General features: G+C 36.8%; 1 long non-coding RNA gene across 1 annotated transcript; it reads left to right on the top strand.

Moving 5' to 3' along the window:
- Positions 1-39778: 39778 nt before the first annotated feature.
- LOC141489623 (uncharacterized) lies at positions 39779-69504 on the top strand. The gene is made up of 3 exons (XR_012468951.1): positions 39779-40030; positions 67142-67252; positions 67978-69504. It is a non-coding gene; the product is annotated as an uncharacterized LOC141489623 (long non-coding RNA).
- The last annotated feature ends 2585 nt before the right edge of the window (positions 69505-72089 follow it).

The following is a 72089-nucleotide window of genomic DNA, read 5'->3' as shown; positions in this document are numbered from 1 at the left end:
GTTCTCCATCACATAGACCCTGGGATTGTGCCTGATTGTTGCACTGATGGAATGAGCAGGTCCATTAGGGTTAATCATTGTCAGCATGTTGCTATTGGGGTGTGCATTGTTCTTCTGTTTCTGCTCATCTCCCTCAGCAGCATTGGTTCATGCAGATCCTTCTGGGCTTCCCTGGGTTCCCATCCCTTCTGGTTTCTAGTGGAATGGTGGTGTCCCATCACATGCATGAACCACAGTTTGTTGGTCCATTCCCCAATTGAGGTACATTCACTTAATTTCCAGTTCTTTGCCACCATGGACAGGGCTGCTGTTGGTATTCTTGTGCAGGTGATGTTTTTTGCCCTTTTTCATGATCTCTTGGGGTGTGGGCCCAGTGGTGGTGTTGCTGGATCAGGGGTATGCGCATTTTGGTGCCCTTTGGGAGTGGTTCCACGTTGCTTTCCAGGGGGTCTAGATGAGTTCACAGCTCCAGCAGCAATGCATTGGTGTCCTGAATTTCACACATCCCTTCCAACACTGATCATTGTCCTTTCTGGTCATGTTGGCTAGTCTGCGAGGTGTGAGGTGGTACCTAAGAGATGCTTTAATTTGCATTTCTCTAATAAGTAGTGATTTAGAGCAATTTTTCATATAACTAAGGATCACTTTGATTTCCTCATCTGTAAATTGCTTTTGCATGTCCTTTGACCATTTGTCAATTGGGAAATGACTTGTTTTTTTTGAAAATTTGATGGGACGGCTAGGTTGCGTAGTGGATAAAACACTAGCCTTGGATTCAGGAGTACCTGGGTTCAAATCCGGTCTCAGACACTTAATAATTACCTAGCTGTGCGGCCTTGGGCAAGCCACTTAACACCATTGCCTTGCAAAAACCTAAAAATAAATTTGACTCAGTTCTCTGTATGTTTTGGAAATGAGTTCTTTGTCAGAAATACTAGTTATGGGGATTGTTTCCAAGTTTGCTAAATTTCTTTTGACCTTGGTTGCAGTGGTTTTGTCTTTGTAGGGGCTTTTTGATTTGATGTAATCTGGATTGTCTGGTTTGTTTTTGATGATGTTCTCCATCTCTTCTTTGGTCGTGGACTGCTTCCCTTTCCCTGAATTTGGCGGGTGAACTATTCCTCGATCACCAGTTTGCTTATAGTTTTGTTTTTTATGTCTGGGTCCTGTACCCATTTTGATCTTGTGGGGTGTTGGTCTGGTCCGGGTTTCTTCTGTGCTGGCTGCCAGTTTTCCTGGCAGTTTTATTCTAGGAGAGAAGAGGGACAGAGTGAAAGGAGAGAGGAGAGATATTAAATAGTAGTGGGGAGAAATGGATGGAGGGAATTACAATCAGCAACAGCAAAAATATGTGGAAAGATATGGAAGTAACTTCTCTGATGGAATTATGATAAAGAATGTGATCCATCCCAGAGACAAAGTGGATGGTGTAAAAACACAGACTGAAGCCCATTTCTTTTCCTCTTTCTTTCACTTTATTTCTCATGAGGTTGTTTTATTTTTGTGGGGGGAGGGGGGATTATGTTTATTCCTACATCAATACTATTTTAGTAATGTGTACATAAATAAATAAAAATAAGTGGGGGAAAAAGATTACTTAGATCTTCTCTGTTTCATTAAAGATCATTTTTTCACCCGCAAGATTATTTTCAGCTTTTCTGAATAAATTGTTCTTGGTTTCAAATCTATATCCTTTGTCTTCTGTAATATTTTCCAACCTCTCTCCTCCTTTATAGTAGTGACTAATGAATTGTGTGTGATCCTGACCGGGGTTTCTCAGTATTTATATTATTTCTTTCTGGGGGCTTGCAATAATTTTTCATTGGCCTAAAAGCTCAGGATTTTGGCTACAATTCTCCTGAGAATCTTCATTTTAGTGCTTCTTTGAAGAAATGATTGGTGGATTCTTTCTTTTTCTACTTTGCTCTGTCATTATAAGAGATCTGGGCAGTTTTCTTTTTTGAATATTTGAAATATGCTATCTAGGCTTTTTTTTTGTTCATATGGTTTCAGGTAGTCCCATCATTCTTAAATTAACTCTATTTGATATGTTTCCCAGGTCAATTGTTGCTTCCTATGATAGCTTTCATTTTATTTTTTTCCCATTATTTTGACTTTGTTTTAAGATTTCTTGTTGTTTATGAAATTATCATATTTTATTAACCTATTCTAATTTTTGAAGAAATTGTTTTGTACCTTTTATACCAAGTTAATTTCATTTCTAGATATTTTTCCATGATTTTCATTTCTTTTGAAACAAAAATTTCATTAATAACATTTAAAAATTTTAAATAAAAACACTTCATTTCTAGAAGGAATTCTAGATAATCTTATGTCTAATCAGTGTTTTTCTTTGAGGTTTGCTCATAGATATTTAGGAGTCATTCACACGGTCTTGGTTTGTGTCTTGAGTATCATCAACACTATAATAGTTTTTTAGGGAGTAATTATTTTTGCTTACTCATATTCCAGCCTATTTCCTGACTTCAGACTTTGTGTTAAAGTTAAACTCTGAGCACTTGTGGAGAGAATGTCTTAGCTGAATTTATGTCCTTTAGGATCCTTCTGTTGCTTTCTTGGTGGTGGTGTGCTATTCCAGGTTCTTGGGCTTGGCTCACACTGCAGACCTACATTAGTGCTCTCAAATAGGTCGTTGGCAAAATCTGATTTTTGCCCTTTTAGTCTGAGCTTTGAAAGTTCTTGATCTGATTTTGAGTCTTAGCAACACAGCCCTGGGTTTGTTCTTAGCTGAAGTTTTAGGAGACTGCTGCTTAGGACTATCAGCCAGCTGAAAAGCTCTGCTGTTTCAGAATGATATAAATTAAATAGCCCTGTGGACTGTATTGTGCCCTTTTTTTCAGCTAAAGGTTTCAAACTGGGTTAGAAGGAGACACTGAAATCCATTTATTTTGGGGTCAGAGTCACACAATTACTGTTTCCTTTTGAACTTGCTCCTTCAGAACACATTCCAGGACTTTGAACCACTCCTCTCTTGATTCTGTCACCTCTAAGCACAGGACTCCTCTTTAATCGACCCCAGATCTGTGACCCAGAACAAGGTGGGGGTGTAATAAGCAACAGAAATGTCAGTTGATATCTATTCCACACTCTGTACAAGATCAAGACAATTTTTGGTTTTTTGTAAGGCAATGGAGTTAAGTGACTTGCCCAAGGTCACAGCTAGGTAATTATTAAGTGTCTGAGGCCATAATTTGAAATCAGGTCCTCTTGACTTCAGGGCCAGTGCTCTATCCACTGCACCACCTAGTTGCCCCAATCAAGAGTCTTCTATGCTCACTATGGGACCTCTTCTTGTCTTTGTGAAAATGTATGGAATACTCTACATAGCCATTTCTGACTAAACTGTCTCCCCAGTATCTGTACACCTCTCTGTCTGTCTCCTCAAACCAATCTGGGCTGGAAAAATGACTTGTTATGATTTTTTCTTGGATTTCCAGTCAGTGCCCTGATTTTCCAGTTTGGCATACTTTCTAGATCTATATAGAGGAGTTATAAGGTAGTGCTTGTCTGTTCATTTTGCTTTTCTACCCACCATGTCTACTATTCCCCACCAAGTTACTTTTCTTTAAAGAAAAAGTAACACAAGGGCAGAAAATCTATGAATAGAATAAAAGGAATGCCCTGCTAAGACAGACCAAACCCCCATGCGTTAATCAGTGTTTATTTTCATTGCAAAGTCAAAAGGTTTCATGACTTAAAAGCATAAAGAATTCAAATGCCAAGAAAGGTATGGTCTGTATATAGGAGTTCACTCCAGAGAGAACATACTGGAGTCAACAGCATGGTTTCCAGAGCCCTCTCTCAGAGTGATAAAGATTTATGCTCAGACTTAGAGGAAGAAAGAATATTAAGTAACTTTTAATTTAGAAGACAGAATCCTAGAAAATATGTCACCAGATACACCTTCCTGCACATGAGACACTAGGAGATGATACAAAGAGTTCAGAAGTTCTCTTTTATTTGCTATGACTCTGGACAAATTATTTTGCATCCTTGAGTCTCAGTTTCTTCATGTGTAACTAATGCTTTCACTTCCAAACTCATAATTTTGTTGTAAAAAGGGTTATTTGCAAACTCTAAAGGGATAAAGGGAGGTGACTGTGGTATGCTTAGTGGAAAGAACATTATTTCTGACATTAAAGGTATGGAATTACCTCCTGGACCTTCTCCCTTCCTAGCCATTATACTATAGCCCTTCTAACTTTAGTCACATTGAATTTCAATTTCTTCACCTGTAAAGGGGGAGTTGATATTTGCATACCCTAACTCATAGGATTGTGATAAATATTAAAAGAGATAACTCATATAAAGTGCTTCATCAATCATAAAGTACTATATTTTGTTGTTCAGTTGTTTTTTCAGATATATCTGACTCTTTATGACCCTTTTTGGGGTTTTCTTAGTAAAGATTCTAGCATTGTTTGTCATTTCCTTCTCCAGCTTATTTTACAGATGAAGAAACTGAGGCAAATGGAATTAAGGGACTTACCCTGGGTAACACAGCTAGTAAGAGTCTGATACCAAATTAAAAATCAGGAACACTCATCTTCCTGACTCTAGGTCCACATTATATTCACTGTACCACCTAGCTGCCCTCAAATCAGCATATAAGTTTGGAAAAGTATTTTTATATGAATGGCCAATCATATTGTAAGATATATTATTTATATATATAAAATGTATAATTATATATAATATTATATATTATTATTTATATTATATATTATGTTATGGCTAAATCCTAGCATGGGGAAAAAGAGGCTCATAACTTTTGAGAATTGTAACTCTAACAGAGAGAATATAACTAGTCAGAAGTGATGGATATTCATGACCTATCCATGAGACTGCTATCCAATGAGATGAAACTGGCTATAACCTCAATTGGGCGAAAGACTCTAATAACTCTCAAGAATTTTAACTCTATTAGATAGAATGTACTTAGCTAGAAGTGACAGATACTCAGAATTTTCTATGACTCAGATAGAATGATTTTAAAAACACTGCCTCCTTAAAAAGGGAGACAGGAAGGAGACTGGAGGACGGAGGGGATTGAATGGGGTAAATCTCATTACACTAAGAGGTACAAAATACCTATGGAAATAAAGGGGAAGAAAGGAGGAGATAAGAAACACCTGAATCTTCTTCTCATCAGACTTAGCTTAAAGTCAACTTACACACCTACTCAGTTTACTTAAAAAACATCTAACCTTTCAAGTACTAAAAGGGGGGAAAGGGAAGGGGGGGTGGATAAAGGGAGGGGAAGGGGGGAAAGGAGGAACTAGCAAAAGGAGGGGAAGGAAAAAGGGGAAGGGGAAAGAAATGGGAGGGGTAGATATAGAAGGGCAAACACACTGAAGGGGTGGTATTCAGAAACAAAATACTGTGGAATACAGATGGGGGGAAGGGGGGAAATATAAACAGAGGGAAGATAGCATGGAGGGCAACAAAGAATTTGTAATCATAACTCTGAATGTGAATGGGATGAATTCTCCCTTAAAATGTAACCAAATAGCAAAGTGGAATAAAAAACAGAATCCTACAATATGCTGCTTACAAGAAACTCATTTGCAGCAGGTAAATACATATAGAATAAAGGTAAAAGGTTGGAGTAAAATATATTATGCTTCAGCTGAAGTGAAAAAAGTAAGGGTAGCAATCCTTATCTCAGATGGGGCAGCTGCAAAAATAGATAGCATTAAAAGAAATAAGGAAGGAAACATTATCCTCCTAAAAGGTACCATAGACAATAAAGTGATTTCAATACTGAATAGGTATATGCACCCAATTTGATAACATCCAAATTCTTAGAGGAGAAGCTGAAAGAAATACAGGAAGACATAGACAGCAAAACTCTACTAGCTGGAGACCTCAACCTCCTGCTCTCAGATCTAGATAAATCAATTATAAAAAAAGAAAGAAGTTAAGGAGGTAAATAGATTTTTAGAAAAATTAAATATGGTAGACTTATGGAGGAAATTGAAAGGGGATAGAAAGGAATATATCTTTTTCTCTGCAGTACATGGCACTTATACAAAAATTGACCATGTACTAGGACATAAAAACCTAATGATCAACTGCAGAAAGGCAGAAAAAGTGACTACATCTTTCTCAGATCACAATGCAATAAAAGTCATATGCAATATTGGGCCAAGGAAGACATAGACCCAGAAACAATTAGAAACTGAATAACATTTTAAAAAATGAGTGCACCAAAAAACAAATTATAGAAAGAATTAATAATTTTATCCTAGATAATGACAATAATGAAACAACATACTAAAACATATGGGATTTACTCAAAGTGGCTGTCAGGGGATATATTATATCTTTAAATGCCTACATGAATAAATTAGAGAAAGAGGAAATCAATGAACTAAATTTGCAACTAAAAAAATTGGAGAAAGAACAAATTAAAAATTCCCAATTAAATACCAAATTAGAAATTCTAAAAATTAAAGGAGAAATTAATAAAAGCAAAAGCAAAAAAAACTATTGAATTAATAAAAAAAACCCAAAAGTTGATTTTATGAAAAAAGCAATAAAATTGATAAACCTCTGGTCAATTTGGTTAAAAAAAAAAGAAGAAAATGAAATTGCTAGCATCATAAATGAAAAAAGGTGGACTTAACCACCAATGAGGAGGAAATTAAAGTAATAATTTGAAATTATTTTGCCCAACTCTATGCCAATAAATTTGATAATCTAAGTGAAATGGATGAATATTTACAAAAATATAAGTTGCCCAGGTTAAATGAAGAGGAGATTAAATACCTAAACAACCCTATCTAAGAAAAAGAAATTCAACAAACCATCATTGAATTCCGTAAGAAAAAATCTCCAGGGCCAATAGATTCACAAGTGAATTCTACCAAACATTTAAGGAACAATTGTTTCCAATTCTATATAAACTCTTTAGAAAAACAGGGAAAGATGGAACTCTCCCTAATTGTTTCTATGAAACCAGTATGGTGCTGATACCTAAACCAGGAAGAGTTAAAGCAGAGAAAGAAAATTACAGACCTATCTCCCTGATGAATATAGATGAAAAAATCTTAAATAGAATCTTAACAAAACGATTACATACAACAAGTTATCACTGGGATAATACATTATGATCAAGTAGGATTTATCCCAGGAATGCAGGGTTGGTTCAATATAGGAAAACTTAGTATACTCAATTATATCAACAACAAACCTATCAGAAATTATGTGATCACATTAATAGATGCTAAAAAAAGGTTTTGACAAAATACAACATCCATTCCTACTAAAAATACTAGAGACTGTAGGATTAAAAGGACTGTTCCTTAGAATAATTAGCAGTATCTATCAACAAGCATTATATTCAATGGGGAGAGGCTAGAGACATTCTAAATAAGATCAGGAGTGAAACAAGGGTGCCCAGTATCACCACTACTATTCAATACCGTATTAGAAATGTTAGCTTCAGCAATTAGAGAAGAAAAAGATATTGAAGGAATTAGAATTGGGACGGAAGAGACAACACTCTCACTCTTTGTAGATGACATGATGTTCTACCTAGAGAATCCCAAGAAATCATCCAAAAAAACTACTGGAAACAATTATCAATTTTAGCAAACTTGCAGGATATAAAACAAACCCTCATAAATCCCCAACTTTTCTAGCAAGATACAGCAGGCAAGATACAGCAGGAAGAGCTAGAAAGAGAAATCCCATTCAAAGTAACCTCAGACAATATAAAATACTTGGGAGTCTATTTGCCAAGGCAGACTCAGAAACTTTTTGAAAACAATTATAAAACACTTCTCACACAAATTAAATCATATTTAAATAACTAGACAAACATCAACTGCTCATGGATAGATAGAGATAATGTAATAAAAATGATAATTCTACCAAAACTAAACTATTTAGTGCCCTACCAATCAAAATTCCAAAAAATTACTTTAATGAGTTAGAAAAAGTTGTAACTAAATTCATATGGAGAAATAAAAAGTCAATAATTTCCATGAATTTAATGAAAAAAGTGCAAAAGAAGGGAGAATTAGCCCTACCTGTTCTCAGTGGTGGACCAGTGGAATAGACTAGGTGCATTAGCAGGAAATGATTATAGTAATCTGCTGCTTGATAAACCCAAAGAGGCCAGCTATAGGGATAAAAATTCTCTCATTGATAAAAAACTGCTGGGAATATTGGAAGTTAGTATGGAAGAAACTTAGATTAGACCAACACCTCACACACTTTACCAAGATAAGATCCAAATGAATATAGGATTTAGATATAAAAAGCAATACTATAAGCAAATTAGAAGATCAAGGACTAGTTTACCTGTCAAATCTATGGAAAGGGGAGTAGTTAATGACTAAGGAAGAGATGGAAAACATCACCAAAAACAAACTAGATGATTTTGATTACATTAAAAAGCTTTTGCACAGATAAAACCATTGTAACCAAGATCAAAAGAAATGTAGTAAATTGGGAAACAATCTTTACAACTAATGATTCTGACAAAGGACTCATTTGAGTCATATTTTTTTTTAAAAAAAAGCCATTCCCCAATTGACAAATGGTCAAAGGATATGCAAAGGCAATTTATAGGTGAGGAAATCAAAGCAATCCATAGCCATATGAAAAATTGCTCTAAATCATTAATTATTAGAAAAATGTAAACGAAAGCTTCTCTGAGGTACCACCTCACACATCTCAGACTGGCCAATATGACCAGAAAGGTTAATGATAATTGTTGGAAGGGCTGTGGAAAATCTGGGACAATACTGCACTGTTGGTGGAGCTGTGAACTCATCCAACCTTCCTGGAGAGAAATTTGGAACTATGGTCAAAGGGCAACAAAAATGAACATACCCTTTGATCCAGCAATACCATTACTGGGTCTATACCCTGAAGAAATGATGAAAAAGGGTAAAAACATCATCTGTACAAAAATATTCATAGCAGCCCTGTTTGTAGTGGCAAAGAATTGGAAATCAATAAATGTCCTTCAATTGGGGAAATGGCTTAGCAAACTGTGGTATATGTATGTCATGGAACACTACTGTTCTATTAGAAACCAGGAGGGACAGGAATTCAGGGAAGCCTGGAGGGATTCGCATGAACTGATGCTGAGTGAGATGAGCATTACAAGAAAAACACTAACAGCAACATGGGGGTGATGATCAACCTTGATGGACTTGCTCATTCCATCAGTGCAACAATCAGGGACAATTTTGGGCTGTCTGCAATGGAAAATACTATCTGTATCCAGATAAAGAGCCATGGAGTTTGAACAAAGTTCAGGGACTATTCCCTTTAATTTAGAAAAGAAAAACAGATATCTTATTGTCTGCTTTTGTTATCTTTTATACTTTTTGTTTCTTCCTTAAGGATATGATTTCTCTCTTCATCACACTCGATTTGGATCAATGTACAGCATGGAAACAAAGTAAAGACTGACGGATTGCTTTCCATGGGTGGGTGGGGGAAGTAAGATTGGAGGAAAATTGTAAAACTCAAATAAAATCTTTAATAGAAGAAAAAATGCTTATCAGCATTGACACCTCACTGGGAAATTCCCTATAGCAATGAAATCATAAATTGGATTTCAAAAATTAAAAACAAATGAAGAGATGAGGCAGTATAGGATTGAAGATGGGGTAAATGATGGAAATTGTGCTGAATTTGAAATCAGAGGATCTAAGTATGAATCTGAGCTCTGATACTACCTTTGTGACTTGGGACAAGTTACTCAGCATCTCTGGGTTCCAGCTCCTCTTCTGCAAACTGAAAGAATTGAACCAGAGTGTCTCTAAGGAACCTTCCAGTTCTTTTTTTTTTAAAAAAGGTCTAAGACATCCAGCTCCTGTCAAGAACACAAAGACATCAATCAATGGAAGGCCAGAAAAGAGGAATTCTGGGAGCCTTAGAAAGTAGATTATATATTCAGTTTTCTAATCCCCTGACAATCTAGGAATATCTTCTTTGTTAGACTAAGCTCTGATTTATGATTCTGGACTTTCCCTCATTTGTCTTGCCCTTATGCATTCCTAATAATAACCTGGTCATGCAAATCCTTAGAAAACTCAAAAATCTTTTGACAGAGTGGAAAGTTCCCTGCTCGGGGAACCAAGAGGTTCCATCAATCCTGCCACAGATGAGCATGTGTGGCATGGCACTGGATCAATTCATTCCAACCTTACCCATATGAGGCAAGTTCAATCTTCTCTTTTTTCCTCTAAATAAGTAGTGTCTTGAAGAGGTAGTGTTATAAGAGGTAGTTATATGTCTTCTGTCTCAGATGCATGGTTGGAAATAAATTGGAAATCTAGATCTAGAAAGGATCTCTAACCTAATACAAGCCTCTCATTCAATAGCCGTGGAACAGATCAAGACAAGATAGGTGATTTGACCAAAGGTACACAGATAGTAAGCATCTGAGGTAGGATGTGAACCCATATTATTCTGATTCTTTCTACAGTAAAATGCTGCCATCTAGCCAAAAGCCAAAGAGAGAGAGAAGGAAAGATATGGAGACCAAAATAGAGGAAGTCATAGAGAAACAGAACTTCCCCTAGATTAAAATGATTCTCATGCTCTCCCCCATTAATTAAATCAAGTCTGGGATCTGCAGTCTGATAGAATGTCATTGGCATGAGGTCTGATAATCTGGGAAAATAGTGACAAGATCATTTTTTTTTAATTCCAACACCAAGTAAAATTTTTAAAAAAGATTATCACACATGAAACTGCAACTGGCTATTTCTTTTAAATATATAATAAAGTTATCACATAACTTTCTTCTTTATCCTTTTGTTCCTTTCTTCCTCTCCCCCACTCTAGAGATGACTGGCATTGGACACAAATATGTATGGATATATATATGTAAATATATATGCAGATATATGTATATATATTACACGCATATACACACACTCAAACACATAAATATGTAAAATCATTCTATATATACTTCTATTTATCAGTTCTTTCTCTGGATGCAGATAGTGTCTTCCTTCATAGGTCCTTTACAATTAATTTGAATATTTCTTGAGATGTATCAGATGGTCCTGAGTGGTTGCCTTGATGCTTATATCTCAGATATAGTGAAGGACTGAGTATAAATTTCTTCAGCATGGTAACTAATCACTACATACAACTGAATGCATGATATATAATGGAAAGAGGAGTGAATTTACAATCTTAAAAACTAAACCTTCCTCTTTCATTTAATTAGCTTGATCTGAGGAAAGTTGTTTAAACTCTAGGAGCTTCTTTGTCTGCAGAAAAAGGGAGCTGAATCAGAAAGTCTCAGGCATTCTATATCCTAACAACAAATATTGTAAATTTACCCAGGAAATTGTAAAACTGGGTCTCTTTTAACCGGTCATTCCTGAGATAAGTTTTTTCTATAAAAAGTCTGAGTTTACAAAAAAAAGTTGGTAGATTTTCACTTCCCAACCTTTTGTGTTTGGAAATGTTTGTCTACATGACCTGACTCTCGGAAATTCATGTCCAGACCCACACCAGAGTTATTGTGGGTGATACTCAGTTGTTTTTTTCAGTCTTGTCCACTTCTTTATGAGTGCATTTGGGATTTTCTTAGCAAAGACATTGATGTGATTTGCCATCCCTCTTCAACTCATTTTATAGATGAAAAAATTGAGGCAAACAGAATTAAGTGACTTGCTCAGAGTCACACAGCTAGGAAGTGTCTGAGGCTGAATTTGAAATCAGGAAAGTGAATCTTCCTGACTTCAGACATAGCACTTTATCCACTCCACCTAGAGGTGGAGTGTTCATCCTGTGAAATGATGCAGAGTACAGAGTGTCCTAAAGTAAGAAGAGAGAAGTTAGATTCCTGACTTTAGTCCTTCAAAAGAACAAGTCCTCTTTTTAAAATTTTTTTTCCTTCTCTGTAAAATTGGAGTGGGGGATAATAATAACCCTTGTAATAAGACTCCTAAGGGAGGAGAATGAAAAAATCTTATGAATTCAAGAGGGGCATGGATGCAGTGTCAGGAATATAGAACAAAAGCTATCAGGTCTGCCCCTACCTCTGTAAGGGTGCTAAATACCTCCTTGAGACTTATTAAAGCTTTCAAATAATCTACATATCTCTGGTACTTGGTGCTAGATGGTGGAAGATGACAGGAAGTTGCTGGTACTGAGTTAAATATTACAATTTGTATTGAAGGGGACACATGGTGTTTAAGAGACAAAACTTTAACCTAAGGGAACCCTTTGGGGTTTTTTTGTTTGTTTGTTTTGATTTGTTTTGTTTTTTGAGAGTGTGAGACCAAAAATAGAAAAATATGTATTGATTAGTACCTAGACATGTTGTCCAGGTAGTGTCATAAAAAAAATCTAGCATTTTTTTTTAAAGAAAGAAGCCCCAGGAACAGGAGGCACCTGTAGCAGGTGGCGATATCAGCCCAGCAATAGGAGAAATCAAGGAGAAAAGTGTTCCAACTTTGAGAAGGATTCATGAGTTGATTGGGAAGTCTACTTTTTTCCCCCACTCGAATTATGGGAATCTGTAGAAATTATACCCCTTTCCATATGTGTAAATCCTAAATTCTTAATTTGCTTTCCCTCCTTATTTCTGCCTCCCAGCAAAGTTCAAGCTAAAATCTGACTTGCTGTAGAAAGCCTTATCCAACTCCCCTTCCTCTTCCTCCTCACCTTAATTCTAATGTCTTGCCTCTATTGATCATTTCCAATCTATTATATACATATCTTGTTCTTTGCCTATTGCCTACTCCATTAGATTCTGAGCTCTTTGTGAGTAGGGGCTCTCTGTTATCTTTTCTTTCTATTTTTAGTGATCAGCAGTGCCTGGGACATCAAAGGTACTTTGTTGATACTACATTTAGTCATATCAATCATATGCAACTCTTCACGACCCCATTTGGGGATTTTCTTGGCAAAGATACTGGATTGGTTTGCCATTTTCATTTGCTCTCTTCAGTAACAATCTGAACCACACACAATGATTTTTCTTCAAACTTCTTTTTATGGTCCTCACTGCTATCCTGCTACATAAATCTATTCTTCCTCTACTCTTAAACTAATAGTGGGGTACTCTTTAGAACTCAGAATCTTCCGTAGTAGGGTTCTAGAAATGTAAGATGTTATTGTTGTGTGTTATTGATGAGGAAACTGAGACAAAGATAGTTAAGTGATTTTCCCAGGGTCACATAGATAGTATATATCTGAAGTTGGATTTGAACTCAGGTCAGGTCCAGCACTCTATCCCCCCCTTTTGCATCTAAGCTTTTTATCTTTTATTTTTCTTTTTATGAAAATTTAGCAATATTTAAATTGAGCAAACAAAATCTTTCCTAAAATAATTTTAAATGTATTTTTAAAATCTTGAAATGTTGACTTGTATTTAAAACTGATTTTTTTTTGTTTTTCCACATGTTTATTGAAAGCTTGGATTTCTTCTTTTGAAAATAATTGTTCATGCATTGTATGACAATCAACTATGATAGACTTAGCTCTTCTCAGCAGTGCAGTGATCAAACACAATTTCAAAAGACCTACGATGAAAAATCCACATCCAGAGAAAGAAGAATGAGTCTGAATGCAAACCAAAGAATACTATTTTCACTTTTGTAAAATTTGTTTTTTGGTATTTTCTTCCTCATGATTTTTCCCTTTTATTCTGATTCTTTTTCTTTTTTATATTTTTTCATTTTTTCATTTTAGAAAGGTTTTATTTATTTTGAGTTTTACAGTTTTCCCCCAATCTCGTTTCCCTTCCCCCATCCCCAAAAGAAGGCAGTTTATTAGTCTTTACACCATTCCCATAATATACATTGATCTAAATTGAATGTGTTGAGGAAGAAATCCTATCCTTAAGGAAGAAATATATAGTATGAGATATAGCAGAATTACATAATAAGACAATTTTTATTTTAAATTAAAGGAAGTAGTCCTTGGTTTTTGTTCAAACTCCACAATTCTTTCTCAGGATACAGATGGCATTCTCCATCACAGATACCCCAAAATTGTGCCTGATTGTTGACCTGTTTGTATAAATAAGTCCATCAAGGTTGATCATCACTCCCATGTTGCTGTTAAGGTGTACAGTGCTCTTCTGGTTCTGCTCATCTTGCTCAGCATCAAGCAAACCATTCCAGGCTTCCCTGAATTCCCATCCCTCCTGGTTTCTAATAGAACAGTGTTTACATTTACACAGTTTGTTAAGCCATTCCCCAATTGATGGACATTCACTCAGTTTCCATTTCTTTGCCATCACAAACAGAGTAAAACTGAATTTTTAAAATTCTTTCTATATTTATTAATTTTAAAACTGGGTTATTATTTCAACCAATTTCAATGAAGCAAATCATACTCTTAGGAGGTAGATGCTAAATAGGTAATCATATAGGATTGATAATTCTTATATTAAGGAGAATAAGAAATATTTTAATGCTCAAAATAAATTATAATCAACTAGACTTGGCATGGTTAAAGTTCAGATTTTGTAATAATTCCCCCCAAATAATTAGAAGTCATTTCAATTCTATTCAAAGCAATAGTTATTTCTCATATTTGTGTGCATCTATACATACTCGCACATATACAGTTTTGTATATAAACATATATACAGACACAGAAACACACACACCTACTGTGAAAGACTCAGACAACAACCCTCTATCTAGTGTCACCTGCTAGCCCTAAGAAGTTATCTATTGATTGCTATTTCAAACAATCAATCATCCAGCATGTACTGAGAACCTACAATATATTTCTGGAATTGTTCTAGATAGTAGGTATATAAGTACATAAAAACAGAACAATTACTGTGATCAAAGAGCTTCTATTCTATATTCACAGGAAGGTTTTGGCTGCCAACTTAGAAGCCTTCTAACAAGAAGAGATGCAGTGACTTTCAGATTAGGTAAAGAAAAGCCTGGAGCACCATCAGTCTGTCTAAAGAAGGGCAAACTGTCCCAGGTCAAAGTTCATGTGTTGCTACTGTACTGAATTTGTGACCATCGAAGGGCAGGGCAGGGCAGGGCAGGGCAGGGGAGGGCAGGGAAGGGCAGGGCAGGGAAGGGCAGGGAAGGGCAGGGCAGGGAAGGGAAGGGAAGGGCAGGGAAGGGCAGGGCAGGGAAGGGCAGGGAAGGGAAGGGCAGGGAAGGGCAGGGCAGGGAAGGGAAGGGAAGGGAAGGGAAGGGAAGGGAAGGGAAGGGAAGGGAAGGGAAGGGAAGGGAAGGGAAGGGAAGGAAGAAAGGAAACATTCTGAGAAGCTTATTCCAGGAAACTTATTGGAAGTGAGCTAAACTCTGCAGTGGTTTGAGCCATTGTTCTCTAGCATCATCTCTAACATTATTTTAGTTTAGCATTCATCTAAGAGAGAGATGACACCCCTCTGAGATGTGTGATTGCTCTCTGCTGCCCTCTTTGGTGTGTGAAAGAGAAAATAAGGAAGAAAGACAAGTTTTTCATTTGTTTAGCTATAAAAGATGCTTGTAGATTATCGGACAATGCAAAATCCTTTTGTATGATGTGCTAGTTAAACTGGTCTGCATTGTAAAGAGTCCAACCTGAGGTGCTTTGCAGTTCTCTGACTTAAGACATTTGCTTTCCACTAAAATAACATACTAAATTTCCAGAGCCCTGGCTAGGGACAATTTTGAGTTCTAAAGAGCTTCCCAGTGGGTGATCAGTTTGAGAGTAGAGAAAGAAGAGATTTATGTAGTAAGATAGCAGTGATGACCATAAAAAGAACAGGTTGAAGAAAAATCATTTTGTGTTGTTCAGACTGTACCCGAAGAGACCAAAGACATCAAGAACTATAACATAATTTTTAGGTTGTCTTGAGTATATGATTCTCCTTACTCAAGGGCTTCCCTGCTAGACCTTCCTCTCTTCTTCATGGACATTGGTAATAAAATATGATCCTGGTTTTGGGTGGATTGTAACACTTTGAATATTTCTGCATTTCTCTACATTGAGTAACTATGATATTATTATTCTTGCTTTTGCCCTATCCTTAGAAAATGTTCCACTATTAAGTATCACGATGACTGCTTTTATATAAATGGGAAGCATATCATTAGGGACTCAAAAGCTAAAGTGTCCAGAACTAGTTATGTATCCCTACTCCCATCCCAGGTGTTTATTTCCTTAAAATTGCATACATTCTGATGTGAAAGCAGGGTGATTAAGCCAGTCCAGTAAACAAGAATTAGGGCTGTGCCTTACCCAGGTTCAGAATACATGCAAAATAGTTAAATACACCTTTGTTGTTCATCCTTTATTTTTGAAGAGGACCAATGACTTCAAGAGGCTAACGTGTTGATTTGCAAGGAAATTGGATTTAAGTGAAGCAGAACTATGGAAGTCATCAGTCCCCTTTCTCCTCCAGAGTGATCAGTCCTAGGTAGTTAGGGAAGGAAGGAGGGAAGTAGAATTTAGTAGGAATTAGAATTTACTGTTCTTAATTTATTGGAAGAGAAAACTCTTATTGTAGACTCAAGGGAATAACCATGATTGCCTCAAATACTCCAAACTGAACCTGGAGTACTTTTCATTTCTTGCCTCCCCTTCTGCCAGTTTATAAATCTGTATAAGTTCCCACCTACACCATACCCTACTAAAGGAGAAACTAGAATTATGAATTGTCAGAGCTAGAAAGAAACATAATGATTGCTTAGTGAAACCTCTTCATTTTGCCATGGGATTAAGGAAGTAATTTGCCCCAGGTAACATAGCAAATGAAGGGGAACAACCAGAACAAAGCGTATCTCTTGGCATCCAATGCAATGCTTTTTCCATTGTGGCATCTACAGTCTCTCTGGCTAGAGAGTAATGTTTTCATATGTCCTGCAGATGGAGAAGCCAAGCAAGCAGCTTGCTAAGTATATCCAGGACCTAGGAACTCTGGCAGTTCCTCCTCACAGGGCTGATAACAGCAAGATGTCCAGGGACTAATATTTATTCTGTGATGGAAGCTGGCAAATCATTTTCATCTGATCTTCCTGGCTGCCTCTTGTTGGAAATCAATAGCAAATTGGAGATATTTCATATCATCTATTAGCTAGCATGAACAAAAATGCCAAAGATGGTACAAAGAGCTGAAGAAAGACAAAGTAAATAAGTGTGGATGGGAAGTGGGGGGGAGACATATAAAGGAGTGGTGGCTTTAACTTAAATAGCCAATGAGCATCTACTGAGCACCTACTCCATGCCAGTACTTTGGAGGGCACTTTAGAGAATGAAATGAAGACCCAGTGCCAACTCTCTAGAACTCAGTCCAAATACAACCTGCTGAACTGCAGAATTGATTTCCTATGATCCAATTCAAAATGTATTTAAGTGCCTACTATTTGCAAGGCACTAGGATGCTAGGGACTGGAGATACAAAGGCAAATGCAAAAAAAAAATCCTGTCTTACAGGAATTTAAAGTTCTACTAGAACAGATACAACATGTAAACAGATTTTTAAAAAAAAATTTAATCAAACTTGTAATTTCATTGGTGTAAAGAGTTTCCAGTGAAGAAACTATTAGTTGTAAAAGAACAACTGTTGTGCATGGTATTGTCACTGACATTTGCCTGAGGTTCAGATTTCATAAGGTCATAGTTTTAGAGCAAAAAGATAACCTAGAGATCAACTAATACAACTCTTTCATTTTACAGATGAGGAAACTGTGGTCCAGAAAGATTAAATATCTCATCCAAGGACATACCAGAAGGAGCAGAGCCAAGATTTTAACATAGTCCTGTGAACCCCAAGTTCAGTGACCTCTATACTGTGCCAAACTGCCTGGGCAGGTTTCCTGGTTCTAAGGGCTGTTTACTATTCATCATATAAGTCTGCCTCTCAAAATAGGAACAGATTTGAGGAGGAAGGAAAAAGCACCAACCTCTAGGGAGGTGGGAAGAAGGTCTTCAAAGGCTTTTTTTTATTCCAAGTGGTAAATGAACTGAAGAAAAGGAAGAGCTCTAAAAGAAAGAAATGAGAAACAACTGTATTTCAGATGTTGTTAAGTCCCCTTTATCTGACAAATGAAGAAACTGAAGCCTAGAAAGTTGAGTGACTTGCTCAAAGTCATCGTTCTTTAAGTTCTAAAACTAGGACTTGAACCCACATCTTCAAACTCTAAATCCAGCCCTTTTCTCATTAAATCAAGTAATAAGAGTGAGGTCTGTTATCTAGAATCTACCTCTACTCCCCTTCAGTCCCAGAGGTTGTTCCAATTCCAAAGAAGAATAGACAGATGAATAAATAAACACAGATAGATAGATGCAGTTGTTTAATAATTCAATCAGATCTAATTCTTCATGAGTCAGATCATGAGGATCATACTGTCTGTGGAATTTTCTTAGCAAAGAGAGTGGAGTAACTTGTCATTTCCTTCTCCAGTGGATTAAGGCAAAGAGTGCAAGTCTCTTGCCAGGGTCACCCAGCTAGTAAGTGTTCTGAGGCCAGAACAAAACTCAGATCATCCTGAATTTAGGCCCAACACTCTATCCAGTGAGCATTATAAACAGATGGATAGTCAGACAGATAGAGAGAAATACAAATGGGGGCCTCTATTAAGCAGTTACTGTATAGTAGACTATGAGAAAACAAATATAAGCAAACAAGACAATCCCTGCTCACAGGGGGCTTACATTTTAATGAGGAAAGACAATATCTGAATAAGTCCTATTAAAGGGTAAGGTGGAAGGAAAAAATGGGTAACCACACAGGATACATGAATCCAACAAGGAAGATATAGAGTCCAGAAAGAATCCAGGTTGGTAAGATAAAACATTGCTGGAATGCTTGTAAAATGATAGTGTTGTCCCCTTCACCTCCCCACCCCACCCCCCAAAAAAACATCCCTTTCTGCTTCTTTCCCTCTTCTTCAGGTCAATCCTCTTCCCTACCTCCTCCATGTTTAGACTATCAAGACTAAATGTATAAGCTCTTTAGTGTCACTATCTTCTACAGACTGTGTCACAAAGGTTCTATAGAAATGCAAGCTGTTGGTCTTCCTCTATAATCTTAACTCTGGTGTGGAGGCATTCCTGGGTTCTGAAATACTGTGCTAGTCTTATCAAGCTGGAAAGGCTTTGAATCCTTTCCTAGCTCTAGACTGGTCTGTTGGAGGATTGTGCATTTCAATGAGGGAATCGTCAACAGAAGGTTGTAGGAGCTTAGAGTAGAAAGCCACTTTAGTTCAACTCCCTCATTTTGCATCTGAGGAAAGGGAGAAACTGAGAAGTTAGATGACTTGCCAAAATCACTCAAGCTGAGTACAACTCCAAATCCAGTGTCCTTTGCAGTGGATAATTAATATCTTACAAAGGTGATCTTCTGAAATATGGAAGATGAAAGTCATCTTGGCATAATGGCATAATGGCTAGAGAGCTAGATCCAGAAGACCTGGGTTCAAGTTCTGCCTCTGACACATACTAGCTGTGGTCCCCTGACAAATGACAACCTCTCAGTACATCCTAATAATTCTCTAAGACTATTAGCTACATGTGAATTGCTGAGATGAATACTAAGAAGTTTCCAAAACCATAATTGTCTAAAGTCTTTAAAGTTAATGAAAAGTGATGAAAATAGGGGTGTCTAGGTGGCGTAGTGGAAGGGGCAGCTAGGTGGCGTAGTGGATAAAGCACCGGCCTTGGAGTCAGGAGTACCTGGGTTCAAATCCAGTCTCAGACACTTAATTACCTAGCTGTGTGGCCTTGGGCAAGCCACTTAACCCCATTTGCCCTACAAAAACCTAAAAACAAAAACAAAAACAAAAAAAAAGAAAAGTGATGAAAATGATAAAAGTTGATTCCCCCCAAAATTGTTCAAAACCTAATGCATATCTCCTACTACACAACAACCTCACCCCCAACCCACCAAACCTAGGCACCATGTTATCTTTCCATTTTTTAGTGTATGCTCCTTGAGGCAAGGACTGTCTTTGGAAAAAAAAAAGTATTTGTATCCTCCTAAGAGGCAGCTAGATATATCAGTGGATAGAACACTGGAGTCAAGAGGACCTGAATTCCAACCTGAGTGCTCTGTGCCTCAGAGCAAGTTTGTCTTAAACACTGGGAAAGGAATTAGCAAACTTCTCTACTAACTTTGTCAAGAAAATCTCATGGACAACATAATCCACAGATCTCAGCCAGACACAAGTGAATAATTGAACAGTAACAATAAAAATCCTCAACATTTAACAAGGAGCCTAGTCCATGGTAATCACTTAATAAATGATTTTTAATCCATTTTAAAAATATATCTAAGGCATAGAGAGTTTGCTAACTGCACCAACAGAGGGAAGATCCACATAAAAAAAATCACAATTTATTGAAATTGCTGTCATTCTTGGGTCTCTCATAGCTCTAAGATTCCTGGTAGTCAGAGGAACAGAGGGGAGGAAGGTGGCAGTCATTTTCTTAACTAGTAGGCCCTACCCACGAAACCTAGACAATGTAAACCTGGCATCTTCCTTCCCAACCCTGACCTTATTCTGAGACAGACTCTGTAACTGTAAACACACAGCTGCTTCACAGAAGTTTTATTAAAAGGAAGAGAGCAAAACAGAAACTGTTGAACAAGCAGCCAGCAGTCCCCAAAGCTATATGAAAATCCAAAGTTACTGAATTAAGTATGAGGGTTTCTCTGGTGGCCCAGGATTTCTTAAGAGGCCCTGTCTTGGCTCCTGTTGCTTCTAACACAGGTGGGTAGTGTCCTTTATTATGCCAATGCCATCTCCCTGGAACAAGATGAAAGAAGAAGGAAGAAGAACTCTCTATAGTCCTTTTATTATGGGTTTTCACCCCATTTTTTATTTTGTATATTTTTATTTTTTTATTTATGGCAATGGGGTTCAGTGGCTTGCCCAAAGTCACACAGTTAGGCAATTATTAAGAATCTGAGACTGGATTTGAACTCTGGTCCTCCTGACTCCAGGGTTGATGCTCTATCTACTGAGTCACCTAGCTACTCCTACCCCATTTATTTCTGAGGTTAATTCTCCTCTTTTCTTTCTCCAGTTTTGCTAGTGATAAGCAGACGTCACCATCAAATAACCTTTATTTTCTTCAGCTACTCAGATAGAGGAACAAGGTCAAATATCCCAGCACTGGTCACATAGTTGTAAATAATAATAATAAAATAATAATAATAATAATAATAATATCTACTACACTAGGTAGGCTGCCCTAGGCAAAGGTTTCCATTAAATCCTACTTCCTTCAAGGCCCAGTTCAAGTTTGATCTTCTCCTGAAACTTTGCCCACTGACCACCTAACCCTCACCTGCTTGAATTCCGATAGTACCTACAGTCTATAACACACATTTGATTTAACACCAAGCTAGAATATGAGATGCTTGAAAGCAAGGACAGTCTTCTAATTTCCTTGACTCTACAGCAAGATCTAACACAAGATTTTGCATACACAGTCAGGGCTGAAAACATATTAATTCAATGAAATGCTTTTATTGCTGGGGGAGGGAGGTAGTATCTGGAGCACATGAGAATGAACACGTATGTCTTTGCATATTTTCTAGGCACTCAGAGTTTTCACAATAGGGTCTGACAGGCTGAGAGTCTACATTTTAATTGTGCTGATGTTTCCAGGGTAACCTCTCCTTTGGCAGTAGACCCTCCATGGAAACAGAGGAAACAAGAGACAGAGACAGACAGGAGGTTGGCCAAAGAGGAGGGGAAGCAGAATAAATTTCCCAATGAGATGTGAGAGGATGTCTAATTTTATCCTAAGGCGACAGAGATAGCTAGAGGCTTAGTCGCCACTCTGGGTTTCCCTGGAAGCAAAGAGGGGCCACCAGGCAGCCCAGTTCTTGGATAGAATAAAGGGTAACAGTGGAATCAGGAATGCAGCTGAGCCACTCTGACTAAAGCTAAGCCAGGTTTATATTGTTAGGGCTGCTGACTTCTGTTGGGGAAGAAGGGAAAAGAGACGAGAGATGAGATCCTCCCTGTCTCTTAAGGCAAGGAGAGAAGGTGAGAATTGAGAGGGGACCATCCAGATAAAAGGAAATCAAAATCAATATTTTTATGGAGATTTGTGTCACCATCCTAAGAGGTCACCCTATGTCAAAAAATCTCCATCCTAAAGATCTGAGCAACCAGAAGAGAAAGATTTTTCCCAAAGAAGCCAGGGACTGCATGACAAACTTTGCTGCTGTTGCTCAGTTGTAGCCCATTCCTCATGACCCCATCTGGGGTTTTCTTGGCAAAGATAGTGGAGTGGTTAGCCATTTCCTTCTCCAGGTCATTTTGCAGATGAGAAAACTGATGCAAAAAGAATTAATGGCTTGCTCAGAGCCACAAAGCTAGTAAGTGTCTGCGGCCAGATATATACACTTTGCCACCTAGCTTCCCTATGACAAACAGCAGGTTTTAACTATTTCTACTCTCTTGCTCACAATTATAACAAGGTTATGACCGAAGGGCATACTTGTAGCCCTCAGTCAGGGTTTTAGAAATACTTTAGGTGCTATTCATTCCCAAAGAAAGAACTGTTGGAGTCTGAATGCAGATCAAAACATACTTTATTTTTCTTGGTCTCTTTTTTTAATCTGTGTTTTCTTTCACAATGGGGCTAACATGGGAATGTTTTGCATGAGTGCATATCTATAACCTATAACAGATTACTTATCTTCTCAATGAAGGGAGGGAAAAGGAAGGAGAGAAGCAGAAAATTAGCAAGTCATAATTTTTTTAGTGTTAAAATTATTTTTACATGTAATTGAGGAAAAATAAAAAATATTAAATTAAAAATACCCTATGATGTAGACCTACAATAACAACAATTATAATCAGAATTTATGCAGCACTTTAATATGTGTAGGAATTTTACAGATGTCATATAATTTTATCCTCACAACAACTCTGGGAGGTAAATATTATTTTCTTTTTTTAATTGAAATTTTATTTTTCCAATTACATGTTATGAATGTTTTTCAACATTAACCCAATGCATATGCATATTTTTAAGTTACATAATTTCCTTCTACATTCTCTTGCCACCTTCCTCCCCTTGGCAGTGAACAGTCAGGTGAATATTGTACATACACATATGTGTTTAACATGTCATTGGGGGGGGCAACTAGGTGGCACAGTGAATAGAGAACTGGCCCTGGAGTCAGCAGGACCTGAGTTCAAATTTGACCTCAGATACTTAACAATTACCTAGCTATGCAATCTCAGGCAAGTCACTTAACCCCATTGCCTTAAATAAATAAAACTTTTAAAAAAAATTCAAAAGCATATTTTCAAGATGAGGAATTAGGAATAAGGGAAAAGAAAAAACATGATATAGGAAAGAAATACATAAAAGAAATTTTTTTAAAGTGAATGCAGTGTTCATTCAGATTCTGTAGGTATTTTTGTCTTATTTTGTTTTGTTTTTCATCCTCTGGGCATAGCATTGTCCATAGCCAGTCTTCTAGAGTTGTCCTAGCTCTCTGAGAGGAGCTTCATCCATCAAGACTGATCAACTCACAATGTTGTTGTTACTGTGTACAATGTTCCCTTGGTTCTGCTCCCTTCACTCAACCAGTAAACAATATTTTCATCCTCATTTTGCTGAGAGAGAAAAACTTAGGCTATAAGTGTCTGAGGTAGGATCTGAACTCAGGTATTTCTAATGCATGTTCTGGTACTGCCCCTCTTAGCCTTTATAAACAGCCAAAGTAGCCTAACCTCATAACATGGTATTGCTTTGAGGAACTGATTTAAGCACAGAGATCGTGGGTTCAAGATCTTATACAGTTCATTTTATATCTGAGCTTTCACATCTATAAAATGAGGTTAATAATAACCGTACTATTTGGTTTACAGGGCTTTTGTGAAGAAAACTGTTTTGTAAAGTTTAAGTGAATTCTTACCTAACCAAACTACTCTCTCTAAAAAACAAAGCTTGCTTGCTCCTTAAATCTGGCTAATGAAAATAATTTACAATAAGGGATGATTGACCTTAATTCTCTCTGGGGGATTTGCATAGTAAATGAAAAGCTTGTTTAGCCTAAATGAATATATCTAATTGATGCAATGTGCCAGTGAGTAATTTGTGAGGACCTTGTGAAGATAGAGTCTTACTAGACTCTATCTTTTGGACTTGAGGTGAAGAGAAGAATGTAAGCAATCCAGGCAGGCTCCTCTCCTAAAGCCTAGGTTAGCCTTATTTTATAAGATGGTGGAAATTCTCTGAAAAGTTGTATGAGTTGAATTCAACTTTCAATGTTCCTCTAAGCCAAATGGAGATTGTACAAAAACCACAGAAAGGCATATGAAGGAAATTGTATAAATGTATCCTTCATGAAAGAATTTTTTAAGGTAATATGGATGAATCAATCAATAATAATTTAAGTGTTATATACAAGGTCAGTCCTGTGCTACAAAGAGATGTAAAGACCAGAATGAAAGATGAACAAGAGGAGTAAGAAGAGAAAGCAGGGCAGCAGTTGATAATCACCAGAGAAATTATAGCTCTTCCAAGTATTAAGGAGAAAGATGAGCAACCTATGATCCCTAGGTTGAACAAAGGTAACCCTGCAGATGAGGAGGATGGCTTGGTGGAGAGGCTACAGGATTGTGAGCTCAGTGAGGGTTTGTATTCATGGCTCACCAAAAGAGGACTAACAAAGTCAGAAGACCTGAGTTCAAATCCCACTCCTGATGACAAAATTATTTCTAGAGCAGATGGGCAATAGAATGCTGGGACAGGAGTCAGAAAGATTTGAGTTCAAAGGCTGGCCACAGCAAAGAATTGGAAACTGAGGGATGCCCATCAATAGGGGAATGACTGAACAAATTGTGATAGAATACTATCGTTCTATAAGAAATCATGAGGGATGGAGTTTCTGAAAAGACTTGCATGAATTGATGCTGAGTGAAATGAGCAGGACCCCAAGAACATTACACACACTAATAACAATATAGGGTGATGATCAACTATGATGAACTTATTCATTTCAGTCCAAAGAAGGAACTGTGAAGTTTAAATGAAGGCCAAAGCTTATTGCCTTCGATTTTTAAAAGTTGTCTTTGTGTATTATGTACTTTTGTTATCTCTAATGTCTTCTTTCTTCCTATGGATCTGACTTTTCTCTCACAACACAACAATTTTGATCTATTTTTAGCAGTTACAAATGTAAAGCCTATATCAGATCACTTTTTGCCAAGGGGAAGGGGGAGGGAAGGGAGGCAAGGAGAAAAATTGTAAAACTCAAAACCTTACAAAAAATGATTTACAAAACTACCATTGTATGTAGTTGTAAAAACAAATAAAATATTTATATAATTTTTAAAAGGGAGTTAAAAACTAACCATAAAACAATCTAACCTCAGACATTTGCTAACTGGGCAAAGCATTCAACCTCTTTTTAACTCAGTTTTCTTGTCTGTAAAAACCTGGCATGGTTGTAATGAGGAGCAAATAAGGTAACATTTGTAAAATGCTGAATTAGCATAGTGCCTGGCACTTAATGAATTCTCCTCCCCACCATCACTTTCCTTATGATTAAATTAAGGGATCTGACTAGGGTAGTGTCTTAAATTCCTTCTTGCTCTGGTTCCAAGACCTTATCTATTCACTTCTCTGTATGTCATATAATAGTAATACAAATAACAATACCAACATAGGCATAGTACCAACTACTATATGTTACTGAATTTCCCTAAAAATAATTCCAAGTTTTATATTAATTTTTTGCTCCAAAGAACATATTAGAGCTTACTTTCAAGGGATGACTTATTTTTTTATGTCCAACAATCTATATTTATTCATGTATAAAAATTTGAATGCAATCAAGTCATCTTCTTTTGAAACATCCTCATTACTCTCAAAATCCCTAATTTCAACCTGAATTTCTTGTGACTCCATTCCTATAGAACCATTGGCCCCAATCGTTTTTGTCTGACAATAGAGGTCTCCCTAAATAAGCACTTCTTATCCATGTAGCCTGCTTGTAGTAAATTGGCAACACAACTGTCAGTGATTTTATGCCATGAATTCTTCACCCAAGTCACAACCTCTTTCAGGTTAGATTTCACAAAGTTTCCATGATGATTTCTCTCCATTCTATTTTCAATGTAGTCATTGATTTCATGAGCAAATGTTTCTTGAATGGATTATTTATTGCAATATCAAGAGTCTGGAGATAGGCATTCATTCCTGTGGCAATCGTTATTTGATCTATTCTCTCTACAATGGAACTTCTTCATGTCTTTAGTGCAGTGAGTGCTGGCTGAGTCCCAGACCAGCAAACCTCTTTGGCCACCTCACAAAGCAAGTGGTAGCATTAAATTGACCAAATTCTTTATAATTTCTTGTGTGAACCAGGCTTTTTTGGTTTCGAGAACATAAAACACATTCAATCTTATCTTTCTTGCCCATAGTGATAATTAAATATGTGACTTTCTTTCCATCCAGATGTAAGCAAGTGTGCATGTCATTCATGTACTGTGGCTGTACTCCAATTGGTCATTTGGCAATAAGTTTCTACTTCGTCTGTTTACATAGGTATTTTCCTCTTGTCCAAAGGTGCCCACTTGGGTATTTACAAATACTTAATTGTAATTTATTTTATCATTTGCTTTAAGTATTAATGTCAATTGCCTTTATTTAATTATATATTAATATTATTTTATAATTCAGTATATCCATTGCAATGGACATACTAAATGTGTCTGTCTGAAATATTAACTTATTTGGGGGTAGGTTTTATTTTATGAGCATCCTGAAAAAATCATGCTGGAACTTATTTTCAGGGAAATATGGTAGTTACTATGCTAAATACTTTTCAATTATTATCACATTTGATCCTCACAATAGTCTTTGGAGGTTTCACAGATTAGAAAATTGAGGAAAACAGTGGTTAACTTACTTACCAAGGGTCATACTACTAGGTCAGATTTGAGCTCAGGTTTTCTTCACTTTGGGGCAGTTAGGCAGTGGATAGAGTATTGGCCCTAGAGTCAGAAGGAACTGAGTTCAAATCCAATCTCAGACACTTCCTGTCAGTTAACCTTCTTTTTCTCAGTTCCTCATCTGTAAAACTAGATGAAGGAGGAAATGGCAAACCACTCCAGTGTCTTTGGCAAGGAAACCCCAAGTGGGGCAATGGAAAGTCAGACCTAAGTGAATCTATTCAAAAACAGAATTTCTAGAATGAATATTCTTGAATTGTTCTGAGATAGCTGACCCTTACCTGGAATCATCTCTTCTTCTCTCCTGGATGGTGATTGATTTTCATAAGTAGATTTAAGATCAAAACCCTGCCTATTCCTTGTGTAGAAACTCCACTGTCAGTCAATAAATATTTCTTGGGCATCTGCTTTGTAGTAGGCACTATGCAAAGCACCAGGGATGCAAAGAAAGGCAAAAGACAATCCCTTCCCTCAAGGTGCTCCCACTCTATTGAGGGATCATTACATTATGTACACGATTATACCCCAAAGGGATATATATATAACATAAATAGGAAGAAGTCAACAGAGGAAAGACATTAGAATGTAGAGGGTTCATTAAGTAAATAATCAAGTATGTATTACATGCCACAGTGCTGAGCATATAAAGACATAGTAAACAGTTCTAGTCTTTGAGGAGTTTATATTCTCTTGCTGGAAAATAATATATCTTAGAGAGTCATCTAGGGTATTGATGGTCATCTGGTGACACAGTAGATAGAGCACTGATCCTGGAATCAAGAGGACAGGAGTTTGAATCTAGCTTCAGACATTTGACTTTTACTAGCTATGTGACCTTGGGCAAATCATTTAACCCAGATTGCCTCTCCTTCAGGGCATCTCCAGTCATCCTGATTCATGTCTGGCTATTGAACCCTGCTGGCTCTGGAGGAGAAAGTGAAGCTGCCAACTTAGCACAAGTCCCTTTCACTTAAATCCATTTCATGTGCTTGTCACGGCATCATCTCCCTGATGTCATGGTCTTCTTTAAGAACAAAGGACAAGGGGTGGCTAGGTGGCTTAGTGGATAAAGCACCGGCCCTGGAGTCAAGAGTACCTGGGTTCAAATCCGGTCTCAGACACTTACTAATTACCTAGCTGTATAGCCTTGGGCAAGCCACTTAACCCCGTTTGCCTTGCAAAAAAAAAAAAGAACGAAGGACAAATATCATTAAGGCACTTAGCATTATTGGCTTGCCAATGGTCCATACAGCTAATGTGAGTCAGGGAGAGGATTTAAATTCACATCTTAACTCAAAGGTTGGCTGTTTATCTATTGATGCTATACTGCCTCTCACAATGTGCATATTAAATGCTACTAAGTATTTGTTTAACCAAATTATTGAACTCCCTTCCGTGGAAGTAGTTTCTTCATTTCCTTTCCAGGTCAATACTTCAGAGTCCCCTTCCTTTACTTAACACAGATATCTAAAGGTGCGCTTTCCTCTTCTGAAAATTAGTTATGTAATTAAGGCATCCAATATGATAGAGAGAATACTTTTTAGGGGGGAATCCCAGCATGACAGGCTGTAGACAGAGGGACAGTCTGGGATGACTAGGAAGAAAAAAGACTTTCAGACATCATAGAATCAGATGTAAAATAAGAGAGACCTTAGAAAATACTCCTAGTCAACTCTTCCTTTATAAATCCTGAAAATAAGATTGGATTCAGTGACTAAGCTAGGTCCTCACAATTTACTTTTCTCTTAAATGATACTATAAAACAATTCACCCTTTAGTAAAATCACTTTCAAATTTTATTTATCTGACTGAGGTTTGGGTATGTGGTTCCCAACAGAGGACCTAGGGTAGAGGAGAGAAATGTGGGTCAAAACTATGATCCCAGGGTAAATACAAGAGTCAGCTTCCCTTGATATTCTTAGTAGATCTCAGCAGAGATGAATGCTGAGAATCTTCCTCAAGAGAGAGCCCCAAGCATGCTAGATATTTGCACCTAGGTATTTATGGGGCTGTAGATATACATGAGCAAATGTGTCATATCTAAGTATGTGCTTCATGGGCAATAGTGTGTGTAGGTCAAGTGGCAGCATGGATGGGGATGGGTTTTCTTTCTAATAGTTTGAGCACACCTGAGTTAGCCAACTCTATGGTTTCCCTAACTGGTGCTGTCAAGGAAAACTCTATTTTCATGCTAAATGATGCAGTTCTAAGTGAGATGATTAAACAGTTCAGTGGACAAGGGCATCATCTTCAGAGTCAAGGGAAAGGGGGGCAGTAAGGATGTGCTCTGCTGAGTCAGAGCTGAGCTTTAGCAAAGGAAATCAAGTTGACAGTTCCAGAGGCTAGTCTCCAACTATCCTCAGAACATGGACAGCATGATTCTTTCCCTAAGGATCCCAATATTCTCACCCCCAATTGTTACAATTGATGCCCCACATTCCTTTGACTCCATCTCAGTCTCCTCCTATCCCTCCCCACATCTCACAAGAATTCCTAAATCAATCCTCCAAGAGAGCAGCCCCAAAGGACTAAGATAAAATGAACACATTAGGGTAGATGGATATGGGTCAAGGGGAGGAAATTGGAGCTGTGCTAGAGGGGTAGGGACAGTAGTGCCAACAGGGTAAAAGTATACTAAGATAACTCTTAAACTAAGAGGAATCATTTCTTTATGAAGAGTTCCAGGCAAATGACAGCTGAAATTATTAGTTCCATTTCAATCTTGACCTCCTTTAAGAAGTCTTCTGCAATAGGCCTTCATTCATCTTCATGCCATGTCCCATCAGCACTTGTGGAATAAAGCTACTACAAATAGAGAGAGGGCAAAATTATTATGTGTCATTGTGTATGTTCTTAGGTCCAGAAAGAGACCCAGGATAGGAGTCAAGAGACCTAGCTCTGCCATTAACTCATTGTGACCTTGGCAAATCACTTCTCTGTGAATCTCAGCTTTCTCTTCTGTAAAATAGGATGTACTGTGGAGCTAGATTATTTCTAAGGTCCCCTTCAACACCAAAATAATGAATCTAAGGATGAATATAATTCTGTGTCATGTTTATTATGGCAGACATGAAGACAAGATGTAGGATGATGGGGCATAGTACCTGGGACTAGGAAAAACTGGGGTTCAGACTATTCAGACCAGACAAATCTGGTCTCAAATACTTATTAGTTGTGAGGCTCCAAGCAAGTCATTTTATTTCTCAACCTCAGTTTCCTCATCTGTAAATGGATATAAGTAGTACCTATTTTGAGTTGTTAGAAGGATGGAATGGATAACATAAAGTATTTTGTTAAATTTAAAACACTATATAAATGTTTATTAGTGCCTATCCTCATCTTGAAAATAGCTATTCTTCATATTTGGGTTTCTGTGTAGACATACTCTGGATCTCATCCAAGAATATTTTGCAGTGTTCTATATAAGTACCAGTTATTATTTTCCAATTGTCCTATTAGTCCTATTAGGTTGTACTCGATATGGGTTTATTGATAACAGTTTACATTTATATTTCATTTTATCTCTGTCTTTCTGACAACCTTATAAAGTATGTAATATAATTATTAATATCATTGCTTTTACATAAAAGAAAACAAGTACAGTAGAACCAAGTAAAAAGTTCAGCTAATATGCTCAAGAAGGCAACTAGATAACTGAGTGGATACACTGAGCCTGGAGTCAGGAAGAGCTGAGATAAAATGCAGCCTCAGATACTTAACTATGTGACCCTATGTAAGTCACTTAACCTCTGAGTGATTTAATCCACTGGAGATGGAAAGAACAAACCACTCTGATATCTTTGCCAAGAAAATCCCATCGACAATATGGTCCATGGGGTTGGGTCACAAAAAGTAAGAAACAACTGAATAATAACAAAAAGTAAATTGCAAAACCAGAATTTGAACCTTCTGGTTCCAAGTCCCATATTCTAGCTACTGCACAATGCCTCTAGGTAATAATAAAATGATCATGGATAGGCTCTTCAGTTGAAGTACAGTCTCTGAATTCCCAGAGAGACTCAGATTGCTCTTGTTCATGTTAGCACCTTTCTTAAGAGAATGAGTGACACAAGCTCCCAAATGGAGCCATTGATTTTGCAGTTCCCAAGAACAGTCACAAGATGGCGAATAAATTTCACATCCATTATGGTTCCAGAAGGAAAATCTGTCTGCTACTGGAGGGCAGAAATATCAAGTAATAGGACTGTGCTGTGTTGCTAAAGGTACACCCCCATCAGCTCCATATTTTCAGGAAGCATCACTGTGGTCCACTTCAGATTTCAGATTGCTACCAAATCTTCCTGTTTAATGGATCATCCAAACCCATAGTTTCCATGGAGCAGGAAGATAACAGATTTTCCATCACCCTACTCCTTCAATTAATCAGCAATCAATTTTGAGGTACTGGAAACATAAGCACAAAAAGCAAGACATTCCCTGCCCTCAAGGATTTCACTTTCTACTGTGGAATACAATCATATGAAAATATAAGATAAGCAGACTATGGTTCAGTTCCCTACCACCACCACTACCCTAGACTCTAGACACAAACTACTTCACCTGGAGTATTGCAAGAAAATATCATCAAATATACTCATTACCACTTATACCTTAGTTTCCTCAAATAACCCAGTCAATCAACAAGAATTTATTAACTGTCTACTCTGCACCAAAATGAAATATTTCCTTCTCTTAAAGAACTTAAATTCTATTGGAGGGGGACAGCATGAGTGAAACTTCCTACTCTAAGAGATTTGAGATACCTTTTAAATGGAAATATATTAAAAATCTTTGTGCATAACTTTGAGAATCAAGGGTGGTACTAGAAGTCAGGAACAGTCAGAAAAACCTTCATGTGAAAGGTCATGCTTGACTTGAGTTTTGAAGAAAGAAGTTTTGTGATATAAAATGCCATCTACATCCAGAGAAACAATTATGAACTTTGAATGCAGATCAAAACCATATTATTTTCACCTTTAATTTTTTTCTTTTTTCTTTTCATGACTAATATAGAAATAAGTGTAGCACAATTATTACATTGTTACAAGATCACTTGGTATTTTAGGATAAAGGGAGGAAAGCTTGGGAGGGAGAAAACTTTACAAAAATAAATGTTGAAAATTATCTTAACAGAATTAGAAAAATAAATAATAGAGCAATAGTAATAAAAAAGAAACTAAGAGGCTTTATGAGTCAAAGAAAAGGATATTGTGCATACTAAGGATATGAACAACCAAAAGTATGAGAACATATATTTACTACCATATATGAGGAATAGCAAGAAAATCAGTTTGATTGGACCATAGAATATGGGAAGGGGAGCAATGTGTAATGAGATTGGAAAGGTGAGGAATAGCAAGAAGATCAGTTTGATTGGACCATAGAATATGGGAAGGGGAGCAATGTGTAATGAGATTGGAAAGGTGAGTTGGAATCAGGTTATAAAGAGCTTTAAATGTCAAACAGAGGTTTTTGTATTTTATCTTTGAGGCAATATATAACCACTGGAGTTATTGAGTTTATTGAGGGACTGATGGCTCTGGGGACTAGGTTTGAAGCAAGTCTGGCAGTTTAGTGGGCACTACTTTTCTCTAGGCTTTTGGACTCAAAGTCCTGAGCTATTTCATCAAAGTCTGAGGGAAGATGATTGTTAGGTTACTCACCTAGTAAGTTAACTTACCTCTCATTTCTCCTTCTGGATGTCTTGCTGCTTTAGCTAGACTGGCTTGACTGCTCTTGTGAGACATCATTAGTTTAACAGTGGGAATAACTAGCCCCTTTTCTGCAAGAGTAAATCCCCTAGATGATGGCTAGGAGAGCTGGACTAGAAATGTGCCTAGTGTTGAGCAATAATGTTGAACAGTCACTAAACTATGAATTAAGGATGCCTGTGGTTTGCAAATTAACTCAGAACACCACATATGAATATTATCTATATTCTATTCTATTTTTATTTATTTTGTTAATTATTTCTTGATTGCATTTTAATCTGATTCTGCTACAGGGACTTTCTGTTCACCCCTCTGGTGAAGAGAGCATTTCCACTCTCAGGACTCAAGGACAAAATCCCCAAAGGTCTTCTATGCCTTTTCCCCCTTTCCTACTAACACACCAATCTTTTATGCATCTAAAGGGGGAATTTTGTGAAGCATCATAAGAAATAGAGTGGAAAAATTTATAGTTATGGATAAAGAGATTCATAGGTCTCAAAGGCTCTTATATTTTAACCCTGATCCTCAGCCAGCTAATATCAATCTGCTTATTCTCCTTAGTTACTCATAATCGTACTATAGATTTAGAGCTGGAAGGCACCTCTGAGGCCAACCAGTCAAACCCCCTCATTTTATAGATGAAGAGGCTGAGAGTGACTACTTGACCAAGGTCAAACAGGTAAAGAGTAAGCAGATTCAGATTCTAGCCCAATTCCTTTGACTCCAATCCAGGGTTCTTTTCATTACAACAAAGTTCTTCCTGATTTTACACTTTTCTTTCTGGTCTAGTACTTGATATTCCTTCAATTTTAGCTCCTTGGCTATGAAAGTGACCATTCAGAGTTGTCTTCTGTGACCCAGCTTCCATCATGAATTAGGAGTCTGTGCCCGAGCAGGAATTTCCCCTTCACCAGTCCCAAAATGAATCATTTTACCCTTTCTTCCTTTGAAAATCTTCAAGTTCTTCCTCTTCTTTATTAAATTGAATTGACTTTAGTTTCTTTTTTGTCTGTCATTCAAGACAATTAATGATGTTTTCCAACTTTTCCAGACATATTGTGTTCTTTCAGATACTCCAACCAAATAGAACTATTATCTATTATTCATTACTCTTATTGGTATGTTTTCTCTAACCCTATTGGAAGATCTATCTATAATGGACCTCCTCCTCAGTTTTCCAATCATATCAGACTCTTTGTGACCCCATTAGGTCTTCTTGGAAAAGACAGTGGAGTGGTTTGCCATTTCCTTCTCTAGCTCATTTGACAGATGAGGAAAGTGGAACAAGCAAAGATAAATGAGTTATCCAAAGTCATATGACTAGGAAGTGTCTGAAGCCATATTTGAATTCAGGGAGATAAAAATTCCTCATTCCAGGTTAAGACCTGGAGTCTATCTACAATTCCACCTAACTACAGGAAGATTTTCTTACTCTCAGTCAGTTTCTTGTGTGGAGAATGACCAGTGACTGAGGACTATGTATGAGAATGCTAATAATGCTGCCTGTTATATAATTTTTGTTATTATATCTTTTTCAACATTTTTAATCAATTTTGTTAACTATTTCCCAATTGTTTTAAAATGTATTTTTCATTTTATTTTTCAATTAATATTTTTCTCTCCTTCTCCATGCTCCCAATTTAAAAAGAAAAAAAATGGAAAAACCTCCAGTAACAAATATGCATACTCAAAGCAAGACAACTGTACTGCATAGATTTTAGCTATTTTCAGCTATGGAACCAACTTCTTCCTCACTTTAGAGTCCCAAGGGAAAAGTGCCCATTGACCATTGAGTATGTCTGTCAACTTATAACTTAGGCAATAGAGGAAAATAGAGGTTCAGGTAGAAAGACAAAAGAGTATGGGCACCATTTTGTTTGCTAGTTTTCCAAAACTCTTATGATCATAGGTCTTAGGTTGAAAGAGACACCAGAGGCCTTCTAGACCAATCATTCATTTTATAGGTAAGAAAACTGAAACCCAAAGGATGTTAGATGATTTGTCTAAGTCTATTGTGACAAGAAAGCTCACCTTATTATAATTAGAAGAGTCTAAGTCAGTAAAAGCCTTCATTGTTTTATGCCATGAGAGAAGCAAAAATTGACAGAGAAATGAAAAAAAAAATCATTCCTAACAGGTGCATATAATATACACAAAATAGACGGTCACAATAGATTTACAACAGGTGAGTTTATTGGCAGTTTGTTGTGTAACTTTTGATATCCCTCTGACACTGAGTAAGGTATGATGAGAGATGAAGATTGCCTGGTTGGAATGGAATCTTTGGGTTTACTATTTACTATGTTATAAATTAAGACAGAAAAGGTAAACCAAATTTACAAAAATTATAGCCATAATTTATGTAACACCTCAAGGTTTTCAAAAGTTTACAATACTAAATTATCTCATTTGATCGTCACAGCAATCCTGAAAGGTAGGTGCAATTATCATTCCCACTCTGGAAATGAGGAAAGTAACACTTAGAGGGGTTAAGTGATTTGTCTAAGATCAGTAAACATCTGACACAGGATTAGAACTCAGGTCTATTCCAATACTCTATCCACTGTACCACCTTTCTCTCCCTAAGTAACTAGTCTTATCTATTCATACTCTATTAATCCAAGGCCAAAAATTCAGGCTAGAATCTGGCATTTTACACATCTCTACCCCAAAGTTGTTGAGCCAATATCCTGAGTGTGTGTGTGTGTGTTTTCTTTACTTGATCTATCTCTTAGCTAAATTCAGTTGACAGACATACCCTAAGGCCAATACATGCTGTTTCTTTAGTACACTAAGATGAAAAAGTGATTGACTCCCTAGCTGTGGAAAGTAACTGGTCAAACTTGGCCCCCTACTCTGAAAGCTACAGGGTACAATAATAGAAATGACTGAGACAGATAGCAAAGTCCACTTCCTGGCTCATATGTAGCCTATCAATCACTTTTCAGAGCCCCTATGACTCCAAGCATTGTCAGGCCTATAGATGAGGAAGGAGGACAGTGGAAGACTAAGGAGACACTTGAGGGCTAATGAAGATTTTAGAAACCTTCCTGAAGTAATTTTCTAATTGTAATAATAAGTTTTAGAGTTGATTATTATGTCCCTAAGAATTGATTTTTCCCTCTTCAATCCAGCACAATTCCCAATTCAATCCAATCTTTGATTAATCTGAATTTTCTAATACTGTTACAAAGATATAAACACTGAAGTAAAATGACTCATTCAAGTGTTGTCCTTTTGTGACCCCTTAAAACATGGACATGAACTCTCCTACCCCTACTGATAGAGCATTCATAGAGTATTGAGACTTGAGAAAGGAAGATGAGTTCAGATCTGAACTTACTGGTTGTGGTACCTTGCACTGGGCACGTCATTGTTACTCTGTTTGCCCCTGTTTCTTTTTTTTAATTAATTTATTTATTTTCATGCATATGTACATGTATGTTTTTAAGTTTCAAAATTTCCCTTCCACCCTCCCTTCCCACCCCCTCCCCTCAGCAGCAAACAGTCAGGTTAGCACTGTAATACATATTTTGATAAATGTGTTTACAAATTAATAATTTTCAGTGTGAGGAATTAGGATCAAGGGAAAGAGATACATAAGCAATAATTTTTATAAAGTGTTCATCAGATTCAGAAAGGTTTTTTTGTTGTTGAGTGTTTTGTTTTGTTTTTCTTTCTCTGGATGGGGACAATGTAGTCCATAGCCAATCAAATACAGTTATCCTAGCTCTCTGGACTGCTGAGAGGAGCTACTTCCATCAAGGTTGTTCATCTCACAACGTTGCTGTTGATGTGTGCAGTGTTCTCTTGGTTTTACTCCCTTCTCTCAGCATCAGATAATGCCATGCTTATCTAGAGTCCAACCATTTATGGTTTCTTGCCTCTGTTTCTTCCACTGTGAAATGAAGATAATTGTAGTCCTTGCAGGATTATTGTAAGAATCAAATGAGATATTTGTAAGTAAAAAGTAAATAAATAAATAAAGTGTTTGATAAATAAATAAGTAAATAGATAAATAAATAAAGCCAAATTAAAGAATTAGTACACTGACACACAGTAGGGACCCCATAAATGTTTATTCTCTTCCCTTTTCTTCTCCCCACCCTCAGTAATGATGATTTAAAAAATTTTACAACATAATAATAAAAACTCTTATTTATTGTGGATATACTCACCCCTAATATGTTGCAAGACACTCCTTATGACCTAGAAGCACCAGGAGGTCTCTTTGAAACTGCTTCACAATGGATCCTGTAGATGTGGTGGAAGCCTCATCCCTGACCCATCCCTTACATCCCTGATCACAAATCCTCCTGACACAAACCTCTGCCTATTACAGTCACCTCCCTCTTGCGTCTCCTTTCCTTAGCAGAGGACTTTGTGAGATCTCAAAAGGCAGCCTATATATTTCCTTGCTTCCCCAGCAGCACACATCACCAAGTGTGAGCTAATACCAGGGTATCGTTACCCTATCTGCAGCAGTAACAGCAATAGAAGTAGACAGGCCAGAAGCTAGTCATCTGCAGAGAGAGACCAATAAAAGATGAAGTTTTTTTTTTCTTTTTGATCAGACAATGCCAGTACCAAAGTGAAATATAATATGTCTAATTAGCAGCCTTATAGATAACTGTGTTCCAATACAACTTAAGTATTAGCCTCCAAACTATCTTACAGTAATGATATTACTGGATTTTGTTCTAATCATTCTATGATTCTTTTTTTAAATTAGCATTCTCTTTTCTGTGTGATAAATCATCTGTTTCATACCTGATCCACATTTGTATGTTAGGTGGTTTCATTTTCTTCTCCTTTTTGGAGAGAGAAATCTTAGATTAGAATCAAAAGTGGGATTTTTCCTCAGAAATGAAAGGAAGAATGTGGAATAAAATATTTGAGAATTTAATCTCCTTAACAAAATAACAGGTAACCCCAAAGAAATGAACTCAGGACAAACTGAGGGCAGGGCAGGGACTGGTATATGTCACTGACCTCTGTCACTTGAGCCAACTGTCTCTGATTAGCCATGGTGCTAGATAAGGTTATCTAGTAAGGTAACTAAATCATAGCTCTCTGCCTTCCCTCCCTCTCTAAGGAATGATCTTACTTTGAACATTAGTATAAATCCCTCATTTTGATAATGAGAAAAAATGCCCCACATGGGAAGTAACTGGTCTAAGGTTATCTAGCAAATTAGTGATATAATCAAGTTCAACAAAAACTAGAACTAGGATCCCCAGTCTTCTAGTAACAGAATAACAGAAAGTGAGAGGTGATCAGAATTTAAGACATCACTCAATGTGGCAGTCGCGTGCTGGAGATTCAAAAAGAGGCAAGAAACAAATTAGTCCCTCTCATCAAGGAGCTTACAATATAAAAGGAGGGAGAACATGCAAAGAAATTATTTTTTTATTACAAAACAAGCTATAGGCAGTATAAATAGGAAATAAAACAAAATTTATGGAAATTTAAATATTATTTTTATACACTTGTTTATTTTACCTCTTTTTCAAAATTCAGTTACTAACAAAGGACATCATATTGTTTATTCTAAAATAAAAACAAAATTAAATAATATACAATACTTTGTGACCAAAAGTTAAAAGGGAAAGTGTCCTGAAAAGCAAAAAGAACTGGGTTTAAAATGCTGTCAAAATCCATTATTTTTTTTATAATTTAACTATCTATTAATTAACTTAATTAATAACTATCAATTAATTTGCCATTTTTCAGTTTAAAAAAAGAAAAAGAATCTTGCCCAAGGTCTTTCAATATTTGGTAAGAAGCAGGATTAGAACTAAAATTTGACAACTTTTAAGTACAAAATTCTTTCTACTACATCACTCTTTAATATGTAAAGATGAGTAAAACAAATCCCTACCTTCATAAAACTTATTATGTAGTTGAGGATATAAATCAGATACATAGCACCCATCTTTTAGTCAATATTTTTGTTTATTGCTTTTCCTGGGGGAAACCTGGTTGTTGGGTTCATAAAGCCACAGCCCAAAAACCATTGTCTACCTGGTGGCAGTTTCCATAACTGCAGTCATAATATCCAAGGAAATTGCCTGTGGAAGCCAACCTTTGTAGGTCTATTGATGAAGCAATTAACAATTAAGGGTCGATAGAGAAGTATTTCTAGAACTAAAGTAATGCAAGGAGAGAAAAAGCTCCATGAGGGTTAAAGTAATCACGGAAAGTTCATCAATTTGGAATACAATTTGGGGAGGGGGAGGAGAGGTTGAAGAATAATTAAACTGGAGTCATCTATGAAAGACTATGGCATAGAATAAAGAAAATAATCATAGATTTGGAGGCAAATGACTCATCACTTAAATATCTATGTGACCTTGGGCAAAGTTTGTGCCTCAGTTTCCTTGCCTGTCAAATGTAGACATAGACTGGTCTCTACCAGCTCTATATCTATAATCCCAAGATTTTGTTTCCCAGTCCTTAACACTCAGATCTTCACTTCTATCAGAAAATTTCTGTCAGTGAGACATGGATGGCAGAGAATCAGAAGCCCATGGGAAATTTACTCGGGCATAAAATTAATGATTACAGAGCAGTCAGTACATTAAGAAGCTAGATAATTAGATAAACACTAATAATTAATTGGAGGTTTAGCAAGATTGCATTATTTACTAGAGGGGAAAATGTATGCACTGCTATAGGACATATTGTTTTTGTGATTACAAGAAATGGAGCTGAATTCCCCAGCAAGAATTTTTTATATTCATCAAAAAGTTTTCTGGTCACAGCACCAAGTTAGTCTCTGAGGACTAAAATGAGGAATGAAAATGATTGTGAGCCAAAAGGACTATAGTATCAGAAGGTCCCATGCTCTAGGCCACCTTATGTGACTGCTTTCCTCCAACTTCCCCTTCTCATCTGTGTTGTGTGTTTTCCTTCCTGTGTTACCTTATCTGACCTTACCATCTGTCAGGTTCACTAAGAATCCATTCACAGACTTACTCTGAAAGTTTCTTTTCTCTCATTATGATATATGCCAGCCATAGTGCCAGGGCACTCAAGTTTCCACAGTCTCATCACTAACCTGGTTGGTTGATTGGATTGTTCTTCATTATTGAAGAAGAGCAAAATGACATCACAATGTTTGAGACAAATTACAGTGTGTCCAGTTGTGACTAATCAGATCAATATGAGCTCAGAAGGCTCTACCACAGGTCGGGCACAAATAGTCCATGTGAATACCTGAAGTGGGTACTCTAAACTTACAGATGTCACATTTCCTTTGAGCTGCTTCAAGATTGCCTTCCTCATAGAGTGCAGCACCCTCATTGATGAGGACATGCCATGCTAGGTGGTCCTGTGCCAGTGTCTCCCATGCTGCACAATCAGTTCCAAAGTTCTCAAGAGAGACACCCTTGTGAGCACTTGCTCTATGTGAGTTCTTCATAAATCTTTTCAATAAGCATATTTCTGGCATTCTAACAATGCACCTAGCCCATTGTAGTTGTAGTTGCACTCTCTATAGTAATACTGGAATGCTAGGCAGTTTAGCTCAAGAAAGGATCTCACTGTCTGGTATCTTCTCCTGCCAGGTGATGTTGAGACCTGGGTTCAAATCTTACATCTGACATATTAAGGGCAAATCATTAATGAAAATCTTTAAGTATCTAACTTTCCTATCTATATATACTGCCAGTATTTATTTCAAAGAATTATTATTAGGTTCCAATGTGATGTCTATAAATTTCTTGAAAAAGCATAAAGTTTAGTTGTTATTATGTTATATTTATTATGTGTGTTATGTTTTATTATAGTTTATTTTATATATATATATATATATATATATATATATATATATGTTATTTTATTGGGGCAATTAGATGGGACAATACGTAGAACACTAGGCTTCGAGTCAGAAAAATCAAATCCAGTCTCAAGTACATTCTTAAATGTGTGACTGATCCCAGACAAAGCACTTAACATCTGTTTGTCTCAGTTTCCACATTTGTAAAATGGGGTTCAGGATAATTATGGGGATCAAGTGAGATAATTATAAAGCATTAAACACAGTGCCAGGCACTACATAAATGCTAACTACAATCAGGTGTGGGTTATCAGTCAATGAATAAAATACTTATTAAGATTATGAATGTAAGGTGCTTTGTCAAACCTTAAAGTGCAACAGATATCTGTGGTTCTTATTTTCCTTCCCTAGGAGGGTTAAACTGACTATATTAATATATACGTAGATAGATAAATATATTTTGGTTTTATGTCACCTAAATTTCCCACTATGCCCTTCCCCTTCCTTCCTCCTCTCCCAAAATTTCATCCCTTATAATAAAGAATGTTTTAAAAGGAAAACAAATAGAAGAAAAAAGAAAGAAGCAATCAAAGCTAACCTCATTTGAAGGTGGTAGACTTTAAGACAGAGAACAAATACTGTTCAACTGAGATCCTTCAAGTCAGTGGCAAACAGGTTGGTTACATGTCCTACCCTGGCATGATGTTTGTCGTGGAGTTCCATGCCCTCGGCCAGCACCCAGGAGCTGAACCACACTTCGTCAAGCAGACCTACAAATCCCAGTCCTTAGGGAGTTCTGTGGGAGGAGGAGAAGGGGGGGGGGAACCTTTTGCTACACTTGTAGTGAAGCTGGGGTATCCTTTGCCCAAGGACCTGAACTGAGCTTTGTAAATGCCACAGACCTTGGAGGATAGGAGTAATTATAATCCTGCCATTTGAAACAGGAACTACAGCTATCCCCAGTCCGTCAAACACATGTTTTGGGGAAGTATCCTAGAAGTTATTCAAAAAATACAAGGTAATTTTGCTAGGAGCACAGAGCCTCCTTTGCTACTTCCTTTCCTTTGTTTTGTTTCATTTATTACTTATTATTTATTATTTTTAAACAGGGAAGACATTTTCCTCCACACCCTATCTTGAACCCCCTTTTAAGGATCCATCAACCTTTCCCCAAATGACTTTTATAACAGAATCACTCAATGACTATGAGCTTTCTAATTCAACTCATACTTGAAAGAAATCCCTATTATCTTAGTTTATACTTGATAACCTCCAAGAAAGGGAGGAGATGACATGCAGAACACACTACCTATATAGACCACCTGTTCACTTTTGGATATTGTTTTTGGTTTAATTAGGGTAATTAATTTAATTGTTAGAAAGTTTTTTCTGTTATAAAAATGTTAAAAGGAAAATTTTTCATTTGGGGTCCTGATTAATGAAACAAAAACCTCAACATAATATTGGATTGATCACTGAGGATCACAATGTCTTCAAGGTGGGGACAACTTTTACAGGTAACTTTAAGCCAATCTAGATAGGTCCAAGTCAGCAGAAGAGGTGCCAACCTTTTCTTGCATCCTAGCTCCTGCCAAAGAAACAAGAATGTGACAATTTGCATGTAGAGGTAGTGATAAAGAGCAGGAAATACAAAAAACTTCAGACTTTGTGTCTTCTTCCCCACCAGAGTCTCTCCCCAAACTGGTTGATAAACAGGGTTGGAACAATGTAATGCTAAGTCAACATAACTTTCAGCAAAACCTAAATTGACCCCTATGCATCCTGCACCCCTGGCTCCTAGTTTTGTTTTGTTTTGTTTTTTCCTGAGACTGAACAGAGTTAATCTTAATTCTTCCTCTATATCACATCCCTTCAAATACTTAAAAACAAATATTTTCTCCCACAACAAGTCACACACAAGGAAATGTACCTATTTCCTTCAAAATAATCTTGTGGTGCCCAGAATTGAAGTCAAAGTTTTAGATGAGTTCTCACTGGGCCCGACTGCAGTAGGGCGCACACTTCCCTGTTCCCAGAAGCTGTGAACCTTTTACTTCAGCCCAAGACATGTTAACTTTTTTGGATGCCATATCAAGCTCTTGACTCATATCAAACTTGAAAACCACTAGCACCCCCTGATCTTTTTCATAAAAACAGTTATTTATTCAGGGACCAACCTTCTTATATTTGTAAAGCTGATTGTTTTGTACCCAAGTGCAAGATTTTATACTTAGTGTTTTTGAATTTCATTTTGTTAAATTCATCTCAATGCACTAGCTTATCATGATCCCTTTGTAGCCTTTCAGCTATGCGTCATTTGTGATTTTGATGAGCATATTACCTATATCTTTATCCAAGTCATTTATATAAATGTTAAATTGCACAGCTAATCCAAGGAACTTGGAGATCTGTTGCCATACTGGCAATGGGATATTAAAAATTATTCTGAGTCCAACCATCTTAACCAGTTTTGACTCCCTCTGATTATACTATTTTAGTGCTCCCCATCTTTTCCAAAAGAATGATAAAGGGCATTTTATGAAAAAAAAACTTTACTAAAATCTAGGAGAACCATATCCATAGCATTTTGCAAATCTATTGCTTTAATGATCCAGTAAAAAGGGGAAACTTTATTTCTATGTAGATTTTGTATTCATTTATCAATGTACATATTCTTTCCTTAGAGTGGAAAGTAAGCCCATTGTTGGCAGAGGCTGTTTTCATTTTTACCTGACATATAAAGGGTATTTAATTAAATTTAACAACAATGAAAATACTAATCAAAACAAACCAACGAAATATCTTTGTTGACAGTATTTTGTTCTCATCTCCTACCTTTTACTGAGAGGAGGGAAGTGTTTTTCATTAAATGTTCTCAAGGTTTGAGTTAGTCATTCTTCATTTCAATTAATCTGAACTTTTTAATATTTTTGTTCACATTATTTTGATCACTGGGTATATTGTTCCCCTGAATCTGTTTTCTTCTCTCTGCATTAATCTATTTACATCTTCCTATATATTTCTGGGTTTCTCAAATTTATCATTTTTTATCATGCAATAAAATACAACTGCATTCACCTGCTACAATATTGTCTAGCCATTACCAGTGGAAGAATTATACTTTGTCTCATAAGAATTCTACTTCATTTCATAACTAAAACACATATACTCACACACAATTTCTATATATAAATAGAATATTTATATAGAATATATATAAATTGCTTGTAAACTCTATATTGTATCTTTCTGTCTTTGACCTCCTTTGCAAATGACTACTTCCTTTCCAAAATTCATCCTATTAAATCCTCAACTCCCAACCCTCATAGATTTTACATTAATGTTAAAACTATATCCTGAGATAAATGAGATGGAGACAGAGATAATGATGATGCTGATATCACTTTACATTCCTGACTTTAAAATTCTATTGAAAGGGCACTTTCAATATATCTTTTTATTTATCTCTAAATATAAACAAGGTAAATCAGGATTATAATGCCCATTTTATAAATGAGGAAATTGAAATTAAGTTAAATGAGTTTAAATTCACCTGAATATTGGGGCGGCTAAGTGGCACAGTGGGTAGAGCACTGGCCCTGCAGTCAGGAGTACTTGAGTTCAAGTCTGGCCTCAGACACTTAATAATTATCTAGCTGTGTGGCCTTTGGCAAGTCACTTAACCCCAGTGCCTTGCAAAAACCTAAAAAAAAATAAATTCACCTGAATCTGATCAGGCAATTTTCAGATGAAGAAATTAAAACTTTCTAGAGTCATGTGAAAAAATGTTCTAAATCATTATTGATTAGAGAAATGAAAATTAAAACAACTCTGAGTTACCTCCTCACACCTATCAGATTGACCATAATGACAGAAAAAGGAAAATTATCAATGTTGAAGAGGATGTAGGAAAACTGAGCCACTAATAATCTGTTGGTAGGGTTATGAATTTCGAACTTTGTCCAAAGGTCAATAAAACTGTGCATATCCATTGATTCAGCAATGCCATTGTTAGGACTATATCCCAAAGAGATCAAAAAAGGGGGAAAGGATCCACATGTACAAAAAAATATTCATAGTACCTCTTTTTGTAGTGGCAAAGAAATTTAGGGGATGCCCATTAATGTGAGAATGACTAATGAGTATTATTCTTCTGTAAGAAATCAGGAGTGACCTTCAGAAAAGCATGGAAAAACTTGCATGAATTGATGCTGAGTGAAGTGGGTAGAATCAGGAGAACATTGTACATTTTAACAACAACATTGTAAAATGATAAAATAAGATGGAGGAAACTCCTCTCAACAGTTCAGTGATCAAGGACAATCCTGAGACCTGTTAAGGAAAATACCATTCGCATACAGAGAAAAAACTGTGGATTCTGAATACAAAGCAAACCATACTATATTCACTTTTAAAACTTGTTTTGTATTTTTTCTTTTTCAAGTTGTTTTTTCCTTCTAGTTCTAGTTGTTCCTCTCCAGTGTGACTGACATAGAAATATGTTAAATACAATTTTACATGTAAAACCTATATCAGATTGTTTGGTGACATGGGAATGGGAGTAAGAAGGGGGGAAGTAGAAAAATATTGAACTCAAAATCTTGCAAAAGAAAGAATCTTAAAACTATATTTGCATGTAATTGGAAGATAAGTACATGAAGGGGATTTTTTTTAATTCGACTAACTGGTGACCAGTATTAAAAAACTGGATCTTCTAATTCAATATTCTTTTTGCTATCTAGGATGAAAGTCTGAGTTTGGTAGTTCACTGCCTTCCTTTCTTTTCCTATTACTCCCCCTACTTGTTTTTTTTTTCATACTGTCCTGCAAATTGGAATCATGTTTAAATGTCCTCTTCTCCCTTCCCTTCCTCTCCAAACCCCCTTTCAACCATCCTTTCAACAGTTACTGAAATTCAGCCTTCTCTATGTTGCCTTCCGTTATAGGTCATAATTCACCCACTACACATTTATTAAACACTTAACATTACTATGCTAGAAAATAGTGATATTCAGTAATGTTTGGACATGTTTGGACTCTTTGTAACCCCAAAGATATTCCTTCTCCAACTCATTTTAAAGATGAAAAAACTGAGGCAGACAAGGTTTGATGATTTGGTCAGAGACACATAGCTAATAAATGTCTGAGGCTAGATTTGAACTCAGGAAAATGAGTCTTCCTGATTTCAGGTCCAGTACTCTATCCACTACACTACTTAGTTTTCCCAGTAATATGGTTAAATTTGTACTTTACAAATATCAAATTGGCAGCAGCTTGGAAGATAAATTGAGAGCAGAGACCAAAGGAAGACCTGAAATGGGAAAAAAAAATTAGTTGGCTATTGCAATGGTCCAGGAAAGAGGTGATAAGAGTCTGAATGACTATATGAGTGGAGAGACGGAGACAGATGTGAGAGATATTTTGAAAGCACAATATATAAGATCTGAAAATTGATTGGACATGTAAGGGAAAAGATTGTAAAATCAAGACGGGAGTGACTGAAAAGATGATAGGTAACTGGACAGATAAAGGGAAGTTAGAGAGGAAGGAGGGCCTAGCAGTAAAATAATGTATTCTGCTTTGGATATGTAAATTTTAAGTTTCTTAAGGGACATTCATTTGGAAATATCCAATAAGAAGTTGATACAGAACTAGAGTACAGGAAAGAAACTTCTGTTGGATAACTTATATGTATAGTATAACCCATGGGAACTGGCAAATTCATTGAAAGTGAGTTCAAAGAAAAAAAAAAGGGTCCAGGTAAGAATAATGAGATACAGTCACACATGGAAGGTGGGACATGAATGTGGATCTAGCAAAGGGAAGCTCCTAGACAGGTAGGAGATTGGTCAAGAGAGCATTATGTCAGGAAAATCCAAGGCAAAAAGACTTACCAAGGAAGAGGGATTAATCAATAGTGTCAAATGCTGCTGAGAAGTTAAGAAGGATGAGGTTTGAGAATTGTCATCAAATTTTGTAATTAAAAGAGGAAATCACTGATAACCTAGGAGAGGGAAGTTTCAATTGCATGATGAGATTGGAAGCCATATTGCAATGAATTGAAGACAGTGAGAGAAAAGGAAGCAGAGACAACAAATGTGGAATTTTTTTTTCCTTTTTCTAGGAATTTGGCTACAAAAGAGGGGAAAAATATAGGATAATGACTTAAGGAATATTAGGGTCAAATGAAGGGGATTTTTTAAAGGATGGAAATAATTTCACTATGTCTATAGGAATCAGAGGAGGAGCCATTAGATAAAAAGAGATTGAAGATTAGAAAATGTAAGAGTGATTTAAGTGATCTACTGGGAGAGGCTAGAGGGGAGAAATTCAAGGGCACAGGTAATGGGACTGGCCTTGGCAATGACTGTTTCAAAGACAGAGGGGTGATTTATTCAAGTCTTAATCTGATAGCATAATCTCCATAGTTTCTCTACCCTTGTTTTTCACTCCCCAGATCATTGTAAGAAAATCAGAATAAATCCAACAAATATTTTTCTCAAGTAATTATTTCCCTCTAATTTTAAGTGCATCAGTTTTGCTATATTTTCAAAATTACCCACTTTTTCTTCTCTGATCTCTCTATCCCTTCTTTGGTCATAAACTATCCATATAGATATATAAAAATGCCATAATATTTATTCAAGTCAGCTGAATGGTTCAATACCACCCAACAAGCTTTATTAAGTTCAAGTACTATGATAATGAAGACACAAGATTTAGATAATATGTATTTCATCTGTTGAGCTTAGAGTTTGAATAAAGGGACCCTCAACATTTTCACAGACTGTTCCATATGCCTGGAATGCTCTCCCTCCTCATCTCCAGGCTTCTCTAGTTTCCTTCAACCCTGAGCTAAAATCCCACCTTCAAAAGGAAGCCTTCAAGAATTGAAAATAGTGGGGATTCACTTTGGCGAATGGCTGAACAAGCTGTGGCATATGAATGCAATGGAATCCTGTTTTACTGTAAGAAATGACAGGCAGGCAGATTTCAGAAAAAGTCAAACTTATATGAATTGACACTGACTAAAATGGACAAAACCAGGAGAACATTATACATAATAACAGTAACACTGTGCAATAATCAGGTATGTTTGACTTAACTCTTTTCAGCAATACCATGATGTAAGACAATTCCAAAAGACTCATGACAGGAAATTCTATCTACATCCAGAGAAGGAACTGATGGAGTCTGAATGTCGATCAAAGCATATTATTTTCATCTTTTGGGAGGGGCATTGGTGGTTTTTTCTTTTATTCAGCTTCTTCTTTCACAACATGACTCAAGTGGAAATATGTTTTACATGATTATACATATATAACCTATATCAGATGGCTTGCCATCTAAGAGAGAGGGAAGGGAGGGAGAAAATTTTGAACTCAAAATCTTTCAAAAAATGAGTGTTGAAAATTGTATCCAACTGTAATTGAAAAAATATTAATTTTTTAAAAAGTAAACCTTTCCAGATCCCTCTTAATTCTAGTAACTTCCCTCTATTTATTATTTCCAATTTATCCTATATCCAGCTTGTTGGTTAACAGTAGTTTGTATGCTGTCTCCTCCTACTCCCATTAGACTGTCTGCTCCTTGAGAGTAAAAACTATCATTTAGCTTCTTTTGTATCCCCATTGGTTAGCGTAATGCTCAGAACAGGGGATGGCTAGTTGGTGCAGTGGATAGAGCACTGGCCCTGGAGTCAAACCTGAGTTCAAATCCAGTCCCCAGACACTTAATAATTACCTAGCTGTGTGCCTTGGGCAAGCCATTTAACCCCATTGCCTTGCAAAAAAAAACCTAAAGAAAATGATCAAAACATAATAGAAATTTTATAAATGTTTACTGACTAATTTATGAGTTTATAGGGATAGGTTGTTGCAACTTTAAAAAGCTTTAAAGAAGTATCTGGCGAGCCAGCAAATGTGTCATCAACAGGGTCTTTTTATTTAATGTATTTAAGGAATGACCATTAGGTCTGCTGGAAAACACTTAAAGAGACACCAAGGGGAAGGCAGGAGCAATAAGGGACTAAGGAAGCTCTCATCCTTCACAGTGAGAATGGAAATGACACTCAAAAGTAGGATAGAGAAGAGCAAAAAGGGACACAATCAAAGATTATATCAGAGAGCCTTGGACACAGGGCTCTAAGGACTTGTAATTGGAGGAAAACCACAGTAATGTGGGGAATGGTTGTCCCCAGGACCTGATGAGTCATTATATGGAGCTCAGACTAGGATGTGTGGTTCCACCTTCACTCCATGCTTCAGGGCAGCTCTACGAGTTTTATAGAAGAGTAGGTGTCTCAGGAGAGACTCAGGGATACCTGAGACACAGGGATACCAATTAACCATTTAACTGAAATGTCTGTCTTGGAAAGTTGTAGACATGAATGATACAGATATGGAAACAGAGTTCAGAAAACAGACAGGTCAGGAGAAGGGAGAGAGATCCAGGCAAGAGGAAGAGGTAGGACTAGTAGCTAATTGAATAGAGAAAGGAATTTTCTTATTTCCCAACTAAAACACATGCACACATAACTTATTTCAGATTGAAAATCAATAACTGAATCAATAAGCATTTATTAAGTGCCTGTTATGTTTCAGTCAAACACAAAAAAGAAACTGTCCTTACTCTCAAGTAGCATATATTCTATAAGAAAAGACTCTGTGGTCCCAGACACTTAAGAATTACCTAGCTGTGTGGCCTTGGGCAAGCCACTTAACCCCATTTGCCTTGAAAAAAAAAGACAATATGTGTGTGTGTGTGTATGTGTGTGTATAAAACAATGTGTGTGTATATATATATATATATATATATATGAGTATACATTGCTAAAAAATAAATACAAAATAAATATGAATTGTTAGTATTGTTAATCATTTTTCAGTCATATTTGACTCATTACCCCATCTGAGATTTTCTAGGAAGAGATCCTGGAGTGGTTCTGCTATTTCCTTTTTCAGTTCATTTTACAGATGAGGAAACTGAGACTAAGTGACTTGCCACACACCCGGTAAGGATTTGAGGCCAGATTTGAACTCAGAAAAATGAGTCTTCCTGACTCCAGGTCCAAAACTCTATCCTAACTGCCTAACCACCCTATTGGGTAGTAGGGGGAACACAGATTAGTAGCTGTGGGAATCAGAAAAGTCTTGGTATAGAAGTTGGTACTTGAAACTAGTTTTGAAGGAAGTAAGGAATGATAGAAAACTTAAGTGAGAATGGAGTGCTTTCCAGGTATGGAGAATAGCCAATGCCATGACACAGAGATAGATGATGGAGGGTCAAGTGTAAGAAGTATTGAGGAAGTCAGTTTGGCAGGACCATAGAATATAGGAAGAGGAATAATATATAATGAAAGATGTGTTGAGAGGAATTTTAAAAGTCAAACAGAACATTTTAGAGTTGATCCTAAAGACCACTAGAATTTACTGAACTAGTATCAAGGTCAGGTCTGCATTTTAAGAGAATCACTTTGGCAGTAGTGTAGATAATAATTATTCTCTTTCAGATAGACAGTGGCAACCAATGTGTGTTGTAAAGGAGTTCTCACCCTGAGAACTGGTCCATGAGGTAAAGATACCCATGGGTGGCATACCTATTCCTCCCAAGTTACTAAAGAATCATGAAGCAGATAAGAAGGCAGTATGGGTTGCATGAATTGAAGGGCAGGCAGGCACAATGTCTGCATTTTAAAGAAGAATTTTATTAAAATGAAGTCAATGGGAACAAAATTGCCATTATCTGAATTCCAGAAAAATAACTGATAGATCTTCATGTTAAACTTATAGCTAAGATGCAGAAAAGTGGCCCAGATAATAAAAACATAATTGTTGCTGTTATTGTCATTTGTCCTTTGTTTACAAAGAGCACCAATTGAATCATGAGGAGATGTTTAATCTTGTGCATGAATAGGATTTAAGTGAGACAGAATTGTCCAAAGTTTTCAGTCTTGCTTCTTCCCAAGTCATCAAAATACAGTGTCAAAACAAAAGTCAAGATAAAAATGATGGCCTTATATGCAATGGATGATTTTGGTATCTTTAATATCTGACCGAGTTCTAAGCATTCCACAGTGCCTGCTTCAGTTGCCTTCTGGCTATTCCCATGATTGGGATAGACATCCCCATCACTCACCAGTGGCTTTGAGGCCCATCAGTTACTGTCAAACTGGTTTAACCCATGTGCCAAGAAAGTTTACTGGGATGTAAACTACTGGATAATTGAAACCCAAAAAGATAATCTTAGTTTTGGCAGATCCCCAGGGCTCTATTCTTGGTCATCTTCTGGTCAACATTTTAGCTATGACTACATAAATAGGGGGAAGACTTGAAGTGCATGTCAAACTTGGGGGGGGTGAACCATATGAACAAAAGACCCTCCCAACTCTAAGTTTGAGATCTAGAGCTATGTTTGAACCACAAGGAGGGCAAAAACACTGATGTGATGTTTTCAAATTTAAATATGTATGTATATATTTTTTTACTTTGCCTTCATTTCTGAATATATTTTATCCTATTCACTTACCCAACAAACACCAATATCATCTACCTCACAAATTTGTCATGAGAAGCAAATGAGATAATCTTTATAAAACACTTAACACAGTGCCTGCTCAAATAAAAGTGCTTTATAAGTTCTCCTTCCCTTCCCCTTCTTGTAACAAAGTATGTAAAAGCAGTTGAGTAAAACTAACCATCTCATCAACCAAATCTGACAATTCCTTACCCATAGCCCCTATCCTACTCTTCAAAGAACATGAGATACATGTTTCAATTCTTCTCCGGGGTCAAGTTTATTGGTCATAATAAAACAGTGCTCAGTTACTCTTTCCATTTACCTTGTTATGTATATCACATTCCTGGCTCTTGCTTACTTCACTTGGCAACAGTTTATATAAGCCTTCCCATGCTTCTCTGAATTCTTAGTTCTCCTAGAACACAACTAGTCTAACAGTTTGAATTGTCCAATAATTGAATGACTTGCATTGGGAGTTAGTGAATTCTTTACCCTCAGAAATTCAAGGAAAGCCTGTATGATGAATTTTTGGGGTCAGTTCATGCATAATGCAGAGAGTTGGACTAAATGACTTCTCTAGTCCCTTCCAGCTCTGCGACTCTTTGATACGGATCCACCTCCTTCCTGCTCACAAGTAACCTATGACTTTGGAACTAAAAAGACTAATCTATCCTTTGTCACATTTCCCCAGAGTTGTGCTCTCTCCTTTTTAATTCAATATATTCAAATTGCCTGAACATTTATTAAGCACCCATTCTATGCCCCTGCACTGTGCTAATTGTATTAGAAGTTATGTTTTTATAAAAGCTTTCTTTCCAGAAACCTTCTCCTAGTAAAGTGGCCAGTTCTGAAATAATTAAGGATAGGGTGTTACTGACTGATTTTATGAATATCTTCTAGAAACACCATACCTTAAATCAAAGAGAAGAACATCTAATAGTAGAAATTCAAAGAATGTGTGGTATCATTCCCTTTGGGGTGTGACTTCTCTTGGTGACCCCTCTCAAATGACCACATAGGTAAATCAAAAACTAGTCAGGGAATGTATCCAAAAGAAATGGGAATAGGGTGACAAATCATTCAACTATACCACTAAAATATTTCCCTTCCTTGCCCCATCTCTAAACATGGTCCTTAAAATTCTGCAAAGTCTTCCCTCATTGGGTCCTTGATTACCCTGGAATTTGTCTTTTCATCTTTTAGGTGAAGGGGGGAGGGGGATAATATTATTTTCATGACTTAGATTCATCCCAAATACCACAGTCTATTAAAAGCATCAGTTCATCAAAGTCTGTGATGTTAATTTGCTGGGAACTATTCCCACTGGATTGGACTTTTAACTGTTATGAAATCCAGCCCAGTAATCAGGGTCTCAGAAAAGACTCATTTTGGGACTGAAGTTTGGCACTAATTAAATGACCTTCTCTGGAATTACTGGCCCCTGAGGGTCGTCCAGATTGTTAAATTTCTCAGCAGTGGTAATTCTATTATTCAGGATAACCATTTCTGGCATGCTCCTTTGTTCTTTCCCCTTCTTGGTAACCCTGGCTCCTGATGCCCCCAAAACAAAAAGCAAGAAGCATTTATTATAGTTTCCAGTGTCATTGATAATAGCCTCCTTTGCCCAAGCCTCCCAGAAAGAGAGAAAATATGCCTTTCAGGATAAAGATGATAGGATCTGGAATGAGAAGAGACCTTAGAGACATACCAAGAGTGAAACTGGAGAACAGAGAAATGATGACATTGCTCGCCTAAGGTCACACAGCTAGTAAATGGCAAGAACTGGGATTTGGACCTCAGTTTCTTCTAACTATAAATAGTGTCCTTTCCATTATGCTCTATTAGCTTTTCAGGAACCATGCCTCAGGATCACTTTCTTCCAATTAGGGCAAGGGAAAGGAGAGCAGAGAACTTAAGTACTCATTTTGTCATCATGACCTAAGGAGGAAGAGTGGACATATCTTGAGACTCAGAGAGGTTAAGTGATTTGTCAAGCATCTCCCAGTAAGAAGTGGAGCTGCGATCCAGCAGTTGAAAATTCCTTATCAAACCCTAAAAGGGTATAAGTGGATCCACCCAGTACCTTGTTTATTTAATGAATGTTTCCTGATTTGATAAAGTGAAAAGATAACTACATATGAAATCAGAAGACTTAAGATGAAATACTAATTACAAGCTTTGTAATCTTAGACAAATCTAACTCCCTACCTCTATAAAATAAGAGTTGGATTAAATCATCTCTAAGGTCTCCTCCATATGTGAATTCTCTGTATCAAATCCAACTCAAGGCAGAATGGGAAATCTATAGAGGATCTCACTTTGTTACCATGGAAGGACTATGACTTCTTTGAGACTTAAAATCTAGGGACCATCATACCCTTCTTACTCTCAGTTATAACTTTTCTCCAAAAGACCATCTAGTCCAATCTTTTTATTTTTCAGATGAGGAAACTATGTGTTAGTGATTTGATGACTCATTTAGTTCCCTCCTATATAGATAGATAAAAAATATTTGCTATGCTCTTGGGATGTTAAGTGCTAAAAGTACAAATACAAGCAAAAAGAAGGTCCTTAATCTGAAGGAGCTTATATTTTAATAGTGAGATATAATATCCAAAAGGGAGATTAAAATAGTGGTGAGGAGAGAGATGGAGAGAAAGATGTGGATACAGACATGGAGAGAGAGAGGGAGGGAGGGATGGAGAGAGAGAGAGAGAGAGAGAGAGAGTGTGTGTTTTTGAGGCAGTCGGGAGATGGACAAAGAGAAATCTGAAGAGTAAGGATCAGAGCTAAATGTTGACACTTCCTCAAATGGACAGTCTAGGCAGGCACTTATCAATGGGAAGTGGGGAGGCATTTTCAAAGTGAATAGCTTTATTCCAACTCTAGTATCAGAGGATTTTAAGTTTTCTCTCAGACCAGTCATTTGAAGGTAATAGAAACTCCTGCAGACTTTGAGGCCACACTTACTCTACAAAACCCATTACTTACAAGTACATTGAGCTGTTGAATGATCCAGCTCTATTCAGTATAGGGGAAAAGTCTTAAAACTCCCTGATTTGGGATAGCACCCTCCAATATATTCTCAACCTAGAGTTTCCCCTCTCCCTCATTCTCTGGATAGCCTGGTTCATCGTTTTTGCATTTTTTGTCAGTTGCCCTCAATGAGTTCTGAATTCCAACTTTTATTTCCAGTTTAGGCAAGTTTACTGACCACCTCAGGAGCAAGAATCTCTTGGTTCCCCTAAGTTACATAATTAAAATATTGTTTTTCTCTAACTGACCTCTACTTCCCACTCTAAGTGTTTGGATTCTCCTATCTGTTCATTTCTGTGGCCTGGAATCATCAGATTTCTCCTAGATAGGTCAGAGAGAATTCAAAATCCCTAATTTGAATTGTTTAAGTCCTAAGTCTTGACATGTTCTTATCTCTCCCTTCATTCTAATAGGAAAGTAATGCTAGAGAATGTGTGATGGAATAAGTACTGAATAAATGCTTTCACTCATTCATTTATGGTTCATTCCTCAGTAGCAACCAGGAGCCATTTTCCACTCTTCTACCTTATTTTCAAGTCTTGTCCTGATCCTCTTATCACACTCACATCATCTGTTCTCCCCATCCCATTCCCAGGCTGCCCAAAATTATCACTAACTTATTCTATGCTCACCCCCTTCCCTCTTCTGTATTGAGTTCTCTGTTAATTGCTCTTGTTTCTCGATCTCACCACCCAATACACTGTTAGGGTTCTACCTTCTCACTGATTTCATTAGTCTGCCTTCATTCCAACATCACACAACTTCTTATCTTGTGTAGAGACCATAATAACGTCTCAGAAATTTGCCATTCCAACACAAAGAATCTGATCAAGACTTCTGATCATCTCCCATTCCCCCAATACTGATACTGCTGCCCAAAGAAATCAAAAGCTTAGGATGCAACTCAAACCCACAGCACACTCTCAATTCTTGCATGTACCTTGGGGGCTCCAAGTGCTGGAAAGTCCCTAGACTTCTTTCTTCTGTACTGTCACTCTTCCTAAATGATTCAGCTCCTCATGCTTAAACCATCAGAGCTTACAAACTGCTAACACACCTTCACACATGCTGAACTGATGCTAATACTTTCCCTTTCCTCTCCCTGTATGATCAGTGAAGTTGGGTGGTAGTAGTAGTAGTGGTTGGTTTATTGCCTTTCTCTTGCTAGAAAGAGAAAAAGGCAGACAAAGACAGACAGAGAAATAGAGAAAGACAGACAGGCGGAGAGTGAAGGATAGTGACATAGACAAAAAGAAAAAAGATATACTGAAACAGAGACAGTCACAGAGATGATGGGGGAGAGAGAGAGAGACAGAGAGACAGAGAGACAGAGACAGAGAGAGAGACAACAGAGAGAGGAGGGAGAGGCAAAGAACAGGAGATAGAGATAGAACAAAGAAACTGAGACAGAGACAGAGAAGGAAGGAGAGAGGAAGAGGGAAGGAGAAAGAAGAAGGGAAGGAGAAGAGATGGGGTGGGGAGGGGGAGCAGAGAGAGACAGCTAAGGAGGAATGCAGTATATTGTTGAGTCACCAGATGGTGCTCCAGGAGTCTACTTAGCTCTCCCCACTACTTCTCGCATCACTTGTGGCCAGCTGGCTCCTGATTAATAGAATCTAAGAATATACTACAGAACATATCTCAAACCTGTCTCATCAATCAATAAATCAGCAACCAGCTAACCTGAGACATGTTTGATAGTTATGCCATCAGGGTGAGGTAACCCAGTTTTCTTTCAATCAATAAAAACAAGCATTTATTAAGGGCTTACTGAGTGCCTGGCACTCTGCTAGGCACTGGGGCTTCAAGTATAAAACAATTAAATAATCTCCACTCTCTAGCTCTTCAAATATTCTTTTTCCAAGGACCCCCTACCAAAAAAATCCTCAAATATGTAAAATTCAGCAATTCACTATTAATGACCCTGTAATTTACTAACACAGACAGCATAGACAACACAAAAAAGTGAAACAAGAATTTTCGGTTAATAATCTACAAAATCATTGCAGAACTAGACAGTTTCTTTCCCTTCATTGTTCTGACCCAACCAGTCTAGAAGAAGGGAAACAGATGGGATGCATTTTAAAACTAGGTAAAGTTTCCTCAACATGAGAGACTAGGGTTTAGTCTTTGTTCTGATAAATAGTGCCTGGGTGAACTAAGGTAAATCAGTTAACCTCCTTGCTCTAGGGAACTCTTTGAAATAAAGGTAAACCTCCCTTGGTAAAAGGAATTCTCTCACCTAGAAATTTCCTATGCCAATATAATAGCAGTTTCAGTCCCCATTCTTATTAGTTTACCTACATCTTGTAAAATTATTTGATGAAATCTGTTATGCTATTCTTGTTAACAAGATATGAGACAGACAAAAGTAGTTAGAAAGAATTTGAAACTAGTTGGATAACCAGACCCAAAGAGTATTCTTTTGTTTTTTGTGTGTTTCTTTGCAAGGAAACCAGTTAAGTGACTTGTTCAGGGTCACACAGCTAGTAAGTATCAAGTATTAGATTTGAATTCAGGGCTTCCTGACTCTAGAGGTAGTGATCTATCTCCTGCATCATCTAGCAGCCCCTCCAAAGAACATTATTTAATGATTCAATGCCATCTTGAAAGGACATTTCTAGGTATGGCCTTCCAGCCAAGATGACAGAGAGAAGACAGGCATTGTTCTAAGTGCTCCCAGTCCCCTCTCAATAATAACAGTAAAGAAACCTCTAAACAGAAATTCAATCGACAAAACCCAGAAAGAGAAGCTGAAAGGACACCTACCAACAAGGTCTCTTTCAGGGGACCATGGGTGAACCAGGAGTGCAGACCAGAGGGCCAGCACAGGGACAGCAGCAGGGGAGCTGGGGGGGGGGGGGGCAAGCCAAAGGATGGGCCTTAGCCACAGAGGCTTTGGTGAGTGGTAGGGCCGAGGAGGACCAGCTTCAGTCACAGAATATTTGGCTGGGGAGAGGAGCGGAGGAAAAGTGAGTTCCAGCAGAGAGAGTTTCAGAGCACAACTGGAAAATGACCAGCTGGGCAAGGGACCTGAGCTCCATACTTTTTTGTGGAGCACTCTTCCCAAAATGAATGTTAAATGCTCCCCACCCCCACCCTCTCAGGCTCATATGTAGGCAACAGAGTTCACTCAGCTGAAAGGGAGATTAACTCCCTCCCCTAGGGCCCAGCCCATTCTTCAAGGTCAACTCAGAACCTCCTGCTGAGAGTCTCAAACACTCTAGAGAAAGCAACAAGTGCCACCCCTACTGTCAGGTCCTTGGAATTACTAAACCAGTGATCAAAGACTTTAGGGTTTTCAAAAGCAAACCTCAGAGAGCCAGCCCCTCCTCCAACATAAGATCCTAGGAAAATGAAGAAAGGCCAGCAGATGGGGGTCCATGGGAAAATGCAAAAAGAAAATAATTCTCTCAAATCCACAAGTGGAACAAATGCAAAAAAAATGATTCTCTCAAATCATCAACTGGGCAAATGGAAAACTTCAAAAATAGAATTGATCACTTGGAAAAGAAGTTGCATAAGGTAAATGAAGAAAAATCTTTTCTAAGAAAATGGAATCTGTGGAAACTAATGACTTCATGAAACAAAAAGATTCTGTTAAACAAAACCAAAAGATTGAAAAAAAGAAGAAAATTCAAAATACCTCATCAGCAAAACCACTGACCTCAAGAATAGATCAAGAAGGGATAACCTGAGAATTATAGGTCTTCATGAAAACATTGAAGAGAGCAAAAGTCTGGACTTAATATTGCAGGATATAGTAATGGAAAATTGCCCTGATATCATGAAACAAGAGGTAAAAATAATTATTGAAATACATAGATCCAGGGGCAGCTAGGTGGCATAGTGAATAGAGCACTGGCCTTGGAGTCAGGAGTACCTGAGTTCAAATCTGGCCTTGGACACTTAATAATTACCTAGCCATATGGCCTTGGACAAGCCACTTAACCCCATTGCCTTGCAAAAAAACTAAAAATAAGAAAAGAAAAGAAATACATAGATTCACTTCTGAAAGAGATCCTAAAATGTAAACACCAAGGAATGTTGTGGCCAAATTACAGAACTATCAGATAAAAGATAAAATCCACCAAACAGACAGAAAGAAACAATTTAAATACCAAGGAGCCACAGTAAGGATTATGCAGGACCTGGCTGCATTAATATTAAGGGATCAAAGGGCCTGGAATGAGATATTCTGAAGAGCAAGGGAGCTTGGAATGTAGCCAAGAATCCACTATCCATCAAAGTTGAGTCTTCACTTCCAGGGGAAAAGATGGACATTTAATGAAATGGGAGACTTCCAACATTTCCTAATGAGAAGACCAGAGCTAGATAGAAAATCTGAACATCAAACAGGAGGCTTAAAAGATATATGAAAAAATTAAAAATGGGGAGGGTAAAGAAAAAGCTGCTATCCAATAAGATGAAACTGGCTATACCCCCCATGTGGGAGAAAGATTCTGATAACTCTTGAGAATTATAACTCTATTAGAGAGAATATACTTCATGAGAAGTGATAGTCACTCATGACTTATCCGTGAGACTGTTATCCAATAAGATGAAACTGGCTATATCCCTATCTGTAACAAAGACTCTAATAACTCTTGAGAATTGTAACTCTATTGGAAAGAATATACTTATTCAAAAGTTATGGACAATCATGACTTTTCTGTGACTCAGATAGAATGATTTAAAAACAATAACTCCTTAAAAAAGGGGACAGTAAGGAGACTGGAGGATGGAAAAGATTGAATGGGGTAAATCTCATTACATTAAGAGGTACAAAAGACCTATTGCAATAGAGGGGAAGAAGGGTGAGAACCACTTCAATCTTCATCTCATCAGACTTGGCTTAAAGTTAATTTATACACACTCAGTTAAGTTAAGAAAATTATGTTACCTTTCAAGTATTAAAAGGACAAAATGGGAAAAGAGGAGGGGGGACAGGGAGGGGGAGAAAAAGGGGAACACCAGAAGGAAGGGAAGGAAGAAGGGGAAAAGGGAAAAGGGAAAAAAGGGAGGGGGTTGATATAGGAGGGCAAGCACACTAAAGAGGGTGGTATTCAGAAACAAAATACTGGTGAATATGAATGAAAGGGGAAAATACAAAAGGAGGGAAGATAGCATGGAGGGCAAAAAAGAGTTAGTAATTATAACTTTGAATGTGAATAAGATGAACTCTCCCTTAGAATTTAAGTGAATAGAAGAGTGGGTTAAAAAACCAGAATCCTACAACCTGCTGCTTATAAAACATTCATTTGAAGCAGAGACATACAGAGAGTAAAAGTAAAAGGTTGTAGTAAAGTATATTTTGCTTCAGCTGAAGTGCAAAAAGCAGGGGCTACAATCCTTATCTCCAACAAAGCAACTGCAAAAATAGATAGCATTAAAAGAGATAAGAAAAGAAACTACATCCTCCTAAAAGGTTCCATAGACAATAAAATAATTTCAGTACTAAATATGTATGCACCCAATGGTATAGGATCCAAATTCTTAGAGGAGAAGTTGAAAAACTACAGGAAGATATAGACAGCAAAACTCTACTATTGGGAGACCTCAACCTCCCACTCTCAGATTTTGATAAATCTAAACATAAAATAAACAAGAAGGAAGATAATGAGGTAAATATATTGGTAGAAAACCTAGATAGACTTGTGGAGGAAATTGAATGGGGATAGAAAGGAATATAATTTTTTTTTCCTGGAGTACATGGCACTTACAGAAAAATTGACCATGTACTTAGGGCATAAAAACCTAATGATAAATTACAGAAAGGCAGAAATAGGGAATATATCTTTCTCAGATCATAAGCAATATTGGGTCAGGGCAATATAGATCCAGAATTAATTGGAAACTAAATAACCTCATTGTAAAGAATGAGTGGATCAAGCAGCAAATTTTAGAAAGAATTATTTCATCCTAGATAATGGACAAAAAATATCTAAAAACTTCTAGAAATAATTGGAAACTTTAGCAAAGTCACAGAATATAAAATAAAACCTCATAAATCTTCAACATTTCTATATATGACTAGCAAGATACAGCAGAAAGAGCTAGAAAAAGAAATCCCATTCAAAATAACCTCAGAGAATATAAAATACCTGGGAATCTATCTGTCAACGCAGATCAAAAACTTTTTGAAAACAATTAAAAAATACTTGTCACACAAATAAAATCAGATTTAAATAACTGGGCAAACATCAACTGCTCATGGATAGGTCAAGCTAATATAATAAAAAATGGCAATTCTACAAAAACTAAACTACTTGTTTAGTGCTCTAACAATCAAAATTCCAAAAACAATGACCTTAATGAGTTAGAAAAAACTGTAAGTAAATTCATATGGAGAATTTAAAAGTCAGGAATTTCCAGGGATTTAATGGGAAAAAGAGAAAAGAAGGTGGCTTAGCCTTACCAGATCTAAAATTATATTATAAAGAATCAGTCATCAAAACTGTCTGACATTGGCTAAGAAATAGAGTGGTGAATCAATAGAATAGACTAGGTGCAACAGCAGGAAATATTGTAGTAATAAGTTGTTTCATAAACCCAAAGAGTTCAGCAATTGAGATAAAAACTCTCTCCTATAAAAACTGTTGGGAAAATTGGAAGTTAGTATAGAAGAAACTTGGAATAGACTAACACCTCCCACCCTATACCAAGATAAGATCAAAATGGATACAGGATTTAGACACCAAAAAAAGCAATATTATAAGCAAACTAGAAGATCAAGGAATACTTTACCTATCAGATCTATGGAAAGGGAAACAGTTTATGACCAAGGAAGAGATGGAGAACATCATTAAAAACAAACCAGATAATTTTGATTACATTAAATTACAAAGCTTTTGCACAGACAAAACCACTGTAAGATCAAAAGAAATGTAGTAAATTGGGAAACAATTTTTACAACTAATATTTCTGACAAAGGACTCATTTCTAAAATATACAAAGAATTGAGTCATCTTTTTATTTTATTTTTTTTAGGTTTTTGCAAGGCAAAAGGGATTAAGTGACTTGCCCAAGCCCACACAGCTGGGTAATTATTAAGTGTCTGAAGCTGGATTTGAACTCAGGTACTCCTGACTACAGGGCTGGTGCTTTATCCACTATACCACCTAGCCGCTCCCTGAGTCATATTTTTAAAACAAAAAGCCATTCCCCAATTGACAAATGGTCAAAGGATATGCAAAGACAATTTATAGATGAGAGGATCAAAGTGATCCATAGTCATATGAAAAATTGCTCTAAATCACTACTTATTGCAGAAATGCAAATTAAAGCATCTCTGAGCCTCTCAGACTAGCCAATATGACCAGAATGGACAATGATTGATGTTGGAAGGGTGGTGGGAAATTTGAGACAAATACATTGTTGGTGGAGCTGTGAACTCATGTAACCTTTCTAGAGAGCAATGTGGAATTAAGCCCAAAGGGCCACAAAAATGCATATACCCCTTAATCCAGCAGTACCATGACTGGGTCTATACCCTGAAGACATTATGAAAAAGGACAAAAACATCACTTGTACAAAAACATGAATAGCAGCCCTGTTTGTGGTGGCAAAGAATTGGAAATTAAGTAAATGTCCTTCATTGGGGAATGGTTTAACAAACTGTGGTATATGTATGTCATGGAACACTATTATTCTATTAGAAACCAGGAGGGATAGGAATTCTGGGAAGCATGGACGGATTTGCATGAACTGATGCTGAGTGAGATGAGCAGAATCAGAAAAACATTGTACATTCTAACGACAACAATATGTGGATGATGATCAACCTTGATGGACTTGCTCATTCCATCAGTGCAACAATCAGAGAGAATACAGGGCTATCATTGATGGAGAATACCATCTGTATCCAGAGAAAGAATTGTGGAGTTTGAACAAAGACCAAAGACTATTACCATCAATTTAGAAAAAAACAAAAACCCATTATCTTATTATGTAATTTTGCTATCTCTTAAACTTTATTTTTCTTCCTTAAGGTTATGATTTCTCTCTCATCACATTCAACTTGGATCAATGTAAACCATGTAAACAATATAAAGACTAACAGACTGCCTTCTGTGGGAGGTAGGGGGAGGGAAGCAATAATAGGAAAAATTGTAAAACTCATAATAAAATCTTTCTTTAAAAAAATAAAATTTAAGGGTGGTTAGGTTGTGCAGTGGATAGAGCACCGGCATGGAGTCAGGAGTACTTGAGTTCAAATCCAGCCTCAGATACTTAATAATTAATTACCTAGCTGTGTGGCCTTGGGCAAGCCACTTAACCTCATTTCCTTGCAAAAACCTAAAAAAATATTTTTTAAAAAAAGGACATTTCTAGTACAGTGTCTTCAGAGTCTGATATTTGGCCTGAGACATTAGCATTTTTGTCTATTACTTGGATAAAGGAATACTTACCAAATTTGCAGATCCTTTGGTTGACTTCTCTGAGCCTTGGTTTTTCTCATTCGTAAAAAGAGGGGGATAGATAATCCTTAAGCCTCTTTCCTGATGAAAATTCTATGAACAGTAAGGTAGCCATATAGTCCAGGGAACAGTGCTGGGCTCAGAGCTAGGAGGATCTTATTTCAAATTTGGTCTCACGCATTTACTGTGTATTGAGTGACTTTTTGTGACTTTGTGTCATTATAACTATGGATGATCCATCATTCAACCTCTATTTGCCTCAGTTTCTTCATCTGTAAAATAGGGATATTTACACCTATCTCTCAGGGCTGATATGAGGATCAAATGAATTAATATTTATAAAGTACCCAGGCCCAGAGTACTTTTCCATTTTACCACCTCTCTAAAGCAGTGCCCCAGGTGGGAAGATTTGGATTTCATGCCTCTCCCTACCCCATTTCTCATTCATTCCTGTTCCCCCTTGAAGCCTACTCAGGCCTGAATCACTGAGCAACTTGCTAAACTGACTCTTCCTCTCTCCTTTCAGCCACCCTAGACTGATTGTCACTGTTGCCCACAGTAAAATTAAAAAGCTCATTGAAGATCTACTGAAGAGAGGGATGGAGATAGAAAGAGGGAAAGTAAAAGAGAAAGAGAAAGAGATTGTAACAGCCATCAGATAGGACCAACTCTCCCCAGAAACATCTCTTCATATAAAATCTAATTGCATCTTCCCTGCTGCTCCGGCAAATGAAATTTAAATATTTAACAAGGATGTCAGGGCAGCAGAAGTCACTTAACAGGCAAGATGAAGGAAGGATAGATAGCCAGGGCTAAATCCTGAGTCAGACCTGGCCTGGATCCTGGTCACTTAACCCCATACACACTGAACATTATCTAGGTAGCCATTAATTCACTTTTGACTCATTGACTATGCCCAAGAGAATAATAATAGCTAGCATTTACATAGTGCTTTAATGTGTGTAAAGTTTTTTCACATATATGTATCTCATTTGAGCTTCAGTACCTAGTATTATGGGGCAACTTGGTGAATCACTAGCTAGAGCACTGGACCTGAAATCATAAATACTCATCTTCCTGAGTTCAAATATGACCTCAGACAGTTGCTGTGACTCTGGGCAAGTCACTTAACCCTGTTTGCCTCAGTTTCTCATCTGTAAAATGAGCTAGAGAAGGAAAAGGCAACCTCTCCAGTATCTATGCCAAGGAAAGCTCAAATGGGGTCACAAAAAGTCAGACAGGACTGAAATGATTCAATGTCAATGAAACACAATAACATGGGTGCTATTCTTACCCTCACTTTCCTGGTGAGGCTAAGAAAGTGACACAACTAGTTAGTTATTAGTAAAAAAGATTTGAATTCAGATCTTATTTAGTCCAAGCCCAGTACTTTATCCATTTCTCTACCTGACTTATCTATAGGAACAATCCACAATCCCCCAAAGAGAAGTGTGGCCAAGGTTCTATTGTTTGCTAAATTATCATGCTCAGTATATGGGCAGAAGTGCTCTAGAAGCATGGGCATTGATCTCAGAGTCAGAAAATAAAGATCTTAACTCTATCCTACACTGTCTATGTGATCATGAGCAAGCTACTAAATCTTAATGTTTCAGAGTTTCATTTTTCTTATCTGTAATAGCAGAACAGGACCATAGGTTAGAGCTGGAAGGATCCATTGTTACTATTGTTCAGTCATGTCTGACTCTTTAATGCCCTGTTTGGGGGGGGGGGGGGTTGGTAATCAAACTGGAGTTATTTGCCATTTCCTCCTCCATTTCATTTTACAAATGCGGAAACTGAAGCAACCAAGATTAAGTGACTTGCCCAGGGTCAAATAGTCTAGTATGTATCTGAGGTTGGATTTGAACTTAGATTTTTATTAACTCCAGGACACTTACTCTATCCATTGTACCAGCTAACTGCCCAGAAGGGACCAGAGAGATCATCTTGTCCTACCCCATTACTTTATAGATGAAGAAACCAGGGTCCAAACTGTCCCAAGGTTATTCAGGTGATATGAGTCAGAACTAGGATTTAAATCCAGCTTTCACTCCAAATCTAGTGCTAATAAAAATAATAATAATAACAATAACAATAATAACAATTACAATAACTATCATTTGCACAACACTTTCAGGTTTCCAAAGGAATAGAATATATGTGTATATATAGTATATGTGTTTTATATATATATATATTTATATATATATATATATAAATTTGTAAATTTATATAAATTTAAAATCCTTTTTTTCCCTCACAATTCTGGGAAATAGGTAATATTATTATTATAATACCCATTTTACAAATGTGAAAACTGAGGCACTGAGAAATTTAGCCCAGGGGACTCAATTAGTAAGAAGTTGAAGCAGAATTTAACCTTAGAACCTCTTGACTCTTGAGTCTAGCACTTTACACTGAACTCTTAATTAAAGCTACCTACCTCCCTTTTAGACTTGTGAAAAGAGAAGTACTTTGTACACCTTGAAGTGCTAAGGAAACATGAATTGTCAATGCTGTGGATGGGCTATGGAGTTGGTGCCTTGGTCTAGAAAGTGAAAAGTTAAATTAAAAGGATAGAAGTTACTTATCCCAGTGGGAGGTACAAGTAACATTCCTTTATCCTGGTCCAGCTGCCTTTCATCAGATTTATCTCAACTTATTATCTTATTAAAAGAAATGATATTTGCAAAGTGCTTATCCCATTTCTTGACAGATGGTAGTCACTTAATCTAATCTTTTTTTTCCCTTTCTCCCATTTGCTTCTACCCTTTCTTCATTCCCCTGGTCTTGACTAATAGATTGGGGACAATAACATTTGCCTGATTCTTTTTGCTCTGGATGGAAATATTCACTTTGGGTTTTTTTGTGTCCAATTGTGTCCAATCATTTATATCAATAGTCTTTTTTAAAAAATATCTTCTCAACCTATGTCCCCCTGTGAATTCTCTATTAGGACTACACTTAATGTTCTTGAAGCCTCCCTTCAGACCTCTTGATATCAAATGGGAATCAATGAACATGAACTGTCTTTTGGTAATCTCAAATATCTCTGATGCAGTCCTTTATCCTGTTTATTCTGCATAATTTTTTATTAGTGATATATCACTGTATACTCAAAATCACCATTATTGTTGCAACTCTAAAATTGTGCATTCTTCAAGAAAAACCACTGAGGAAGAGCTCTGTGTTAATGGCATTTTATTAAAAGGCCCTACTAAAGAAGTGGATTGGAAATATTACTCATGCTATGAGATGTTCCCTTCTTTTAGGGTCTTAGTCTTATAGTGCTTGATACCCATACAATGCAGGTAGAACAGATCAAAAATATAGAATCTCATTGCTTGATAAACATTGTCCTTGACCTTCCAAGAAGAATCTACACAAAACACAGAATTCCATTGTTTGATAGATGAGCTAATGTACAGATCTTGACAGGTCAGTATATTTTTCAGGAGATGATGAGCACACTCATGGACTGGGCAAATGTCAAAATATTTACATAGAATGGGTTGGTAGAAAGACTGGCCACAGGCTTGCAACCAGGGTCACTCATTGGCCAAGTGTTCATGTTCATCTACCCATGTTGGGCAATAGATGACAAGGGATTGAAGGGGAAAAAATAATTGGAGCACTTTCTATATAATTTATTCACTTCTGTCATGCTGGGCTTGGTCTCCATAACATGGAAAACCGAGGGTGAAGATCTTCTAGTTAGCTTTCTATGATTAAGAAAGTGAACTTACAGTATACAATTCTGAGACAATATCAGAACATAATCACTTCTCCTATAGAATCATATTAAACTGATTAATACTGATTAGAACAAAATAACAGTATTAAAACTGATTAGAAAAAATATTAGAATAAAATAAAAATAGAATAAATAGCTATCATATCATAGGCCTCTCTATTATGCTTTAGGATACATAACTTTAATTCTTTGGAGGTTGTGGTATTCCATGATTCAAATCTGTTTTCCAATATGTTTTAGTTTTTAAAATAGGTCTTTGATTCTAGAAGAAGTCTGAGGGTCAATAAAACTAATATGTAATTCCCCAAGGTAAACAACCCACTTTTTTCTTCCTATTCAATTCTATGAGCAGTCCTGCTATCTTAACTGATAGGCCAATTCTATAGGTTAGTCATCCACATGAATAGAATTGCTTAGATGGCAGGTCTTCATCTATATGACTTTTCCCATGTAGATAGGAACCTCTTTTGAGTGATTATAAATTTGGTTTATGAAACTCAGTGACATTTTGGTGCTTCATACAATGTCAACTCAAAATAGGAGTATTTGGAGGACCCTACCATCTAAAGAATTTCTCTTCCATTTCAAATCTACTGTAGTAATGTTGTTTGGAGCCAGCACATTTAGTGAATATTTGTTTCCTTATTTTAAGCCTTATTTGGTATTGGTAATCAGAGGGTCATTAAACAAAGTATCTAAATTGTTACAACTATCAAGAATATGATATATGTAATAGCCAATTTAGGTTTGTTCAGTCTGTTTGAGATCCATATCTACTCAAATTGCTGCTCTGAGGCTTGTCTCTGAATTTATTTCCTATGATCATATGGTTATTAATTATATAATATCACAGTGTGGTGGTTCAAAGGTAGGGGGAAAGCATAGTCCACTTAAAATAAAAATAAAGCCTGAAATATTTTTCAACTCCTGTTTCCCCAAAGAATCTATCTCCCATACCTCTAATACTAAGAGATTGGATGTCTTTACTTCTATTTTTCATGTTTTCCTATAAGGTATTAAGGGGAAGAATAATACTTCTGATATCAAGCCTTGCCTGGCTGTTCATGCTTTTTGGATTTTTCACCTTGTCATCTAAATCTCATCTGTGGCTCCACAAAACTATGGTATGCACAGTGGTCATCCTGGGAAAACTGTCTGGGCAGGTGACCTAAACCAGATCTCAAACAGGTCTCAAACCCACCAGTAAAGTAAAGGGGATTCCCATGTAATGAGTTTACCTGGCAGAAATGGGTGAATGTGAACAATTTTTTCCAATTACCACAAAGGCAGCTGAAGTAGGTTTAAAAACTTTGAAGATACCAGGTCATCTCCAGTACCGTTTGACTTTTATCTTGCCATGATGCTTGAAGAGGGACTGAGGCTGTGTAACTGCCATCTCTAGTCCAGGTCATCATCCCAAGTCATGCCCAGTCCTGGCTTTTATCTTGCCACTTAGTCTTCTATGATACTTGTAGAGGGACTGAGGCTATATAACTTTAATCCAATTTAATCTCATTTCAGTCCAATTCAAGAACAATCATTGGAGCTCTTCAAGAACAAAGGATGAAAAACAGGATATAAAGAAAGTGTAGACAGCTAGGTAGCCTTGTGGATAGAATACCGAACCTAGAATCAGAAAGACTTGAGTTTGAATCCTTTCTCAGACACTATTTATGTGACCATGGATAAGTCATTTTAGCCTTCCTCTGCCTCTTTTTCCTTACCTGGGATATGAAGATAATTATTACCCCTCCCTCCCAAGGTTTTAAAGAACAAATGAAATAACATTTAAAGTATTTTGCAAACCTTAGAGCACTGTGTAAATGCCAACTTTTATTATCATTTTTAGGTTCATAAATTCAACACAGGAAAGACACTGAGTTGGATGTCTGGATCTCTCCACACAGGAACACTGAATCATTGAGAAACAGCTGCCTCTCCAGCCTCTGCTCCCAGAAAGCAGGGCAAAGTTGTTTTGCTTTCAAAATCTTGCCATCTCCTGATGCAAGGAAACAGTTCAGATACTGCATCAAAGCAACTACATCAAGGCTTACAAGGCTTGCAAGAGAAGAAGGGAATAACTTAATGTCCCAAACACCAGAAGGACCTAACACTAAATGGTGGAGGAAAGGGGTTGGGGGAGAGGGACATAAAGGGTCAGGGTTTGGAATCCCTGAGCTTAGCAGTCTTTCCATTCCTATTACTTCATTCTCCCTCCCAATCTTCTTTTCAAAACCTTTGGCCTCTGAGACATTCCCACAAGGTCTCCATACCTAATCACCTAGGACAGAACAAACAGGACTCTCTTCACAACCAGTGATTCTCTCCATTCTCCAATAAGAATGGAGTAGTTTTATGAGGAAAGGTTTGTTTTTCCTTGATATATAATTTTAGATTATACAGAGGGGACAAACACTATTGTTAAAGAGATTTTAAGTTTAATTTTGTTCTCACAGATAAAAAAAAAAGCTTTCTCATAGCCAACAGAAACACATATCAATAGGGTTTTGTATTCTGTTTCAGTTGATGTAATGCTAAAGATGATTATCTACTAAAGTATACTACAGGTACAGTGGATAGAGTGACAGACCTGGAGCTCAAATCTGGTCTCAGACACTTACTAGCTATGTGATCCTAGGCAAACTTCTTTTTTTTTTTTAGATTTTTTTTGCAAGGCAAATTGGGGTTAAGTGGCTTGCCCAAGGCCACACAGCTAGATAATTCTTAAGTGTCTGAAGTCGGATTTGAATTCAGGTACTCCTGACTCCAGGGCCAGTGCTCTATCCACTGCACCACCTAGCTGACCCATGGGCAAATTTCTTAATCCTGGATGTCTCAGTTTCCTCATCTATAAAATGAGCTGGAGAAGGAAGCAGTAAACTACTCCAGTATCTTTGCCAAAAAAACCTGAAATAGAATCATGAAGAGTCCAACATGGCTGAATAACAAAGAATGCCATTTGCAAAACCCTTCCCTTTCCTATATTGTGCCTTCTTCAAGAATGCCCTCCATCCATGTGTGATCATTTTCGTCAAAATTTTACAGAGAGGAAACTCTGCGTTGGTTTTCTCTTCTATAAAATAGGGATAATTACAGCATCTTTCTCTGTGGTAAATATCAAAGGAGCTAATATTTGTAAAACATTAGCAAAATGTTTTACAAACCTTACAGCACTCTATAACAGATATTTATTCTGCTTGTAGATATCTTGCTAAGGCACCAAGAGATTCTTTCCCCCTGAAGACTTTGGATCAGTCTTTTAAATATTTTAAAATTGGTTTCTCAACTCCCTCCAAACTATGCAGCCTACAGCATGGATCTGGACCATCCATGTACAATTGATCTTATTCTGCTGTTATTTTTGTCTTTGTTTTCATTAGTGCTGAATCTATTTCTAATACACTGTGGTATTAGAGAACACATTCTTGAGTTTGTCTTATATGAGAATCAAGCTAACTAGTTCATCCTCCCTCCTCAGTTAAAATAAGACAAAAACCAGTTGCACCATGTGAGATTTTGGAATCCATCAAAACCCTTGCCATTAATAAAGAAGGTATTTGTAGAAAGGAAGAAAAGTCAGCCCAGGAGACTGGAAATTGGATTACAATCATTTTTTTGAAGGTTTCAATTTTACTTCTATTTTAAATACTGTCACTAATGATGAAAAGAGTCTTAAAAAAACAGTATAATATATTAAGTGTAAGCAATGATGTGCTACTCCCATTTTAGATCAATGTATCTTTTCCAGCAAATGATTGTTGTCCATAAAATCCATCAAAATAAACTGACCCATACCTTTACTTCATTATATCTTGTTATATCAAATTTTAAAATATAATCAAGATGTCAACTGTATTTATTATTCACTTAGGAGTTATTAATTTTAGTGATAAAACTTTTATATTACTAATAGAGAAAAATATTTTAATTGTATCTTTTAAAATTTTATTTGTTTTATGATGAACATCATATATTTACATAATACCTTCATATAATTTAAAAATATACATATAGTGAAATTCCATGATTAAAATTGCTTTTGTTAATAGAGATGTATAATCAAAAAAATTGAAGTGTTCTTCTCCAGCCTGACAAACATCAAACTTCTAGTAAAAGCTCTTTATCAGCCTTATTATTAATTTGTCTTAATTACCTTAATTACCTAACAGGAGACAAAAGGCAAAAGAAAAGAAGCAGGATAGGAAACAAGTCTACTTCATCTCATCTTGCATTCCCCTTTCAACTCTTTCACCAAATTCAACCCAGGTGGTTCTGTATCTCTCCCATGCTGAAATCTCATCTTATCCATGAAGATGATTCAAATTCTATTTCTCTTTCCATCCCCCATCCTAATCCCCTCTGTGAGATAATAAGCAATTAGATAAAGGGTCTTATATGTGTATTATGTAAAGCATCTCCATACTAATCATTTGGTAGAAGAAGACTGGAAGAAAAGAAAAGATAAAGAAAGAAAGAAAGAAAGAAAGAAAGAAAGAAAGGAAGGAAGGAAGGAAGGAAGGAAGGAAGGAAGGAAGGAAGGAAGGAAGGAAGACAGAAAGAAAGAAAGAAAGAAAGAAAGGAAGGAAGGAAGGAAGGAAGGAAGGAAGGAAGGAAGACAGACAGACAGACAGACAGAAAGAAAGAAAGAAAGAAAGAAAGAAAGAAAAAGAAAGAAAGGAAACGAAGGAAGGAAGAATGAGAAAAATAGCATGCTTCAACTGCATTCAAACAATATCAATTCTTTCTCTCCAGGAGATGGAATGCTTTATCATTGGTTCCTTGGATCATGGCATTATTGAGAATAGTCATCATTCACACTTCTTCATCAAACAATATTCTTATTTTTCTATATAAACAACTGTAATTCTGATTCTGTTCATTTCACTATGCAAACATTCAGTAAGCTTTTCCAGATTTTTCTGAAATCATCCTGCTTGTCATTTATTATAGCACAATAATACTTCTTTGCAATCATTTACCACAGCTTGTTTTGCCACTCCCCAATTGATGGACATCACTTTGTTTTCTAATTCTTAGCCAACACAGAAAGAAATGGTATAAATATTTTGGCACAAAGAAGTAGGAACTTTTCCCAGTGATATTATTGGATCAAAGAGTATGAACAGTTTTATAACACTTTGGGCATAATTCCAAATTGCTCTCCAGAAAGGTTGGATCAGTTCACAACTTCACCAACAATACATTAATGTCCCAGTTTTCTGACATTCCCCTCAACATCCAACATTTTCCTTTTTTTTGTAATATTAGCCAAATCTGATAGATATGAGGTGATAACTCAGAAATGTTTTAATTTTTGTTTCTATTCTAAATTAATTTCATTCTAAATCAATAGAGATTTAGAACAATTTTTCACATGACTATAGATAGCTTTGACTTCTTTGTCTAAAAACTGCCTGTTCATAATCTTTGACCATTTATCCAGTTGGGGAATGATTTGTATTTCTACCAATCAAACATAGTTCTCTATCTATTTGAGAAATGAGGCCTTTATCAGAGATATTAATGCAACTTATAGTCTTAAAGAGTTGCAAACTGAGAGGTTAATTAATTTGTCCAGGATCACACAGTCAGTATAAGTCAGAGTTCAAATTTAAACTTAAACCCAGTTCTTCCTGGTTTCAAGGTCACTTGAAGTGTACTTCAAGTGTACTTTAAGAGAAAGATAGGTTTTGGTGAGCACCACAGGATGGAAAGAATAAGAAAGGAAGAGACTGAAGATCATGGAGTTAGAACTAAATGAGACTTTAGAGGTCAGAAATTCTAACCTACTCCCCAACCCCATTTTACAGATGAAGAAACTGAAGACGAGGGGTTAAGTGACTTGTTCATCTGGTAAATGTCTGAGGCAGGATTTCACTCAGAACTTCTTGACTGCAAGTCCAATGCTCCATCTCGTGATGTTGGTCATCTAGAACCACTCTGTCATTTTTACCAATAAGG

Source organism: Macrotis lagotis, chromosome 5 (assembly GCF_037893015.1).
Source record: "Macrotis lagotis isolate mMagLag1 chromosome 5, bilby.v1.9.chrom.fasta, whole genome shotgun sequence".
Classification (NCBI taxonomy): domain Eukaryota; kingdom Metazoa; phylum Chordata; class Mammalia; order Peramelemorphia; family Peramelidae; genus Macrotis; species Macrotis lagotis.
This window is presented reverse-complemented; position numbering and strand designations above follow the sequence as displayed.